Genomic DNA, 71191 nt, shown 5'->3' on the forward strand with positions numbered 1-71191 from the left:
CGGGATGTTAACAACCTCCTCCACGAGCAAGCATGATCATTAGAACATAAGTGTATTGTACTATGATTTGTAAAAAATGCAACCGGGTTATTTGTACTCTAGTGTAAGTGGGAGACTGTTGGAGATAGTGCTCTAGAGGCAAATAATAATGACTATTTATTATTATATCTGAAATGTTCATAATAGTTTCGTGCATGCTATAACTGTATTAAGCAGAAACATTGATATATGTGTGGTATTGTAAACAAACCAGGGTCCCTAGTAAGCACACATGTGGACAATTAACTAACTCATTGTGGTAATCATTGATCGAGGTTTCCCGGTCATGGACACACACGTCATTGACAATGGGATCACATCACTGGATGAATGATATGATGAACATACCTAGTATATATAAGTATTGTAACTAGATCAAGTCACATAAAGTTCAATGTAAGGATGTTTATGAAAGCGTAGTGACCCAATACTTAGACTGTGAGATCATATCTAATCACTATCACCAGAGGCTGCTTTGATTGCATCAACCGTCACTCCGTATCAGGGTGATCATAAATGTGTAGTTGGGTATTCCGATGGGATGGATTGAGGCATATGTATCAATAGCGGGATTTTTCATCCGCATGACGGAGAGATACATAGGCCCCACTCGGTGAAATTACATCCATAAGCTACGCATCGTATGACTAGGTCATGGGGATGGAATCACATGGAACGAGTTGAGTAGCCTTTTTGGTAACGAGAACGAACTAGGTATGACGATACTAGCGATCATCTCTCAGGCGAGTGTCGGTATCAAAGGAACAAAGGGAATAGGACTTAACGTAATGGTTCAAACAACCATCATATCTTCGTGGAATACATACGGATCACTATGGTTATCCATACCCCCTGGTGATCATTGATCGGAGAGCCGTATCGATCATGTCTGTGTTATTTCTAAACCATAGGGTAACACACTTAAGGGTTCAACACAACTTAAGATAGTTTTGGATTCATTGGAATTGAGAGAGACAGCCTAAAAAGGGTTACTTGGATATCCGAAGGTGTTCGGAATAGTTTGGGAGGTGTCTCGGATTATTGGCTATCAAAATTATATGTTAATTATATTAATTAATAAATTAAAATGTTTTTATTAATTAGAATTTGATTTATTTCATTAAAAAGGCTCCAACCTTAAGTGGGTCGGCCGACCGGGCGGGGGGGGGGGGGGGGCAGCATTAGGGCTAGCCGGCGGCTACCCCTTCTCCTCCCCCACTTTTGTCCCACCTTGCCTAGGCAAGCCCCCTAGTCCCCCTTGCCCCCTATATGTAGTGGCCAGGTGGAGGGATTTAACTACATAATCAAATAGAGAAATATCTCTCTGTACTTTTCTTCTCCATGTAGTTCGCCGAAGAACTGCACAGGGAGGGATACATCTTAACTTCTGCAACTTCTCCGAATCGGAGTCGGGAATACATCGTTGAGCACCGCACGTGTGAGAACTACGAGGTATTGCACCTGTGTCACTCAACATCGTGGGAGAGTACTGCTACTCGACCCCGAGGTCAGCAACGAGTACGACTACATCAACCATGTTTAAGCGGAACGTTAACCGCTTTCGTTCTACGAGTGTACGTCAACGAAACCATCTCCATTACAACATTACACCTAGATAGATCATGAGCAATCGGAGTATGATAGTTAGAATTTTTGTTTTCTGTTGTGAACCCTTCATGGGGATGCGTGACGGCGGCGCTAATCCTAGGAGGCGGTGGTAGATTGGAGGAGGTGGTTGACCCCGTTGACGAGGGAACACCTCGCTGATGACCCACAAGTATAGGGGATCGCAACAGTCTTCGAGGGAAGTAAACCCCAATTTATTGATTCGACACAAGGGGAGATAAAGAACACTTGGAAGCCTTAACAGCGGAGTTGTCAATTCAGCTGCACCTGGAAACAGACTTGCTCGCAAGAGTTTATCAGTAGTAACAGTTTTATAGCAGTAGCAGTAGTGAAATAACAGCAGCAGAGTAACAAAGATAGCAGTAGTGATTTTAGTAAACAGCAGGATTAAAATACTGTAGGCACGGGGACGGATGAACGGGCGTTGCATGGATGAGAGAAACTCATGTAACAATCATAGCAGGGCATTTGCAAGTAATAATAAAACGGTGTCCAAGTACTAATCAATCAATAGGCATGTGTTCCATATATAGTCGTACGTGCTCGCAATGAGAAACTTGCACAACATCTTTTGTCCTACCAGCCGGTGGCAGCCGGGCCTCAAGGGAAACTACTGGATATTAAGGTACACCTTTTAATAGAGTACCGGAGCAAAGCATTAACACTCCGTGAACACATGTGATCCTCACATCACTACCATTCCCTCCGGTTGTCCCGATTTCTGTCACTTCGGGGCCATCGGTTCCGGACAGCGACATGTGTATACAACTTGCAGGTAAGATCAATAAACAATGAATATCATGATGAAACAATAACATGTTCAGATCTGAGATCATGGCACTCGGGCCCTAGTGACAAGCATTAAGCATAACAAGTTGCAGCAATATCATCAAAGTACCAATTACGGACACTAGGCACTATGCCCTAACAATCTTATGCTATTACATGACCAATCTCATCCAATCCCTACCATCCCCTTCGGCCTACAGTGGGGGAATTACTCACACATGGATGGGGGAAACATGGCTGGTTGATGTAGAGGCGTTGGCGGTGATGGCGGCGATGATCTCCTCCAATTCCCCGTCCCGGCGGAGTGCCAGAACGGAGACTTCTGGCTCCCGCGACGGAGTTTCGCGATGTGGCGGCGTTCTGGAGGGTTTCTGGCGATTTCGACTTCTCCCCGTGCGTTTTTAGGTCGAGGCCGATAAGTAGTCCGAAGGAGGGCGTCGGAGGCCGGCCGAGGGGGCCACACCATAGGGCCGCACGGGCCCCCCTAGGCCGCGCCGCCTTATGGTGTGGGGCCCTCGGGCCTCCACCTTACTTGTCCTTCTGGCTCCGTCAGTATTCTGGGAAAATAGGGCCTTCTGTCAAAATCCCGAGGTTTTTCCTGAAAGTTGGATTTCTGCACAAAAACGAGACACCAGAACAGTTCTGCTGAAAACAGCGTTAGTCCGTGTTAGTTATATCCAAAATACACAAATTAGAGGCAAAACAATAGCAAAAGTGTTCGGGAAAGTAGATACGTTTTGGACGTATCAACTCCCCCCAAGCTTAGCTTATTGCTTGTCCTCAAGCAATTCAGTTAACAACTGAGCGATAAAAGAACTTTCACGAACACATTTGCTCATATAATGTATATATTCTCATGCTATGGCTAATACTTAAGCAGTTAATAATGAGATATATGCAAATAGGATCATCTAACAGCTATGTCAATCATGGAGAGGTACCAACAATTAATAATAAGCATCATGAATCATGTATATAAGTAGGATTGCAATGTTCATTAGAGAGTATGATAGAATGGTATCTCGCTTGCCCGTATTTGATTGGCAAAACATAAATGCCCAGGCACCTCTGGAGTTCATAGAAAGACTAGAAGTAGTGATTGTCAAAGATAAAAGCATCAAAGTTATACCACAATCAATCATATTTTGAGACAAGCATATTATACTAAGAATGACAGTTGTGCTCTCAAGAAAGTGCTCAAAGAAAGGATGGAGACACAACATAAAAGTAAAAGATTGACCCTTCGCAGAGGGAAGCAGGGATTAACATGCGCTAGAGCTTTTCATTTTTGAAATCAGGAGTAAAATTATTTTGAGAGGTGTTTGTTGTTGTCAACGAATGGTAATGGGTACACCAACTACCTCGCCAACCGGACTTTCAAGAGCGGCTCCCATGAATTATTGCATATTTATGTGGCACTCCTTCCAACCTTTCTTACACAAACCATGGCTAACCGAATCCTCGGGTGCCCGCCAACAATCTCATACCATGAAGGAGTGCCTTTTTATTTTAGTTTTATTATGATGATGACACTCCCCCCAACCTTTGCTTACACAAGCCATGGCTAACCGAATCCTTCGGGTGCCGTCCAACAATCACAAACCATGGAGGAGTGTCTATTTAAGTTAATTAATTTGGGACTGGGAATCCCGTTGCCAGCTCTTTTTGCAAAATTATTGGATAAGCGGATGTGCCACTAGTCCATATGAGAGTCCGTCAAAAGTAAATGACAAGGTTGAAATCTAAACACCACATAATTCCTCATGAGCTATGAAACATAAACACAAATTGAGAAATATTTTGAAGGTTTTAAAGGTAGCGCATGAGAATTTACTTGGAATGGTTTGAAATGCCATGCATAGGTATTTATGGTGGACACTCTGGAATAACTTGGTTTTCATGTGTTTGGAAGCACGAGCAGCGTTCCCGCTCAGCAGAAGTGAAGGCTAGCAAAAGACTAGGGAGCGACGAATCAAGAGAGCAGTAACTGTCATAATCATGCTTGCGGCAAAATAAATTAACGGAGGCATAAAAGTGATACAAGAACTCTGAAGCAATATGAATCATCAAGGCTTAATTGACTTTGGTTCAGTCATATGCATGCATGAGCATGTGCCAAGTCGATATAAATGAATTATTCAGAGGGGGATACCACAATGCCATACTTACTTATGAATAAAACAATGCAAACAAACATCCATGACATGCTACTCATATTAATAAATTGGAGCTAAACATGAGAGATCACGAACTACTAGACTTTATTAAATGACATATACCTCACATGAACCAACTAAGCATGCTCACATGGATGAGTATATGTACAAAAATGAAAACAAATAGAGTTCATACCGGCCTCTCACCACAATCAGATTGTCGAATATCGTCATTATTGCCTTTCACTTGTGTAGCTTGGATAATATGAAATGAAAACCACGCTCCAGCCACCGAAGACCATTGAACTCATAAAGAACTTTACAAAACCAAAGAAGAACAGCAAATATTTTTGGTGTTTTCGAATTTGAGAACAAGAATAAAAGGAAACAAACAAACAAAGCAAAATCTTTTTGGGTTTTCTTATAGCAAACTGGCAATAGCAAATAAAGCGAAACAAATGCAAGAAACCAAGATAAACAAATGGTGAAGAGAAACAGCAGAAATATTTTTGGTCTTTTTGTGTTTTAGGAAAGAAACAAAGCAAGAACAAGAAAATGAAAACTAAAAGAAACACATACCAGCAGGATGACAGAAATCTGCCAAAACCTGACAGCAGTACAGAAATCGATTTTTACAAAAATCTTACGTTGCTCAGCTCGAAAAGTGTTCAACTAATGAAAGTTAGATAACAACCTGGGGAACATGCACAAAAATTGGCAGCTCAAAATAACGTTCTGGCTGGGCGCATGAATTTTTCTAGTAACAGTCCAGAATCTGTTTTCAGGCAGCACTTCCCCAAATATCATCTCCCTCTCATTAGAAAACCACTCAAAGAGACTAAACAAGTATGTACAAGTATCCAGCAACCATAATATGCAAAGAATGAGTGATGCCGGTATACCTCCCCCCAAGCTTAGGCTTTTGGCCTAAGTGGAGTTCAATCCCATCGACGGTCTGGGTTCCATGCCGGTGGATCGTACATGGAGTAGTCATAATAAGGTACCGATGCAGAAGAAAAGCGTGGAGGCTCCTCATGCCCAACTTGTTGATGCGAAGAACTTGCTGCATCTGATGACGAGTCGAGGTGTTCCTCGACCTCATCCGTGTTGTCTCTCGCACGATGGCCATCTCTCTCTATGTATGCCTTCAGTTCTCCTTCCGTGATTGACCAATCCTCCCTGGAATCAAGGTTAAACAGAGCAGGTGCAGGCAATCCTACTAATTTTTCAGTTTTCTTAGTTATTGTCCAGACTTTCTTATAAAATGTCATCTTGTAAAACAGGTTACCCAAGTTGGAGGAGTCAGAAACAAATTCATGTCTAATCATAGAGACTATGTCAAGTTTTTCTATGGAAAGTGGAATGTCAAGATGATGAGGTTCTACATTATGCAAAGCTAGTAAACGAGAGGCGATGAGACCTCCACAAATTCCACCTTTCTCACGGTTAGTAGCAAGTCTATAAGCTATCAATGCCCCCAAATTATAAGTCCTACTACTTTGCAGTGCCGCAGCTAGAAAAGCTAAATCCGGAATAGATAATCTACCACCAATCTTTCTAGCAAGAACGCATTTAGTAATGAAATAAGCAAAGTAGCGGATAGCTGGGAGCTGAATACTAGTGATTTTACCACTATCCTCTGAGAAACTCCTCCCACAGCAAATCATCTTGAAGAGGCTTAAAAGTTCTTGCGGCGATCCCCTTATCTTCTCGCATGATCCCCATTGCGGTACTCTAATTGCTGCACAAAAATCACTGAATGGCAAGTTGACAGCTTTATTGTAAATTTTATACTGAACCGTGGGGTTAGATCGCGACCAATTGAACTTAAAGTCCTGCACAACAGACATAGTTAATTTTGCATATTGGCTTGGCTCTCCTTCAACAAAATCACCCAGCCCTTCACGAGAAATTAGACTCCGAACATCTTCCAATATTCCCGCGCTTCTCATGAAATCCGCGCACGGGTAGTAAGAGGGGTATACTCCCTCTTCACGGTTCACTCTCATAACTTGTTGGAACTCCAATTCTTGTTGGTTAAGTTGATATCTATTCCACTCCATTTTCTGAAATTTTCAACAAACAATATAAAATTTGATTTGGTGACATATAATCAAGGGGAACTACTATGGGAACTTGCTAGAGTACTAATCATGCATCAAAACTAGTTTATACAACTTAGAACAAGCATGCAAGCTCACTAAACATGTTACCTACAGCAGCAAAATATTCAAGACATACTCAACCAAACAAAATTCTACTTGGATAGGCGGAGGAGTCACATACGGAGAGCAAATGTGCCAAATTTCAGACAGAAATCTGGGCTGAGCAAAGAGATCGAAAAATCCTGAGCTCTTGAGCAAAAACGCGAGTGAGAGAAAGCTGGTTCGAGTTTTTTCGGGAGAGAGAAGATGCTGGGAGAAAGAGATGAGATAGTGGGGGAAGGAGGGGCCCACACCACAGGGTGGCGCGCCCCCCTCCTTGGCCATGCCGGCCTGTGGTGTGGCACCCTGTGGTGCCCCACAGGTCATCCTCTGGTGCTCCCAGGTGCCTCGTCAAAAAATAGGACCAACGGTATAATTTTTGTGAATTTTTGAAAACTTTGAAAAATGCACATTTCTGGGTATTAAGTTTATTATTACTGGCAAGGAAATTTTTTGAAATCTCTAATTAACTAAGGAACTTTGCAAATTAAAAGTTCTACAGCAACTAGAGCAAGTGGAGGAAGAAAGAGATGTTGTTTACCTCCTCTATGCATATAAAAAGTATTTGTTAACAAGGTTGATCAAGTCTTGCCACCAAATAAATTTTACATAGCATAAGAAGACATAAACCTCAAATCAATCATGTTACCTTGAATTGTATTGATATGGATCCAATCACGAGAGTTTGATATTCTTCTTTAGGCTCATATATAGGACAATCAATAGTTCCAACTTTGATAGTTCTCACATTAGAAATAGTATTGACTCCACATACTTTATCAATCTTCTTGGGGAAATAGACGGTATGCTCTTTATCATCAACATTGAAAGTAACCTTTCCTTTATTGCAATCAATAACAGCCCCTGCGGTGTTAAGAAAAGGTCTCCCAAGAATAATAGACATATTATCATCTTCAGGCATTTCCAACACAACAAAATCAGTTAATATCAAGCGGTTAGTAGTAACTTGAACAGGAACGTCCTCACATATACCAACAGGAATAGCGGTAGATTTATCAGCCATTTGCAAAGATATATCAGGTAGGTATCAACTTATCTAAGTAAAGTCTCTTGTAAAGAGAAAAAGGCATAACACTAACACCCGCTCCCAAATCACATAGAGCAGTTTTAACATAATTATTCTTAATAGAACAAGGAATAGTAGGTATACCGGGTCGCCCAACTTCTTTGGAACTTTGCCATTGAAAGAGTAATTAGCAAGCATAGTGGAAATTTCCTCATTGGGGATTTTCCTTTTGTTAGTAACAATATCTTTCATATACTTTGAATAAGGAGGCAATTTAATAGCATCGATCAAAGGGATTTGCAAGAATAAAGGTTTCATCCAATCACAAAATTTATTATAGTGTTCTTCTTCCTTTGATTTTAGTTTCTTAGCAGGAAAGGGCATTTGCTTTTGCACCCAAGGTTCTCTTTCATTACCATGTTTCTCAAGCAATAAAATCTTCTTTAGTATACTTTTTATTTTTAGCATGCTTTTCAGGTTCTTCTTCAACCTCTTCTTTATCAGGAGTATCATTCATATCATTATCTTTATCATGTTCATTACTACTTTCAGTTTCAGCATCAGAAATAGAAATGCTATTAGGATCATTAACAGGTTCAGAGGATTCTACAACATTCTTATGTTTCTTTTTCTTTTTCTTAGATGGAGCACTAGTTTTAGTTCGTTGAGAATCTTGTTCAACTCTTTTGGGATGTCCCTCAGGATATAAAGGATCCTGAGTAGAAACACCACCTCTAGTTGTTACTTCATAAGCATGTTTTTCTTTAGAATTATTTCCCAACAAGTAATTTTGCACTTTAGTGAGTTGATCAATTTGAGTTTGAACCATATGAAAATGTTTAACAAGCATCTTAACATCATTGGAGGTTCTCTACACAATATCATGCAATTCACTAATAGCTCGAGAATTTTCCATTAAATGATTCTCTACTCTCATATTAAAATTTTCTTGCTTAACAATATAATTATCAAACTCATCTAAGCATTGTGCAGGAGGCTTCGAATACGAAATATCTTCCCTAGTAAAACGCTGAAGGGAATTTACCTCAATCATGGATGAAGGGGGAATTATCTCACATATATCTTCTATGGGAGGAAGATTCTTCACATCTTCAGATTTAATACCTTTCTCCTTGAGAGACTTCTTGGCTTCCCTCATATCTTCATCATTTAATTTGATTAAACCCCTCTTCTTCAATATTGGCGTTGGAGTTGGTTCAGGCGTAGTCCAATCATCATGATTCCGGCCTATTTTAGCCAATAATTCTTCAACGTCGTACTGGAGTTCTTTTCACGAAAACACAACCAGACACAACTATCGAGGTATGCTCTAGACTCAATGGTTAGTCCACTATAAAATATATCAAGTAAATCATGCTTTTCCAAATCATGGTCAGGCCGAGCTCTAATAAGAGAGCAAAATCTCGCCCAAGCCTCAGGCAATTTCTCTCCATCTCCCTGGTCAAAATTATAGATTCTCTGCAAAGCAATATGTTGAGCACTAGCGAGGAAAGTATTTACGGAAGAAAACATCAAGCAATTATTTTGGACTTTTAATAGAATTAGGTGGCAAACTATTATACCAAGTTTTAGCGTCATCCTTTAATGAGAATGGAAAGATTTTAGCAACAAAGTAAGTACGCTTCTTAACATCATCAGAAAACAAGCTACTCAGAGTAGATAGCTCAATCATGTGTTCAACAGCACTTTCTTTTTCAGTACCACAAAAGGGTGTTTTCTCAACAATAGCTATATGAAATAAATCAAGAGAAAAATCATAATCTTTATCCTTAATGTTTATAGGAGATGTGGCAAATTTAGGATCAGGAGACAGTTTATATCTAACAGCATGTTCTACGAGCAACTTTTTAATTTTTCTTGCATCAGTAGTAGCATTGCATTTTTCAATAAAATCATCATTAAGCTCCACATAATCTTCATCAAGATCATCACTAGAATAATCAAGTTCATGTGAATTAACAGGTGTAGTAGCATTAGGAGTTTCAGTATTTTCAATTTGTCTAGACCTAGCAATCGTAGCATCTAGAAAGGATCCCAATGAACCACTATCATCAAGCATAGCAGAAATATTATCAATATTATGAGAGTTTTCAGATTCAGCAGAAGTACCCGCATGTGAAGCATGTGGCGGTGAAACAAGTTTATCAATCACAGATGGTGAATCAAGAGCAGCAGAGGTACTCAGAGTTGTACCTTTTCTTGTAGTGGATGGTAATATGGCGACCTTAGTATCGCGAGGTTTACCCATGATGGAGAATTTGCGGCGAACAATATCAATCCAAGTGAACTTCCAAATAAAGCTATGCTCCCCGGCAACGGCGCCAGAAAATAGTCTTGATGACCCACAAGTATAGGGGATCGCAACAGTCTTCGAGGGAAGTAAAACCCAATTTATTGATTCGACACAAGGGGAGACAAAGAACACTTGAAAGCCTTAACAGCGGAGTTGTCAATTCAGCTGCACCTAGAAACAGACTTGCTCGCAAGAGTTTATCAGTAGTAACAGTTTTATAGCAGTAGCAGTAGTGAAATAACAGCAACAGAGTAACAAAGACAGCAGTAGTGATTTTAGTAAACAGCAGGATTAAAATACTGTAGGCACGGGGACGGATGAACGGGCGTTGCATGGATGAGAGAAACTCATGTAACAATCATAGCAGGGCATTTGCAAGTAATAATAAAACGGTGTCCAAGTACTAATCAATCAATAGGCATGTGTTCCATATATAGTCGTACGTGCTCGCAATGAGAAACTTGCACAACATCTTTTGTCCTAGCAGCCGGTGGCAGCCGGGCCTCAAGGGAAACTACTGGATATTAAGGTACTCCTTTTAATAGAGTACCGGAGCAAAGCATTAACACTCCGTGAACACATGTGATCCTCACATCACTACCATTCCCTCCGGTTGTCCCGATTCTGTCACTTCGGGGCCATCGGTTCCGGACAGCGACATGTGTATACAACTTGCGGGTAAGATCCATAAACAATGAATATCATGATGAAACAATAACATGTTCAGATCTGAGATCATGGCACTCGGGCCCTAGTGACAAGCATTAAGCATAACAAGTTGCAGCAATATCATCAAAGTACCAATTACGGACACTAGGCACTATGCCCTAACAATCTTATGCTATTACATGACCAATCTCATCCAATCCCTACCATCCCCTTCGGCCTACAGCGGGGGAATTACTCACACATGGATGGGGGAAACATGGCTGGTTGATGTAGAGGCGTTGGCGATGATGGCGGCGATGATCTCCTCCAATTCCCCGTCCCGGCGGAGTGCCAGAACGGAGACTTCTGGCTCCCGCGACGGAGTTTCGCGATGTGGCGGCGTTCTGGAGGGTTTCCGGCGACTTCGACTTCTCCCCGTGCGTTTTTAGGTCGAGGCCGATAAGTAGTCCGAAGGAGGGCGTCGGAGGCCGGCCGAGGGGGCCACACCATAGGGCCGCGCGGGCCCCCCCTAGGCCGCGCCGCCTTATGGTGTGGGGCCCTCGGGCCTCCACCTTACTTGTCCTTCTGGCTCCGTCAGTATTCTGGGAAAATAGGGCCTTCTGTCAAAATCCCGAGGTTTTTCCTGAAAGTTGGATTTCTGCACAAAAACGAGACACCTGAACAGTTCTGCTGAAAACAGCGTTAGTCCGTGTTAGTTATATCCAAAATACACAAATTAGAGGCAAAACAATAGCAAAAGTGTTCGGGAAAGTAGATACGTTTTGGACGTATCACTCGCCAATGCCTACGTATTGTAGACTTGGGTTTCAGGAGAGAGCGACGATGGAGATTCCGGGAGCGAGATTAGGCACACGACATACCCAGCTTCGGGTCCCCTCGGTGGAGGATCCCTACGTGCTGCTAGCAATCCAGTATATGATCATAGATGTGTTTACAGGGTGCCGCCGTAAGCGGAGCTATGTTGTCTATATTCTGTCCCCCTTATTTCGGGTGCCCTGGCTAGCTTTATATATGCAACCAGCCTAGGGTTTTACAAGAGTCCTAGTCGACTACTTCTTTGGGTTGCTGCCTTGTTGGGCCTTCTCCATATTGGGGCGAGCCGATCCAGGTATACCAATAATGGGTACCCGAAGGGTATGCCCATGTCACCCGTCGATCTGGCGTACGGGAGGAGAGGCCGCGGATTGGAGGAGGGTAAGTTAGACGGTGACGATGGTGCCTGAGCAGGAAGGGGAGATTGGGTGGGATGGGAGTGAGAAGTGAGGTAGGGAGAAATGGGGATCGAGGAGACGGGGTGGGTGGGCATGTGTCTCCTTCTCTTTCTCGTTTTATTTTTTCCTTCACTGGACCGGGTTGGTTCGAGAACGTGCAGAAGCATTCAGTGGCTCGATATCCTGGCGTACCCTTTTTGGACGCCAGTGATACGAGTGGAAGATGCAACCTGGGCCAGAAGATGGTGTACCTCTCAATACCACCAACTACCAAAGTGCAGGTAAGCCGACAATGCCAAAATACCGTCCGCGTACCAAATAAGTGGTACGCTGGTGGTAAATAGCGTCGGCATACCTAAAATTTAGCATGTCGGCAGTAACCCTAGGGCTATAGGACCTTTCATAGTAGTGACAAGGAGGCGGCCAAGTGTGACGCTAACATTGTCGTGAGACCGCCTGGCGAGGTGGACTACACCATCGACCAATGTTGCCGGTGGTGGACCATGATGCCATGTTGTCGGACCTCTAGGTGGCCGTGTGGAGCCGTAGACACCGGCATGAGGTAGACCATGATGACCGAGGTCATGGAGATTGACTTGGAGTAGAAACCTCGGCTATGGTCTAGGATTTAATTTTAATTATTTCACTTTAATACTTGATTTTTTAGCTTAGGTTAAAATTCCAAACTAGTTTAAATTCCGAACTAATGTTAAATTAATTTCAAATCTATTTACATGTTTAAAAGTATCGCTCAAAGTGGACATGTCCTCCGAAATAGGGGTTTCATTGGGCCCAGGCAAACATGGGTCATACATCTCCCCTTATGTCTCAACGGACAAAAATAATTCTTCGGATCCATATTAAGTGTCGTTGATTTAATACAAAGTTATACTAAATCAGCCATACGTAATATGAATCAGAGGGGGTACCATTTTGTCGTGGCCTATTGGAGTTGCCCTTAGAGCCCCGAATGATTTTTTTCCCGCTCACGAGAAAGAGACCTAGGCGATTAGGGCTTTCTACCTCTCGGTGGCTGCGTCGCCGATCTATCTCGCCTCTTGTGGCCTTAGGGACACATAGGCACGGTGAATCCTGGTCCTTGTCGGTGGGAGGACTCCATTTTTTGATGTTTTCATCTATCATTTTAGGGTTTGTGACCTATTCAGGAAGATGTGGCGGCGGCAACTTCCTAGAGATGTGAAAGTTCAGAGATGGTAAACCTAGAGGGGGGGTGAATAGGTTTCTACATATTTTAATTCTTTCTTTGCAATATTAGGCTTTGCGGAATATAAAGATGAGCCTAATGCAAACTAGGTGGAACAACCTATATGAGGATACAAGTAACTCAAGCACGAAGGCTCTCACAGGCAGTTATATCACAAGTAAGGAGTTCGGTTAGAGATAACCGATAGCACGTGGAGACGAGGGTTTATTCCCATGTTCCATTCCTTTGCAAGAAGGTACATCACGTTTGGAGGGGTGGAGGTCCCACGAAGGATTCCCCACGCCACGAAGGCTCACCCTATTCTCCGGAGCCTATCCCACGAAGGAATAGCTCACTTACTTGTGGTAGACTTTGTGGTAGCCTCCAAACCTTCACAATCTTGTCAGGAGCAAATCAACAGCCCGGATGCTTCCGGACCTCTCTTGCCCACCTAGGATTTCCAAGGAAGCCTAGAGAGCAAATTTCTTGATGAATACAAGGGGGAATAAGATTTGGCTTGGTAGAACAGTAGATCGGGTCCTCCTCTATCGTTTCCCCGGAGGGATTTGAGTTTGGGTGGAGGAGGAGGGAGATCTGAGGCTTTTGGTGTTTCTAACAATGGAGTATGAGAGAGAGAGCTCAAGAATAGCTTGTAGTGTAGTGCCTACCCCTTAAGAGGTAGAAGAAGGGGTATATATAGTGTCACTTGAAATGTGGCCGTTGACAACTTGCCACCTCAGCTTTCTCCCGAGAATCCCGGTCAACCGGACCAGGGACCGGGCCGTCCGGCGCAGGGTCCGGTCTGACCGGACCAGCCGGTCCAAACTGGGTGGCAGACCGGACCGAGACCAGAACATGGAAATGTTGCGCAGTAGTCCTCCCGGATGGCATCAGCGCAGGAGCCGGTTGGCGCCGGGGCGCCCGGCCCTGCACCCGGTCCGACCGGGCGGCTGACCGGAAGTGCCCGGTCCAAACCAGACCTCTGACCGGGCCGTGACCGGGGCAGATCAGTGTCCTGCAGTAGCCCTCCCGAAAGGCATCAACGCAGGGGCCGGTTGGAGCCGGGGCGCCCGGTCCTGCGCCCGGTCGACCGGGCGGCTGACCGGAACTGGCCGGCGCAGGGTCCGGTCCGACCGGGTCTCTGACCGGCAGGATGCAGTAGACCCCTTTTTGATTGTTGTCGAAGTGGGGGGTCTCCTTTAGCCTTCTTGTTCCTTTGATACACCATTTATGCCTCTTTGGCTAATACCTGGAATTAACCTTACAAACATGTATTAGGCCAAACACTCTAGCACGGTGTCATTGTTACCAAAATAATGGATAAGGGTAAAATACCCTTACAATCTCCCCCTTTTTGGTATATGATGACAAACCGAGCTAGGGTCACATATAAATATTATGATAAGCTCTAAACCTTGATTCCATATAAGATATTACGACAGCTCCCCCATAATGTGTGCACTTGGAGAATTTGCGTTTGAATACAAAGTGCACCATTTGTGGAATATGAGAAGCTCCCCCAAAATCTTTAGGAAACAAGCATGGTATGGACATGTATATCAAGATATATAAGCATAAAGCATGATCATCCTAATAGAGTGATTAAGCATACAAATACTTTTCCATACACGAATTATTCAAAGTAGCAAATGGTTCTTGAGAAAGCAAAGTAAATAAGCACAAGCCAAATTAGAAGCAAATAATGTCACGGCGACCATGGCTTGTGCCAACCAAAGAACCCGTGATCCTAGACTCTACTCTCTTCTCCCCCTTTGGCATCGGAACACCAAAAAGGCGAAGAAAAGAGTAGTGATGCTAGCGCTCCCATCAGTAGAACTCGGACCCAGTGGGTGGAGAGCTATCGCCATCACGCTCGTCATCATCATCCTCGCCATCATCATCCTCATCACCTTCATTCTCTTCATCATCATCATCAGCATCAGCAGGGGCACGAGCAGGTCTAGGAGGAAGACCACCATGAGCATACATAGAGAGGTCAAAGTTCTGGAACATCTCATCACTAATGGGAGGCATCTCCCAAGCTGGTGCAACCACAGGCTCCATCTCAGGTCCAGAAGGAGGAACATGGGCATTCCTTGCAGCCATGAACTCATTTTGGCGCCTCCTGGTCTCCTGGTTCAAGGCAAGACCTTGATGTGCAACATCATTGGTATTCTTGCACATCTGCCACAGGCTGGAGAAGAAGCGAGAGGCACCGCACTTGGGGCGCCTAGAGTAGCTGGAGCTAGCTGCAGGATCATGTCTTTCCTTGGAACGGTGCTCAGAGGGCATCATGGCTGGGATTTCTGGTCGAGTGTCCTGAATGGGGAACTTGAATGGTTCCATCTTGATCATTTGATCTTGCTTGTTGTGAGGAGAAGGTACCACCTTGTTGATGAGCCGCTGAATGTACTGAGCATAGTTGGGAGTCATGCGGCCCCGAACAGAACGCCTCAGTTTACAGTAAATGAGATCACAGCCATCAATCGCCCTTATGTTCTCAGGACGGCAATACATGAGATTCAGGTGGTAGTTACGACATTCACTGGAGTCACCTGACTTGCTGATGAGATTCTCACGGAACATCTTGGCAAGCACAAGATAGGAGTAATACATCCCAAAGATAGTGGGAGGACCAGCTGTAGGTTGCGAGGGATAGCAGAAGGAAATGACACCTTTATTGAACTTATCCTGAGAATGAATCTTGAACACACGAGCACGGCCACCACCAAAACCCATGGCATCACAGAACTGAGAATAGGTGCATGAGTACTTCTCTTTGCCAGTCATCCAAGTCATAGTGCGATCATAATCATCATGAAAGAATACGGTGCAATGGAATTGACGGACAAGAATTGGACAATAGTGGCCTTCTCTCTGTTCATCATCGGGCTTCAAGCACACAAGATCATACAGCCCCATATTCTTCAAGGTATCAACCACAAAGCGGTACTTGGTGGCTTCATGCAAGGCAAGCTCTTCCTTGTTGATGGCCTTGGGCATCACAATGGTGCCATTCTTCATACACTCTCTAGAGTTGTAGAAATCTTCCCATATGCTTGCTTGAGTGTTGGTCCAGAAAAACTTGTCCCCACCAGTGTAAGTCCGTTCCACAAAGCGATACGGATTTTCCTCCTTAACAGTTCTCCAATCACCAAGATGTGATGTGCCCACATTGAATTGCGGCACCCTCTCAATAAGATCATCCCTATTAGTTGCATGCTTGTCTTTCTTTTTGTGGCCAACTTTCTTGCCTCTTCCTCCAGCGGAACTCCCTGGTCTAGTATCTTGAGGTGATCTAGGAGGTACGCGAAGGCTAGTACGACACCCTGCATGCCTCTCATGCCTTGCTCGCTTGGGAGAGGTGCCATGGCCAAGATCACTTGAATAACCTGTGAATAAGCAAATGGAGCGAGGATAGCAGTGGGGTAAGTGTACATGTCATCAGAAAATAGGGAGGCCAAAAAGCATAGCATATATTCAAGTGTTTTGACGGAGTTGTGCGAAAAACTGGGCGACCCGGCGTACGGTCCGGTCCAACCGGACGAGAGACCGGGCGGGCCGGTTTCCCATCCGGTTGACCGGGTCACGCGCCGGACCAGCCGGTTGACCGGGCCTGGGGCCGGGTTCTGTCGAATTGTGAGATTTTCCCAGAAATTCAACCACAAAATCATGCAAAAACTCATAAACTTGAACATATACTATAGCAATAGAGTGGAATATGTGCATAGTGGTGTGAGACACTCTAATGGCATGAGGACTTACAAACCCTAACCCTAACCCTAAATTTCTCAACTTTTCCTCAAGAATATGCAATGTGTGAGGAGGACTTAGAGATAGAGGGAAAGGGAGAACAATTTACCCGAAGACATGGTCCTCCTTTCTCAAGGGAACAAAGAGAACACCTAGGGAGGGCTTGAGAGCCAAATCCTCAAGATCTCCAAAAGTAGCTTGAGAGAGACCAAATCCCTTGGTGGAGATGATGCAAGAGTCCCGATCTATGATTTGGTGAAGTTTGAGAGGTTTCTAGTGGTGGGAAGGCCCTAGGAAGAGGTGGGGATGATGGAGGCGGCAGCCATGGTGTGTATGGTGGAGGGGGAAGTGAGGAAGAAGACCCCCAAGGGGTAACCTCCTCCCCACTTAACCAGCCGCACGGCCGGTTTGCCGCCCGGTTGACCGGGCCTGGCGCCGGGTGGCCCGGCGCAGAGGCCGGTCCAACCGGGCCAGAGACCGGCCGACACGTTTTGACGTGTTTTGCCTCATTTTGCCCCTATTCTTTGTGCAATTGTGTGTGAATGCTCAGATGATGACATGTACATATAGATAGATAGATGGTGATGAGATGAGCATAGACATGGGGTTGGAAACACAAGGTTCTCTAGCCATACCCATTGGAGTGAAAATCCAAACAAGATGCAAATAGCAACAATGGACATGATTCGAAATATATATCAAGAATCATGAATCATTTTGAAGTGATTTTTGCAATAAGATCATTTAGCCTTATATAGTCAATTCAATTTGCAATTGAGGCTTAATGAGGGGCGGGGGATTACTCCCCCTATGTTAAAGCGCAAATGTCATGAGACCTCGAAGATACATGCTTGGGTCCATATAATGACATTGGGTCTATTTATGTTGCACACATAGGTATGCATCATACCAAGGTATGGTAAGATGACTATCCCCATATGTGTTGTGCCTCTAAGCTAGATAGCAAGATAAATGCAAGAATATAGTGCAAGAAGTTATTCAATCTAAGTTTTTAGGATCAAGAATACCAAGTTCTCCTCTCAAGTTTACAAACCGGGCTTCATCCAAAGGCTTAGTGAAAATATCCGCCAATTGGTATGTTGTCCCCACATGAGTGAGATCAATATCCCCATTGGCAACATGGTCATGTAGGAAGTGATGGCGAATGTCAATGTGTTTGGTGCGACAATGTTGAACCAGGTTATTGGCGATCTTTATTGCACTTTTGTTGTCACAAAGAAGAGGCACCGTACCAACAGACGTACCATAGTCTTTCAAGGTTTGCTTCATCCATAACAACTGAGTGCAACAAGATGCCGCGGATATATATTCGGCTTCGGTGGTGGATAAAGCGGTGGAGTTTTGTTTCTTGGATGACCAACTCACCAATGACCGGCAAATAAATTGGCAAGCCCCGGAGGTAGACTTCCGGTCAACCTTATCACCGGCCCAATCGGAATCCGAATAGCCAATGAGTTCAAAGGTTGACCCCATTGGATACCACAGCCCGAGTGACATAGGCATCCTCAATGGGCCTGCCGAAGATGGTACCCGAGGTTTACTGAAGGCCCATGACTCGAAGGATAAGAAGAGTCAGAAGCCCAAGTTAATATTAAGGAAAGCTAGAGTTGTATTAGGAAATAATACTTGTAATCTTGCGGGATGGGTTGGAAACCCTCCCGGACTCTGTAACTTGTGTATTACGAATCCCTCGGCTCCGCCTCCTATATAAGGGGGAGTCGAGGGACAAAGAAAGCATCGATTCATTGTTTCACGCAACCCTAGTTTCCACATCGTCGAGCACTTTTCGGCTGAAACCTTCGAGATCTACTTGCCCTCTACTTCCGACTAAAACCCTAGTCTACAATCTGTAGGCATTGATAAGTTAATCCCTTGTCACCGAGAGTAGGAGTAAGAACAAGGTATCTTAGAATCCATTTGACCGCCATCAAATGGCTCTCCTTAGGAGCAGATTAAAAACGAGCACACATCCCTACACTTAGCATGATATCCGGCCTAGAGGCACAAAGGTAGAGCAAGGATCCTATCATGGAACGGTATACCTTTATATCCACATCCTTCTCACCATCACATGAGCCAAGTTGCCCCTTTACGGGCATGGGTGTCTTTATTGGATTTGCATTGGTCATGTTGAACTTCTTGAGCATGTCCTTCACATACTTTTCTTGAGAGATGAATGTGCCTTTTGCAAGTTGCCTCACTTGGAAGCCTAGGAAGAACATTTCAAATTTCCTAGTCATCAATAGCTCAAAAACTTTGTTATGATTGGGGTTAGTTCCACCAAATATAATAGGGATTTCTATTTCCGTGCCCTCGGGTCCTTAGTTGTGCTCAGTTTTCCCCAGCTCCTTAGTTTTTCCTCAGTTTTCCCCAAGTCCTTGTTTGAAACCCGCAGAAGCAGCTCAGACTGCAGGATTCCCGTTAAGTTGACCGTTCCGTGCTGACGTGTGGGGCCGCGTCGTGTGGGGCCGCGTCGCGTGGGGCTGGTAGAAAGGGACTGCGCGGGACAGGACGAGATAGCGTTTGGTTGCACGTGAGCAGGAGCTGGGTTTTGTCTCTCTCGGCCCAAATTGGCATTTTTAAGAGCACCTTTTCCCCTCTTTCTCTCTCTGTCTTTTTCACCAAATTAGTATCAAATCTAGAGAAGCTTCTATTTCTATCTTTCTTCAATTATTTATGCCTTTTTGCCCTCATTTTTTGCCCAATATGGCAGCAAATCTAGTAGCAAATCTAGAAGCTAGTATATGATAAATTCACAGAAAGCATAATCAGAAAACTAAGTATAATACATAAACTGCATACAGCAGTCAAAAGCAGCCAATAATGTTGTTAATGTTCACGACAAACTAAGCTGAAAAAAATACAAGACACACGCAATGTATGGACAACAAGAAGATTAGGATACCCCAGGATGAATGAATTTGTTCTTCATTCCTCATATATTTCTTCGTCGCTCCATTCGTGCATTACCCCAAGGAAATATTCATTGAACTCCTTCCGTCTGCAGTGTGCGACCAATACATCCTCCAAACGGTATGGCATGTGTTCATTTGTCATATTGTAGTTTCCTATTCTATCCACACATAGTGGCCACTCATCCCAGGCCTTTGTATCATGAGAGTACTCTCTGATATAACCCAAATTCGTGTAGTAGATGCAGCCAGGTCGAAGTGTTGGGTGCACTCTGGTATCGACGGAGATACACCGGATATAATTCACGAAGAAGGCATTACTGTCAATGTTACTGACCGGATGGAGAGAGCGGCTCTGAGTGTCCACACGGTACACCAATGGTTTGCCCGCCAAAGCCCGGTTGACCAACAACACAAGCAGCAGATCACCATCCGACTTCACAAGGTAGAACTTCTCATTTCCAAGTTCTGGAAATGAAATTAGTGTCTCCATCTTGACAGTGCTCGCGCGCTGCTGCAACTGTACATTGGTGCACACTATTCTTCCGGACTCAAAATTGTCCGCAGCTACTGCATACAGTTCACCATTGAACGGGGTAATGCAATGCAGACAATGGTTCTCGATCGAAAATCTATCTTCTGCCCAATCTTCATATATATCCTTAGTTGGAGTGCTCTCATGGACCCAACAAATTTCCGGCGGGTAATGTGCGGCAACGAAGAACATAGTCGGGGATTTGATTACAGCGACTGAATCCAGAAAAATAGATGGCATCTGCGCCTCAAACATAGTGTTCGATTTCTTTGTGAGTGGGTTCAGAAGTCGTATCTTGTGCGGCGGGTTCTTCTGGGCAAGCACGATGACGTCACGGCAAAAGCCAACGAAGTAGTATCTAAAATATATCGATGAAGATAACATTCAGCACTAAGATGTTTAAGATTGAAAATAAAAAGGTAGATTAACCCTATAGATATGGAGGAATTTGAACCTTGCATGAACTTCCGATAGATCTATGGTGACGTAGCGTGATGTGCCGAGTTGGAGGAAGGTGAACTCAGCGACGCGTGGAAGGGCGTGGTCTAGCATGATCCATTCGTGCGGGTGCACGTCGGGCTCGAGTAAACCTGAGCGCCAATTTCTACGGACTTGCCTCATAGAGAGTAGGTGTCCGCGTACTCCTCGTTCGCCAGTAAGCATTCGCCGATCTTGTGAAGTGGTCCATCAGCCGAGAGAGAGGCCCAGTTCACGGAGGCGTCGCGCTTGGATGCGCCGCCCTCGGAGGCGACGGGCACGGCGGCGACTGGCTCGGCGGTGACGGGCTCGAAGGCGATGGGCTCGGAGGCGACGGGCTCGGAGGCGATGGGCTCGGAGGCGACGGGCTCGGGGGCGATGGCCGCCGGCGCATTCTTCTTCTCCATCGCCGGCAGGGCTCATACGGCGGTTGGGGTTTTTCCTTCGATTTGGAGAAGTTGATGGGACGTGAGAGACGTGGTTTCGTGCGTGAGCGAGAATGAGACGTACTGTGTGCAGAGGGAGGGAGAGAGGGGCTTACGCGTCCTAAATGCGACCCGCGTCCTACGCGTCCACTATTGCACGTCTGCACCGCGACACGCGTCAACAATGGCACGTCTTCCACTTCTGCACCGCAACACGCGTCCTCGAGTCTAACCCTGGAAATTTAGATATACTCAGGTATACCCTCGAGTCATATACTAGCATTTTTTGTGTGCTCAGTTTTCGCCTTGAGTGCTAATACTGGCTAGTGCAACATACTCAGTTTTACCCTCAAGTGGCTGGTCAACAGAGAGTCAACAAATGAGATTAACTAGTTAAATGAGTTATTTAATGTGCAAAAAATTCCGAAAAAGAGTGGCACTTACTCATGGAGTCTTTACCATAAATTGCCACTTCTCAAATCATAGATAAATCATAGATAAATCAAGTTTTACCACAAATTGCCACCTCTCAAATCACCTAGTAGCTATGAAGGTGCATGGTTTTCCATAATAAGCCCTACCCAAAACAACTTTCCCCAAAACATACTTTGTCTGAATGAGGCCATAATTTTCACACTCATGTATATTTGTATTGCAAATAGTTTGAGGTAGGCCAAGATGGGTTTCATTGTACAAAACACGCATTTTCCATTTTTTAAATCTCATATTTGAATCCCTTAGTCTGTTTACTACTCACTTGCCCTTGGTTTCTTGATACTACTCAGTTTTGCCCTCTCCCTTAACAAACTCTCACAGACGCCCAACATTGCCCTGATTGGTCTAGCCCATGTCACGCGGATCGTGCCCGCCGACCGTTGATCGTATGATCTAACGGGCAGGATAACCCCTATCTCTCTCTTGTCGGGGCCACCACCCTCTCTCTCTCTGTCAGCGGTTAGCTTCAACCCTCTGCATTATTTTTCACGAGCTAAATTATAAACTCTTTTTAGGCATTACTTTTCACGCAAAAAATGATAAACCATCACCGATTTGTTGTAGCCATTAGTTTTCACGCAAAAAATGATAAACCATCACCGATTTGTTGTATCCATTACTTTTCACGCAAAAAATGATAAACCATCACCGATTTGTTGTAGCCATTAATTTTCACGCAAAAAATGATAAACCATCACCGATTTGTTGTATCCATTACTTTTCACGCAAAAAATGATAAACCATCACCGATTTGTTGTAGCCATTAATTTTCACGCAAAAATTGATAAACCATCACCGATTTGTTGTAGCCATTAATTTTCACGCAAAAAATGATAAACCATCACCGATTTCTTGTAGCCATTACTATTCAAGGTAAAAATGATAAACGAACCAATCTATCTATCTCTGTATTTGAAGTTTGGAAGGGTTCACCATCTACTTATGTTAACTTTTGACCTGAAAACAAATGGGTATTATAAAGGGAAATAAAAGTTCAAAAAAATGTAAAAACGAAACAATCTACCTATCTTTGTATAGAAGATCGTCTGTATGATTTTTGAGGTCATTTAGAGAAGGTAGAAAAAATCCCTTTTGAGAAGGTCGAAAAACCTAATTTGTTACAAAAGCTGGTTTCAGTGAGACCTAACCAAATTTGGCATACATTATGCCATATCTATAACAACAAGGAATATATAAAAGGGAAAGTTTCACAAAATTTGAAATTTAGGGCGAAAATGATGCCATACATGATGCTGTTTTTCGAGGTTTTGATCTGAAAATCAATTGGGTATTATAAAGGGAAATAAAAAGTTCGAAAAATGTAAAAACTAAACAATCTATCTATATATGTATAGAAGATCAGCTGTATGAAATTTGAGGTCATTTAGAGAAGGTAGAATAAATCACCTTGTTAGAAAAGCTGGTTTCAGTGAGACGAAACGGCATGCGTTTAAGCAAAGTGATTTTTTCGAACATCTCCAAATGACCCCAAATTTACCATACATGATGCCATACGTGTAACAACAAGGAACCCTATCTAAAAAAGTGTCAAAAAAGTTTGTCCAACCGTATAGCTCTATCAAAAAGAACCTCACCATGGCGCTAGTATAATTTTGGGCTTAGTTACAAACTTTCGTTACCTAACCTTCAACACGAAACTTGTTTCAAATCACTTTTGGCGTACAAGAAACAAATCCCACCTTGATTCGAGCACCACAGCCTCCAAACGATGCCGATGCCGATATCGGCATGGTCAGAACGGCTATGCTCACCGCCACTGCTAGGACACCGTCGGGATGCACCCTCAATCCCATCCCCTCATTCGATCACTGACACACGAGAGATACCGCCGAGGCCAATGCCGAACGTACATGCTGATGCCAATGCCGAACATGCATGCACGCCGATGTGGGCACGGCCACGCTGCCCCGCTATGCTGGACGCCACAGACCACCGTGAGGTCTTTCCCTTCGCCACCACACTCTTCTAGCACCCATCTATACACGCCAGAAAGGAGAGACACTAGTTTTCTCTACATTGCTCGCGTTCGTGTCGGACACGGTCAGTCAAAGTTTTGAGGTAGTCATCGATGTCGTCGACCATTTCTTCTCTTCTTTGCATGGTTAAACGCGTCTAGTTCATATCTATCTAATGCGTCTGGTTTCGCCTCATGCAGTTCTTTGTGGACGTCGATCTCATCTCGGCACCCCGCAGGCCACCTCCTCCATGCCATCGATGTAGAGCTCCGTTTAAAAATCTATTCCTACCCGTGTATTGCCCCTTGTATTAGCGCCATGGCCCACTTGTCATTCGATATACCGAAACCCCACTCGTGCGCGTTTTGGTCAGGGATACAGCGATGCTTACGTTCAAACAAAGATGGATGGTCTGACATGTCTTTGCGGGCTCTACGTGGCCCCATAGTCAGAAGATAACGGTCAACCGTCGGGCAACCGGCCGTTACAGCATCTGTGATGGTTTCAGACAAGGTCTTGGGGAAAACTGAGGAAAAACTAAGGAGCTGGGGAAAACTGAGCACAACTAAGGAACCGAGGGCACGAAAATAGAAATCCCAATATAATATCATCAACATATATTTGACATATAAATAGGCCACCCCCTTTAACCCGTTTGGTCAAAAGGGTGGAATCGACCGTACCCATGCAAAACCCATCATGTAGTAAGAAATCCCTAAGGAACTCATACCAAGCACGTGGAGCTTGCTTGAGACCGTAGAGTGCCTTATGGAGTAAATACACGTGGTTGGGTTGGCGTGGGTCTTCGAAACCCGGGGGTTGAGCCACATAAGCGTTTTCTTTTAAGGGACCATTCAAAAATTCACTTTTCACATCCATTTGGTACAGTTTGAAATTGTGGAAAGATGCAAATGCAAGCAAAATGCGAATAGCTTCAAGACGGGCTAACGGCGCAAAGGTATCCTCAAAATCCATACCTTCTATTTGGGCAAACGCTTGCGCTACTAACCTTACTTTATTTCGTATGACTATGCCATTCTCATCTTGCTTGCTCTTGAATACCCATTTGGTCCCAATAACATTGATGCGATGATCCTTGGGTCTCTCAACTAGAGACCATACTTCATTACGAGTGAAACACTCCAATTCTACTTGCATGGCAATTACCCAATCCGGATCAACCAAGGCTTCATGTACCTTGAGTGGTTCAAAACTAGACACAAAAGCATGGTGTTGACAATAAGCGATAAGCAATGCATGGTGTCTACGAGTTACCACTCCTTTTGAGATGCTACCAAGGACTTGATCTTCCGAATGGTTCCTTCATGATCAATGAACTCATCTCTTGCTAGTACTTGATCATGAGGGACCACTTGAGCTTGATCATGAGTTGAGGATGTTTCTTGATCATCATAATGGTCTTGCTCAGTGGAATGAGGACTTTCTTCTTGTTCTTCGGAATGTGACTCAACTTGAGTGGAGGATGGTTCTTGAGTTGCACTTTATGGTTCAGCTTGAGTTGAGCTTGGCTCCACTTGGGCTGTGCTTGATACTTCTACTTCATCACTTCGATCATCAGTATGAACTTCTGTGGGCCGGATGTGTCCAATGCCCATAAGCTTGATGGCATTAGAAGGATCATCATTACCTGCAACACATGGAACAACTTGCTCAACTTGGGAGCCATTATCCTCCAAGAACACCACGTCACAAGATACTTCAATAGCCCCGATGGACTTGTTGTAGTATCTATAGGCGTGGGAGTTCTCCGCATATCCAACAAATGTGCCCTCAATGGTTCTAGTTTCAAATTTACCGAGCTTCCCTTTATTGTTCTTAACAAGACATTTGCATCCAAAGATATGAATGTACATGACATTAGGCTTGTTACCTGTGAGAAGCTCGTATGGAGTTTTGTTATGGAGGGGGTGGAGGAAGAGCCGGTTGGAGTAGTGGACAGCAGTAGAGATGGCTTCTCCCCAAAAGTTGTGGGGTGAGTTGAATTCACTCAACATGGTTCTTGCCATCTCAATGATAGTCCGGTTCTTCCTTTCAACAACACCATTTTGTTGAGGGGTGTATGGCGCTGAAAACTCATGCTTGATGCCTTCATCATCAACAAACTCTTGCATGGTGTAGTTCTTGAACTCAGTGCCATTGTCGGTCCTAATCGCCTTGATCTCGGATTCATACATACGTTGAGCCTTCTTGGCGAAGGTGATGAACTCTCTATGGGTCTCATCCTTAGACTTAAGGAGAAAGACCCAAGAGTATCTTGAGTAATCATCAACAATGACAAGTCCATACTTGCTCCCACCAAGAGTATCATAATGTGATGGCCCAAAGAGATCCAAATGAAGGAGCTCCAAAGGCCTAGATGTGGTGACGATACTCTTGATAGGATGTTTCTTCTTGAGTTGCTTTCCGGCTACACATACACTGCATACACGATCTTTCTCAAAAGAAATGCCAGTTAGTCCAACAATGTGCTCACCCTTTGGGAGTTGTTTAAGATTTCTCATGTTGACATGACCAAGGCGGCGATGCCACAACCAACCTTCGTCATGTTTAGCCGACATTAGACATGTGGAGGGAGAGGGGCTCTCTTTCGAGAGGTCAACCACATAAAGATTGTTCTCCACATATCCAACAAGGACCAATTTGAGATTGTCACTCCTAAAGACTTTCACACAATATTTAGTAAAATATGAATTGTAACCGGCATCCGCAAGGTGATATATAGAAAGAAAATTATAGCCAAGGGATTCAACAAGCATGACCGTCTCAAGGCACAAGTCCTTAGAGATTGCCACCTTGCCATACCCAAGTACCTTTCCCTTTGAATTGTCACCAAAGGTGATGCTTGACTTCTTGTTTACATCTTCAATGAATTGGTCAAGCACACCTCTTCCTCCGGTCATATGATTGGTGCATCCACTATCAAACACCCATTTTGGACCACCGGAGGAATACCCCTACAAAATCAAGTAGAGCATTTAGGAACCCATTGATTAATGGGTTCCTTTGCAATGGAAACAATATCTTTTGGTACCCAAATTGAGTATCCTCTATAAGCATAAACATCGCCGTAATAATCAACAAATAAAGCATAGTGATTGTTTGGCCCCGTGCGGTCACCACTAGTGGCTTTGCCCTTTGAGGCTTTGCCATCATTAGTGACCTTCTTTTTTTTTCTTGAGCGGGCTTCTCTTTCTTGCAGTTCTTCTTCTTGCGGGACTTGGGAACATATCCAAGTCCAAACTTTTGATTGTTTGACCTTTGCTTACTCAATAGGTCATCCAATCCCATCTTATTCTTGGCGGTGGTGAACTTTGCAAGTTCCTTTGTTAACCTAACATTTTCCTCAAGAATAGTTGCTTGCTCACAAGAAGATTCATTCGGATGATAGTTGAGACCATATTTGGTCACCAAAGATTCAAGATATGCATTGGTCTCAACATGCAAAGATAGTTCCTCTTGTAAACGAACATGTTCCGCAACAAGCTTAGCATGCTCACTAGTAAAAGAGGTGGAGGAACTAGCAACCTTTTCAACAACAATGGGATCATTCATTGATCCAAGAGCCTTCTTGTAGGTTTCTTGAAGTATGTCATGGTTCTCTCCAAGTTTCTTGAGCTCATCCTTGACGAGCTTGTTAGCCCTTTCAAGGTGGTCAAGATCCCTAGTGAGAGAAGCATGAGCAACTTCAAGCTCCTTCTTTGAAGCATCGAGCTCTTGGGCCAATAATTAAGCCCTTTCAATAGTTTCAAGATCCTTAACTTTATCTAGTTCATAGGTTTCAATTTGTTGCTTAAGGCCTGGAGATATGCACCTTTCGGTTTTTAACTCTTGTCTTAGGAGGTCGAATCTCCGTTCTTTATCATTCAAATGATATTCTAATTCCTCAATGGACTCATCCTTTTCTTTGAGAGAGTCAATCAAAAAATAAAACTTGACAAGAGCTTCACCACGAAGGGTGCATCTAACATTGTAAAGTTCCCTAAGCACAATTAATTCTTCTTGATTTTCAGTTTCATCATCAAGAACACTAGATAGAGAAGGTGGAGGTTCCATTACCTTGGTTTCTCTTTCCATTAGACAAGAGCCAACGATTGTAGAGGAGGGAGAGTCATCGGAGTCATCATCTTGAGTTATTCTTGACATGAAGGAAGAACCGACATCATTCTCCGTGGAGTAATCCTTGGAGTAGTCATATGTGAAGAGTGACCCGGGCTTGGAGAAAGCCAAACCGGCCACTCTGGCCTCCTCATCTTCCTCTTCTTCATCGGACATGTACTCGGCCCCAACAAAGGCTCTTCCCTTGTTCTTCTTGTAGAGATCGTTGATAGGGTTTGGCTTCAATCTTGGCTTGACCCCTTTGACAAACTTTGGCTTGTCTACCCTTTTCTCATAAGGTCACTCATTTGCAAAGTTGCTATCTTCATCACAGTTGTAGCAGGTTCTCTTCTTCTTCTTCTCATTGAGGAGCATTGGAAACTTTGCCTTGTACTTCTTATCAAAGAAAGCAAAGTCGGTAGCAATGTCACTAGTTGAAGTCATCTCTTCATCTTCTTCAATTTCATAGACTTCTTCTCTTCCATGGTCAACTCTAGCTTTGAGGGCAAGGTTGTGTGAGGCTTCATGGTTGTGTGAGGCTTCATCAACGCGGTTCATTGCCATGAGCCTTTTTCCTGACTTGGCCATGTTCTCATTGGCTGCCACATAGGAGACAATATCATCGGCGTTCAGATCAGCACTCTTGGTAATGATTTGCAAGTTGAGTGCAAGGTTGGTGTCTTCTTGCTTGACTGCAATCATGGCAATGACCTTGGATTTTATGAATGCTTCATTCATCTCAAAGCCGTCATTGTATTTCTCAACTCCAAGACCCTTGACCTTCACTCTAAGAGCACCAAGCCTTGCATAGGCATCGGCCACGGATTCTCCTTCTCTAATCATGAACATAGTGGCCTCTTGCTTTGTGGACTCGTAAAGAGCTGATTGGATCAAATTGGTTCCCTCTTGGAGTACTATGATCCAATCACACAACTCTTTAGCGGAGTCAATGTCATTGACTTGATCAAGGAGCTTGCGGTTGATGCCACTCCTAATCTTGTCACGTGTGGAGGCATTGAGTTGACGGTTGTAGAATTCGGTGAAGGTCAACAGAGCGGGATCTTGTGGCTTCCGGTATCCATCAACAATGATCTCCCATAGCTCCACATTGCAGCTGCGAATATGAGATTCCATAGAGGATTTCCAAAAAGGAAAGTGAGTTCCATCAAAATGGGGAACATTCCCACTATGGTTTATATGAGGCATGGGTGAAGTGTTTTTGGGATATTCATGATTGACTTGATGGAAACCTTCCGGAGGAACCGAAATCCCACTAGAGGTTCCACTAGTCAAGTTCTTAAGCATGGCAGTCATTTGTGACATTTGGCTTTGTACTTCATCCTCCTTTTTTTCTTTTTCTCGGCATCATATGCCAAGAATATGGATTTCATTTCTTTAACCGAAAGGTTAGAGTCTTCATCCAGACCCTCGAATAGTTTATCCATCTCACTCTTAAGGCTGTGAAGCCCTTAATAAGAGTCCAAGCTCTGATACCAATTGAAAGTTCAGAGATGGTAAACCTAGAGGGGGGTGAATAGATTTCTACAGATTTTAATTCTTTCTTTGCAATATTAGGCTTTGCGGAATATAAAGATGAGCCTAATGCAAACTAGGTGAAACAACCTATATGAGGATACAAGTAACTGAAGCACGAAGTCTCTCACAGGTAGTTATATCACAAGTAAGGAGTTCGGTTAGAGATAACCGATAGCACGCGGAGACGAGGGTTTATTCCCGTGTTCCCTTCCTTTGCAAGAAGGTACCTCACGTTTGGAGGGGTGGAGGTCCCATGAAGGATTCCCCACGCCACAAAGGCTCACCCTATTCTCCGGAGCCTATCCCACGAAGGAATAGCTCACTCACTTGTGGTAGACTTTGAGATAGCCTCCAAACCTTCAAAATCTTGTCAGGAGCAAATCCACAGCCCGGATGCTTCCGGACCTCTCTTACCCACCTAGGGTTTCCAAGGAACCCTAGAGAGCAAGTTTCTTGATGAATACAAGGGGGAATAAGATTTGGCTTGGTAGAACAGTAGATCGGGTCATCCTCTATTGTTTCCCCGGAGGGATTTGAGTTTGGGTGGAGGAGGGGGGAGATCAAAGGCTTTTGGTGTTTCTAACAATGGAGTTTGAGAGAGAGAGAGCTCAAGAACAGCTTGTAGTGTAGTGCCTACCCCTTCAGAGGTAGAAGAAGGGGTATATATAGTGTCACTTTAAATGTGACCGTTGACAACTTGCCACCTCAGCTTTCTCCCGAGAATCTCGATCAACTGGACTAGGGCCCGGTCCGACCGGGCCAGGGACCGGACCAGCCGGTCCGACCGGGCCAGGGACCGGACCAGCCGGTCCAAACCGGGCGGCAGACCGGACCGAGACCGGAACATGGAAATGTCGCGCAGTAGTCCTCCCGGATAGCATCAGCGCAGGAGCCGGTTGGCGTCGGGGCACCCGGCCCTGCACCCGGTCCGACCGGGCGGCTGACCGGAAGTGCCCGGTCCAAACCGGACCTCTGACCGGGCCGTGACCGGGGCAGATCAGTGTCCTGCAGTAGCCCTCCCGGAAGGCATCAGCGCAGGGGCCGGTTGGAGCCGGAGCGCCAGGTCCTGCGCCTGGTCGATCGGGCGGCTGACCGGAACTGGCCGGCGCAGGGGCCGGTCCGACCGGGTCTCTGACCGGCAGGATGCAGTAGACCCCTTTTTTATTGTTGTCGAAGTGGGGGGTCTCCTTTAGCCTTCTTGTTCCTTTGATACACCATTTATGTCTCTTTGACTAATACCTGGAATTAACCTTACAAACATGTATTAGGCCAAACACTCTAGCACTGTGTCATTGTTACCAAAATAATGGATAAGGGTAAAATACCCTTACAAGATGGAATAAAGTTCTCCTGCCTAGCCTCCGTCCGGGTGGTGCATCTAGCATCTAGCGTCGCTAGTGGGCGTGTGGAAATTTATCTTCGACGGATCTCCCCGTATTTGGTCGGTATTTCTTCTGATCTATGTTCTCTTCATCGGTGATGGTTGCTGCTCTCGTGCGCTAGTCCTTTGGGTATTAGCATGATGACTTTCCGTTTATCTACTACAATCATATTTATTACGATAAACTTTGCCTTGCTCCAACAAGGAAGGGGCGAGGAAGGCGGCGCGCCTTCGCCTCATTTGAGTGATTGTAGTCATCGCAAGGTGGTCCAAGGACCTGTTTATAAAAAAAATATTACTTTTAAATTTTCTTAGAATGATGCTGAAGATTATCGGTGGACTTTTCGAAAAAAAAAATTCCGAACGAAATAAGAACTACTACCGTTTTGCGTTGAAGTTGCCCTTATCGGAAGACGTCATGGACTCCACATCATACAATAGCCGGAGACAGGACCCGATCCCGGTAGGAGACCATACCGTTTTACGCTGTAGAAAGAGGATGCCGTCCGCCGGGAGGCTCGTCCGTTTCATCATCACGATCAGTTTGTTGATTTCTTGACAGCACTCGACGCAGGCGCAGACCGAGATGGCCGACATCGAGGATCCCGACGGCATGGGCGTGGCGGAGCCCCAGGAGTGCAGCCGGCGCGTGTTCGTCTTGTTCGTCGGCTTTATCGGTTTTTCGCTCCTCCTATTCTCCCAGTATCTGATAGCAGGCGTGTTCGGCTCCCGTCCGACGACGAGGTTGACTGTCCTCGCGTGCGTCTCGGGGATTCTCGGCGTCCTCGTCGCGTGCTGCATTATCGTCCTGTTCATGAATCTCGCACGCGAGTGGAGCGAGGGGCATACAGAGGGAAACAGGCTTGTCGATGCGCTGATCTAATCTTAATCTATCGATGTACTCTCCTACATGTACCGAGATCCCTGCCTTCTCCCTAAATTCAGATTCAGTATTCATCAGGTTAAGATCTCTATTGTCTCTAACGAGGTTGAAATTCCTCCACCCCCTGTCTTGTGGGTTCCATTCTCCGTTTATAGGGTCAAAGTTTATAGGGGCGGTGCTCAGGTGGTGGTGGCGCCGCCTCGTGCAATAAGGTCTTCCCGGCTTCAATCCCATCTCGGCGGCAACGTCGAGAGACTTATGGGAGTGGTGTTGTTTTCGAGGTTTTCGTGTGGCTGTGGGGATCTTCGGATCATCAATGAGCTTCAGTGGCAGTTCATCCTTCTTCATCGTCTTTGGAACGGATGTGGTCTTCTTGACTCGTTCGGCGACTTCCCGCCCGCAACCAACAACGTCATGCCGACTAAGGGAGGAGCGACAGCGGCGGTGCACCGTCGACACGGTCTGGAGGTTAAAGTTGAAGGGCTTCTCAAGGATCACGTTATAATTTTCGTTTTTCTTGGGATGCTTTGTACTATTCGTTGTTTCTTTTAATGTCAGTGTCCTAATCGCAAAAAAAAAATCCAGGTTATACTAAACACCTTTTCCCGGATGAGCAGCATCCAGTTGGCGACTTTCTAGAAGACTCAGTGATGCATATAAGCGTTTGTTGCCCTTCTTTTTTCGAGGGTTGACTTATGTATATACATGTGTAATTCATGAGATATAACTTTGAACTTTAAACTTAGCAACAAATAGGTTGTTCATCGATTGATGAAAAAGCCTGGCTATGTTTCCGACCTTAGTCCCCTGGCTCTCCCACACTCCCAAAAAGATATCTCAACTTTATCTAAATACGATTATATCTAAACATATTTTAGTGTGTAGATAGATGCAAATCTGAACAAAGTTAGATGACCATCGAACAATTGATGGAATGAAACAATTTAGTGCAAAACAAATCCACCATTGATGTGCAACTCTTGTCAAAAGAACAGAACATTTCCCGAGTTCCGACCTAGTCAAGCTTGTGGCCTTGATATCCGGCCATCTTGCGCCAACCGCTTATGACACCAAGATGTGTGTTTTGTAGCCTAGGTCTATTTTGGGCCTCCCTAGAAAGCAGGCGCTGGAGTCATAGCCCGTCCAATACGAGCGCTAGGCCAAAATCTGCAATTCATACCAAGGGTGTGTTTTTTTAGCCTAGGTCTATTTTGGGGCTCCCTAGAAGCAGGCGTTGGAGTCATAGCCCGTTCAATACGAGCGCTAGGCCAAAATCTGCAATTCGTTTGGTAGTGTGTAAAGATTTTTCTGCACTGGAGAGGCAACTCTTATCTTCTTTTGTTGGTAGTTGCACACAACCTTTTTTTGCTCTGCTAGTGCAAATCAGGCATTGTTTCGTTGGACATATGAGGTTGCTATGATAACCTCTTACATTGGAGAGGTGGTTACCCAGCAACCTTGACTAAATAGTAACATATTGCAAAATCTAGTTCATCAAAAGGAGGCGGTAATAGGTAGCAGCACCCTACATAACAGTTACCCTAATGGGTGATGCACCAGGAGTAAAACAACTATAGCTCGTGATGCATCAGCAGTTCATCACAGAAGGGATTAGTATATACCACCTTCGACAAGTTCATCATATTACAGACCATGGATCAAGTTTAATTAAGTCCTAGCTAATTAAAGGATATGATGCCACCTCCCAAAATATACATGATCTCATCACCAGATCATGACCAGCATCGACAGATGATGAACAACAAAGAAGCAACACTAAACAATCTGCTTGTGTAGCCAGGTCCTAAGTCAGCCATCCTCTCACCAAGTAGCAACCTTGCATATTCAGTACATTCGACTTTGTTTTCGGCGATGTAGTTAAGTGCCTTGATCAACAAGTGTGGTTCCAAGAGTTGCTTTTGATTAACAAGCCTCGGCGTGAAGACAATCTCCATCTAAGCATAGTTCACTCTGAGCATGTTGACCAACTCAATATGCTTCAGGTAGCACTGCAACTAATAATGTGTTAGTGCATATCAAGATCAAGATCATGACCAGCATCGATGAACTAGTCAATGAAAAACAGTGCTAGTTCATCTTACTAGGAGGTGATGTCTTAGTTGATCCTCGTCATCAACGAGAAAGCATGTGGTTTTATCGCTCTATTTGAGCTTGACTTCCTCTTTCAACTTGCATATCTGGCTTCACCTCGTTCTCCACTTTCTAGTATGGTTGTTCAGCTGAAGAGTGATCATTTCTATCCCCAATATAGTCATTCACAACCTTTCATTTGGATCTCTCTTAATCAATAGCTAGATCTATCCATGTTCTTCACGAACTCAATGAGACGGTTCAGGATGAATTTTGACAAAAAAGATTCCCGAACCATTGACAGTTTGGGTTCATACCTAGCTGGATCATGCACAATAGGGGAGGCTCCATACAAGACATGTCAATGTTCTTGACAGAGGGAACAAACAGATCAGGGCAGCTAACAGGCTTGATCGCCACGATTTTTTAAAAAAATAATATATGTGTGAAAAAATAGGATCCAGTTAGCAAGCTAGCTGCCGATAAGGGCATCTCCAACCGCGCGACCCAAACGGACGCGCTGGGCCGTCCGTTTTGGGCCGTTTGGGTCGCCGCCCGGACACGCGGACAGCGCCCCGCGTCCGCGTGTCCGTTTGGGTCGCGCGCTGCGCCCAACGCGCGGACGCATCGCATAAACCGGAGAAAAACGAAAACAAAAAAAGAGGCAAATTTAAACGAAATTTCATTGAACATATGCCCTATTTTGGGCAAATTTAGTACATAGCCCTATTTTGGGCAAATAAAACTAACAAAAGAAGCCCCTATATGGGCTTTTAAATTTAAACTAATTTAAAAACCCTCTATTAGGGTTTGGTCGGCGGCGCGGTGGCCGCCGGTGCGCCGCCTAGCCCCTGTGGGCGTCGTCGGCGACGTCGTCGTCGTGGACGACGTCCCCGGGCGGCGAGGCGCTGTTGTGGCTCGACCGTGCCGGGGACTCCGGCCACGGAGACCACAGGGCCTCCTCCCACGGCGAGTGGGGGTCCGGAGCCACCCGAGGCTGCGGCGGCGCACGGAGCAGCGCCTCCTCCCTGAGGCGCTGCTGCCTCTCCTGCCAGGCGCGGCGCCTGGCCACCTGGCGCCGCCGCTCCTGCCGCCGCTGCTCCTCGCGGCGCTCCTCGTCGGCGCGGCGCCTGGCCTCCTCCCGCCGCGCCGCCTCCTCCTCCTCCCCGTCGCGCCCGGCGGGCCCTGGGCGTAGAGCTCCCAGCCCTCCGCCTCCTCGACCTCCCGCCGGGCCGCCTCCTCCATCTCGGAGGTGCGAATGGCCTCATGGAGGTCCGGCCATTTCGCCTCCTCCTCCGCCGCCGAGATCATCGTGGCGGCGGCGGAGGTCCGGGTCCTCCTCCGAGGACTCCGGCTTCGGCTCGAGAGGAGAGGCGGCGGTTGCGGCAATGCCGCACCGCCGCGGGCGGCCTCTCCGATGTGGAGGCCGCGCCGGTTTCCTCCCGACGGCCGCAACGCCGGCGGACGACGGCGGCTACCGCCGCCTCGTCGTCGTTCGCTCCGGGAGCGAACCGTCGCTTCGGGGCCATGGCGGCGGTTTTGCTCGGGAGTGGAGTGGGGACCGGAGTGGATGGCCGGATCCCCTCCGGTCCCCATTTAATAGTCTCCCCGGTCACCGACAGGTGGGCCCAAGGGAGACGAGGCGACCGGCCGCGCGGACGCGAGCGGACGGCGCGTGCCATCCGCGGCCACGCAAACCTAGCCCGATTTGGGCCGGGTTTGCGTCGTTCCGGACGCCGCGGCCGTCCGCTTTTGCGGTGCGTCCCCGCGTTGGGCCGGGTTTTTGTCCGTTTCGACCCATCTGGACGCGCGGGCGCGGGATGGGTCGCCCGGTTGGAGATGCCCTAAGAGCATCCCCACTCGTTGGCGCTCCCCACGCCCAAATCCGGACGAAACTACCGCCGGATTGGACGAAATTAAGTCGTGGGGAGTACCATATTTCCAGTCGTCCACCCGGAGTTCGGCGGATAGAGTTTAAATTCAAACAAATCGCCGTGTCCCGCGCTACAAGTACGGGCAGTTGATCGGCAAAAGGAGCAAAAGGATCAGCCACAGATCGGCGATCGGGGGAAATTACACGGAGACAGGCTCGTCGGCAGTCCCGGCCGGCACGGCGGTGTCCGACGGACCAGTTTCCTCACACGCCGAAGCGGCTGCGGCGGGCGACGATGAAGCAGCGGCGCAGTGGACGTCGAAGCAGCCGCAGTCGACGAGGTAGATGGTGAGGTAGACGAGGTAGGAGCCGGCGGAGACGACGTAGTGGCTCGGAGGATGTCGTTGCGGTGGCCCCGGTACCAATTCCTCGTCTCCTCGTCCATCATTTCCATGTCGCCGCCGCCCATGAGGAACGCCAAGTCCGTGTTCCTCTTCTTCGCCGCCACCGTCGTCTTCGCGCAGGCGATCCGGGCGCCTTGGTTGGCGAGCATCTCCCGCCACCTGCCGTCGAACTTGTCGTTCCTCCCGTCGGCGTGCGATCTCAAGTCGGCCCAGCACTTGTCGATCGACGCCCGCATCCCGTCGGCGGGATTGTCCGTCCGTTTGAGCTCTTTCTCGCTTCTTCCGGCCGAGCTCGGGCGCCCTTCCGCCGCGCAAGCCGGCGGAGCGTCGGGGTTGTACTGCTCGGTCTTGCTTTTCGAGAGGGACGTGCGAACTTCCTTCCACTTCTCGCACTTCTCGAGGCGGGCGTAGACGTTGAGGAACTTGAACCGCAGGCCGGTGTCGTCCGTGTACATGTCCAAAGCTCGGCGCAGCTGGGGAAAAAAGAGCACGGCGATACGGGTCAGCTAACGACGATGTACCTCGGTGGTGTAGGGCCGGCGGATCATACCCTTTGCTCCATGTCGTGGCCGCTGATCGGCCGTTTGTCGATCTCCTCCTCGTACGCCGTGCCATTTGCCGCACGCCGTCCGCATGATCCCCCAATGGGTGGCCATTGCCTTGTCTCCCCGGTACACGTTCATGTTCGTCTTGTTGAAGTAGGGATCGACGAGCTTGCGTTCCTCGTACGCCCGCCTCACTCGAAACCGAGATGTGTCGAACGACTGATTGGCCCCGATTATGCCGTTCGTGGACACGGTCATCCAAGCTTCGGCGAGGCACTCCTCTTCCTTCGGCGTCCATTTGATACGCGGTTCGGCAGGTGGCGAGTCCTTCTTCCTCTTCTTCTTCCCCTTCGACAGGTTGGCGCCGGCTTCAGTTGGCTCTTCTTCTTCCTCGCCTTCTTCTTCGACGGCTTGGCTTCCGTCGGCAACATCCTCCCGATGCTCCTTGCGCGCCGCCACAGCTGCCGTCGCCCTCGTCTCCTCTTGCGTGAAGAACCCCGGGCACGCAGCGGCGGCGGTCATGAAGAACCCCGGGCTCGCAGCGGCGGCGGCGGAGCCGGAGGTGATCATCTCGTGGATCTCCTCGTCATTCGGCACCGCCATCGCACCGAACGCGAGCGGCCCTCGTCGCAGGGCCGGCGAGGTGCCCTCGAACAGGCCGCCGCCGACGCCGACGTCAAGCTCGGGCGGCGACGGTGTGGGCTTGGACGGTTGGACGTAGGCGCCCTCTTGGAACACGGCAGCCGGCGACGGCGAGTACGAGCGAAGGCGAGAAGGAAGACGGGGAACTTGTTGTACCTTGCGTCGGCCATTGGCCGGGGAACACGCCGCCGCCGCCGTAGGCCATGCTGATTAACCCCAAGTGTTCGTCTTGGGCCGCCTCCGCCGACCTCTTGGCGGCGGCTCTTTCACCCTCTCCGCCCGGCGCTTGTTTCCACGTCGCGCCGTTTCTCGTCCGCCGCCCACTCGGCGTTCGACATGCCCGGCGGCTTCGTCTTCTTCTTCCGCATCTTCCTCGCCGGGCGCCTTCGGCGGCATTGTGGTGGACGAGAAGACGAGGAGGAGAGTGGTGGTGGACGAGAAGACGCCGCCGGAACCTGGAGCCGGGAAGACGAGGAGATTGGGGGATTTCGGCGGGAGAGAATGGGGATATGCAAGCAAATTGGAGGGAATGGGGAAATGCAAGCAGATTGGAGGGAAAATCACAGGATTTGGTTTTCCGGCCGCCGACTACGCGGGTCCACACGCCGTTTCGCGCTTTCGTTTCGTCCGGAGTCCCCGAGCGCGCCCGGGGGCCGGGGTTGGCGTGGGCTCGCCGGATGGATTAAGGGCCAAATCCGGACGAAAACGAGGAACCGGGGGCGCGACTGGGCCGAATTTCGCCGTCCGGATGGAAAAAACGTCGCTCGGGGGCCTCGTCGGGGGGACGAGTGGAGATGCTCTAAGGCCCAATCGGCTTGCCAGCTGCCGACCAGACCAATTTTGGTTCCATCGATCAGATCCACATGTACGCTCGCTAGCTCCCTGTCAGTAAAAAGGCAAACCTATACACCGACCAGGTCGGCGCGTACCGCACACCCCGCGCGCGGTACGGGCCAGCCCAGTTAGGTGCGAGCTTCCTCTTTTTTACGTTTTTTCTTTTCTTTTTTGTTTCTCCTTTTTCTGTTTTATATTCCTGTTTTTGTTTTCTGTTTTATTTTTCTTTTGTTCTTTTTTCTGTTTCGAAAATTATTAAATTTGAACGAATTTTATAATTTGAACAAATTTATAATCTTGAACGAAATTTGAAATTTTACAAATTTATATTTGAACTTGCAATTTGAATAAATTTTTAATCTTGAACGAATTTTGAAATTAGAACAAAATTTTAAATTTTGAACAATTTGTAAAATTTGAACAAATTTTTAATCTTGAACGAATTTTGAATTTTGAACAAATTTTAAATTTTGAACAATTTTTGAAATTAATTAAAAATCATTTTACAAAATTGTTCAAATTTAAAAAAAGTTCAGTTTCAAAAATTGTTCCAAGTTAAAAATGTTCAGAATTTGGATTTTTTATTTTCCAAAAGTATTCACATTCTACAAAAAAAAACAGAAAAGGAAAAAAAGAAACAAAAAGGAAAAAAGAGCACCGCAGTGGTCGGTGTACAGCATCACCCGAGTAAGAATCCAGCAGCCATACGGCATGGTGGGCAGCTAGCCTACCGATTTGGCCCGGTCGGCAGCTGACCAGCCGATTGGTCCTTGTCGGCATTCGGCCTGCCAACAGGGTCTGTCGGCCCACGGCCTGCCGAGTGGATTCTATTTATTGAATTTCTATAAAACGCATGCTATTTTTCAAAATTAGTAAAAAGTTCGTATCATTTTTTTTAAAAAGTCGCCTTGATCGCCTACATTAGGTAATCAAGAATATTGGTAAGCATGGTACACTAACTAATAATCTCTACGAACGAACAAAACACATATACAGATCTTAGCTACAAGATGAAAGAACATATGTTTCTTACATTCGCAGGAACGGGATTTAGCACACATGTCGGGTACAGGGAGAATATGGCAGGACCGCCATCACCGTGCTCAAGGGAGAACCAGCCAGGACCACTGTTGTTGTGCTCAAGAAAGAAGACATGATCTACAATCGAAGCCATTAGATCTACCCCAATTTCCACATGCTTAGGTCCAAGCTAGAACTAGGGTTTAAGAATCTTACCACCACCGTAAGATCATCCAAGAGGTAATGGCAAAGGAAGAAACCGGCACGCCATGGACAGTCGCCACTACCATCGCCACCGCCAAGCTGGAGGACCAGGAAGCTCCCACCATCCCCATGGATTTCGAAAGGTTGAGGAGCTCGAAGAGGGGGAATGGTTGATTTGGATTTGGCGGAGAGAGTGGCGCACCTAAATATGGTGGCAAAATATACCTATATTAACCACTTCTGCTCACTCCTCCAAATATAAGTGACTCAACTTTATCTTATGGTTATATCTGGACATATTTTTAGCTTGTAGATGCATCCATAACTAGAATATTGAGTCGCTTAGTTTTTGACGGAGGGAGTATATTTTTTTTACAAAAGCAGCCGAAGTTATAAGTATTGAAGTGTGCTAAATGTAGCATTATATTCTACATTATACTGTTAAGAGTGAGATTGCGAATTTGTTTTTGCATCACTCTACATTATATTCTTCTACACGTAGCTTTTTCTCGGAGATATTTGGGACCTTGCTTACAAAACAGCAGAGTACTCGTATTAACTTTAGTCTAGTAACCCCAATGTTTGGACCCTGTAGCCCAGGAAAGTGAACCAATATTGAGGTCTCGGATTGTGCCGTTGCACGAAGATAAACATGTATTACATTGCAAAATGTTTGCATTAGTAATCCTTACACTTGGAACAAAGTTTACCCCTACTATGAACATAGCTGGGCGCTACTACCAATCAGACAAAATTTGGGGCGGATGACCAGGTGACGGTTAGCTCCTGCCTCCCATAAGCCAAAAGAGACCGGTTAAACTGGATGTTCACTCAACCGGTTCAGTGGGCAGCAATGGCTTCTCCAGAGATGACAGACATACCAAAATTTCGATGCTTGCCATCTGCCTTGTTGGTGAGCTTAAAACCTTTCGAGGGCAGCTGATTTATGAGAAGAGTCTCCAGTTGGCATGCAACGCTCTTACCAGGAACCACAATATATAATATCGTGGCATCCTGCATTCCTTCCTTCAACCTATGAGAACGAAGACGGCCCAAGAGATCATCCGTCTGCAGGCAGAGTGGAGTCAATATTTCATGCCCCTTAGACCATGGAACAGAAGAATACATGAATGTATGATCAAGGAAATACCTGTCCAACATAGAGCTTGTTGTCACGTCTGATAATGATGTAGATGCTGGACCTGCCAACGGTTGAAGGTGGTGGTTGCTGTCTAGCACCTACAGTAACACAAACCACCTCAACCGGCTCTGAGATGCTTCTTTTGTTGTAGAGATCTAACAGTTTATCCTTGCATATTGCGGTAACAATGCTTTCGACATCCTTTTGCAGCAGTGCAAAAGCACCTGACATAAGTTCAAGTCCATTTCCCAGACCATCAGGCATATGAACCAAGCCATTTACATTAGAGTTGACAATGGAAGGCCCATGGTGGATTGTTGATGATGTCTGTCTGTTGCTTCTGCTCATAGTCAAATATAGTTCCTCTGCTCTTTTAACTATCAAGTCAGGCATACCTTCCTTCCTGGCTGTTTGAAAAGCGAGGCTTTCTCTACAGATACCATCAGTAAGTCTCCATGTTGGCTGAATGCACCCATTGACCACTTCTGATCCCATAGCTTTGAAATCAGTATTGTTGAGTGAAAGAGGCAGGTCAAAAATGCCATGCAAATGGGTTGATATGATGCCTAGGCAGCCAACATCATCCAGTCTTTCAATGATGCTACCAGCTATACAGGTCCCTTTTGCAGTTTCTGTGCCCCTACATATTTCATCAATGAGAACAAGACTCCTACCAGTAGCTCGTGTAACTAAAGATCGTATCTCTGACATTTCAATCTGAAAAGAACATATTATCAAAACAAAGCATTTGCATGGACGATAGAAAGTTTATTTTACATATCAATAATGCCAAAAAAATATAATTAACAAATAAAGAATATTATGATATGCACAGAGAGCCAAATACAAATATTTAGGGCAAATATTTATGGTACACTGGTACAACTAAATTCATACTCGAGTAAGAAAATGTGAATGCAAGTAAAACCTGCAGCGCAGTTTGTTTTGTTCTTTAAGATTTTTCTCCCTTCATACATACAGTTTCTACCATGCGGGTTTTCTCACGTGATAATGAGAAAGTTACAGCAAAAATTAAATAACATCAATAAATTAACTATTACCAGGTTTAACTCCATGATCCAAAGAAATATTAACAATATAAATAGTGATGGCACCAATGTTCTTGAGAGTACAGCTCATGGGTTTACCGAAAAGAAATATGAAAGCTACAAAATTGGCACCTGAAACGAACTTTTCCCATCGGCTGGGCTATCATAGGCCTTCATATGCAGCATGATGGAATCAAAGTGTGGGATGACAGCTGAAGCAGCTGGCACCATCAAGCCACATATTCCAAGCAATGCAGCCGCACAGACTGATCGCAACATACTGGATTTACCTCCACCATTTGGACCAGTCAGAATAAACAAAGATCTCATGTTGACATCGTTCAGTATTGCATTCCCTTGATTAGTATCGTCAAGCCAATAAGGAAAGAGTTTTAATAAATCCATTTCACTTGAGCTTTCTTCCACACTATAGTCCTGCATAAACATTGCACGCATAAGTTTTAAAACATTGGAAGAACTAGCAAATACATTAGTGGTACATAGTAGAGATTGGAACGTTTAAGTTCATCAGAAAGGATGGTTGTCTGCAAATCATGCAGATGGGTTTCTATACCTGAAATCATGCCTGAAATAACACCTAGTGCTAGTAAAGGCTTCTAAACTCAAACTAGTGCAAATGTTTGATGCTCTGATCATGCCTACACCTTGTATTCAAACTCATATTTACTGCAAGATACTTGTTTGAACTGATGAATGCGGACTCCTAGATGCATATATCCCACAGATAGATGGTACAGATTGTTACGTCGCATGGTGGGATAAGGGATAACAGCCCTGGGCTTCAATGGGGCTTGTGAGCCATCACTGATCTGTTCTCCAGTTTTATATGCTATATTTATACCATGAATGGATATACTGTCAAAGGTAGCCATGACTTGCCACAGCATAACAACACCGATGTACGTAGATGATAAAAGTGTTCCAACTGGGCTTAGCATATACATGTGTGGAAATGAGTAACTCTTAATTGAAATGTGGAAAAAATTGTGTAACACAACTAGGCCAACAAACTGAAGCAACTTCATAGAGGTTAATTCAATCTAAGCAAGAAAAATGCAGAGTTCTAATCCACCTAGTCCCCTTTGAGATAATTATCTGAACTCAAAATAGTGACAAGATGATAAAAGAAATAATACCTTTGACAAGGGATATATAGCAGGAAGCACCCAGCCCCTTCTTAGACCCTCACTGCTCAAGGTCCCAGAAAAATGCATGACATCAGATCATTGTGCATTGCCAAGACAGAAATATAAGAGCATACATGGAAATATTATGCCTCATAAATGTCTACTATAGTCCATCTCTGTCAATAAGTTCCAGCAGATATCTAAACTGCATAACAAAAAAAATGCATACCTAATATCCAAGTTGCATGTCAGTGGCATGATAACAAGTTAACTAGGAAACTGAATTTTAACCATTGACAGTAACAGCAAACACAGTGCCAAGAATTCATGCAAAAGAACTGACCCGTTCAGTTACAGGTAAAGCAGAGCTTCCAAACTTATATCTAGAATAAAATATTCAATATGAAGGCCAAAAGTAATCACCTAACATGACCAAAAAGTGCTTTGGTTATGATGAGCAGCGTCGAGCAGAAGACAAGGATATTGATCTTCTCCTGTAATTCACTTGAAAGACCCCTCAATAGCTCAAGAACTTTACCCTTTGCACTATCACAAGCTTCATGATACCTGAAAAACAATACTGGCACAGTTTCAGTAAATGTTGGTGACTGTAGTGTTGTACTACAATTGCGCATTCCAGAAAATACACATGTTGCGCATTCCAGAAATTACTCGAGTAAAAAGTATAGTTCATGAATCTAGTAATATCAATATAGATGTTGTGAGCTCCTACCCATACTAAATGTTGGGTGCAGCCTTCTCTCAATTTCTCAGCTCATTCTTGGTGGACACACACATGAGCAAGGAGAATAGGGAAGAAACTTGCTTGAGCAACAAATGCTCTTTCACTATTATATAGCAACATATGCTACATCTTGGCTTCCGACTTCTTTCTCCATATGGGGTGCCTCTCCTTATATAGAGGCTTTAGGTCGGTGCTACAGTAACCGACCTAGACAACTAATGTCTAGTTGGCTTCTACTAAGCAAAACCAACTTGGAAACTGCTAGTCAAAGCCAACTTGAAGGCAGCTGCACACAACTCATGTGCCATGTTCTCACACACAGCAAGCACACAATCTATGTGTGCTATTCACACTATAGCATGCACTCAACCTACGTATGCAGGTCACACCATGACAAGATTATATTTAGGCTAACAATCACCCCCCTAATCTTGTCATCTTCTTCCTCGTCTCCAGGATCTCCTTGTTCAACGGCGACCGATGCCGCAACTTCTTCCTGCCACTTCATCTTGAGACGCGCACTTGGCTGCTTGATCCGCCCGCACGCACAACGCGCTCCAACGCGCACAACGTTGCAGGCCTTCAACAGATCACCAACGCGCTCAGATGCACGACGTGGACCGGACACATACAAGTTGGGCACACCCGCCACGGTCACGTACAACCCAGACGCGCACGAACACGCTGGTCGTCGACACCGCACGAAGTGGCTTATTTCCCCCCAAGCCGTGACCTGCCGTCGCCGGAGATGTTGCAGCTCCCGTCATCGCCGTGGCCGCCGCTATGGCCTCACAGACGTGAACATCGCTGCATGCCTCATCTCCGCACGAACAAGGCCACCTTCTTCCTCGGCGACACACGCCGAGCTCCGTCTCCGCCGGCGACACACGCCTGATGTTTCGGCGACACACGCCGTTGATGCCGTCGCGCTCAAACGCGAACCTTCTTCACGATCGTCCCGCGCACGTACGCATGGCGATCTGATCTTCTCATACGGGAGCCACCGGCTCATCCGTGAGACCTGTGCGCCGATAAGCACATCACACCCGGTCATGGAGCCGAGCCTCTCCGGCTGTTGCGCCCGCGCAAATGTTCAGGCTGGTCTCCGGCGACACACGCCGAACCAACACTCCAACGACGAACGCCGGAAGGATGTAGCCGAACTCGAGCACGAACTCGAGCACAACGGCGACATACGCCTCGGCGACAAATGCCTCCGCCGGACGTCAACTGCCCGCGTCTTCGCGCAGCTCCGCCTCCACGTCCGCGGGCTCGCCACGGACTCACCGCTCGCCATGGCCCCGAACCATGAGGCTCTGATACCAATTGTGAGCTCCTACCCATACTAAATGTTGGGTGCAGCCTTCTCTCAATTTCTCAGCTCATTCTTGGTGGACACACACATGAGCAAGGAGAATAGGGAAGAAACTTGCTTGAGCAACAAATGCTCTTTCACTATTATATAGCAACATATGCTACATCTTGGCTTCCGACTTCTTTCTCCATATGGGGTGCCTCTCCTTATATAGAGGCTTTAGGTCGGTGCTACAGTAACCGACCTAGACAACTAATGTCTAGTTGGCTTCTACTAAGCAAAACCAACTTGGAAACTGCTAGTCAAAGCCAACTTGAAGGCAGCTGCACACAACTCATGTGCCATGTTCTCACACACAGCAAGCACACAATCTATGTGTGCTATTCACACTATAGCATGCACTCAACCTACGTATGCAGGTCACACCATGACAAGATTATATTTAGGCTAACAGATGTTGCCAATGTTGGTGTTCTTTTCGACGTTGATGGTAAAACCTAAATATATTTTACTAGCACAGATTCTAAAACGACCTACATTTTCAGAGGGAGTATTATCTTATATCAGAAGATGCTTCTACTATTGTTCAAATAAAATAGTACAGTTGAGCATAACAGCAGTTACATAAAATTAATTAGCATACGCAATATTTTCAGCATAGTCATATAAATATCTCATTAACATCTAGTAGTAGCATTCTCTATGACCACAGTAAGGTTTATTTTGCACCAGTACAGAAACTTCAAATAGTGAACTAATTGTACAACATTTAAGAAAACGATGGCAAGGTGGCTGCCAGAGCAGCGAAACATTTATTAAGAGACATTGCAAGGTCAGCAAGTGGCTATTATCCGTTGGGTCAGTACCTGGCTAAAGCAGTCTCAACTTTGGCTGTTGTAAACCATTCTTCCCCAACTTTTCTACCTTTTGAATCAATCGCAGGCTTTAGCTGTTTTATCTGTTGTTCACCAGGTGTGTTCGCCCAAACATTTGGTGTGAATCGCCTCCCTTTAAACCAAACAGCTTCATGTTCTTTTGCATAAGAGATTTCCCCTTTGGAACCTCCATGCGAGGACATCACAGATTTTACTCTTACAATAACTGGCAGAAAATCTTCAGTGACCTGAGAAGATTGATATGCGTTAATATAACTCAAGCCAAAGATGAGACGGAAGGAAATGCAAGAGTGGAAGTCATAAATCAATCACAGCATAATAAATATCCCATCCTGAAGACCACAGCTATAGTACATCTATATGTATCATTATGCTGATGTTTCAGGTAAATGAAGTACTGTACCACATTATTTCCATGTAGACAAGTTCAATAGTAGTAAGAAACAATATTTTCCTGCAGATAATTTCAATAAAAGTAGACGCCCACAAACGTATTTTTACTCTTTATTTATTTTTGTGCCCATTCTATTTATAGAAATACATAGCTTCAAACATACTGCAGTTGATAATGCCTTAGCAGCCGCATCAACATTCGCGAACTCTTCTTCAGCATGGACCCTTTTCACACGGCCCTTCCAAGATGACTCCATATCATTAAAGAACTCCTTGGGAATATACTCCGATGAAGTTATTGCCTGATCAATTTCACCACCTAAAGATATCACTTCACCTATACGTTGTGAAATAAGTCTACATTCTTTAATCTGCAACCAGAAAAAAAGAGATATTTCAGATCAATATAGAAAGAGATCCTCGTGCAGATAATAACTGTTAGAAATATTAATATACATGAGCATTGCACTTTCATGAATATCAAGCAAGACTTACTAGTATATCAGCATCAACTTTCAAACCAGTAACCACTGAAGCAGGTTCAAGCAATTTTTCCTGGATGGCTGAAAGCTCAGCGTTTCCATTCATTAACATAATCTCGTCAAGGACATTTTTTATTCTACAAAATTCGATGTGATTAACCTCTTTTGACTCGAGTAATTTCACAAGCTGCAAAATCAAATTTACTAGATAAATATAAGGCACACAAATCAGCTGAAGTACAGATAAAGTGAAAAGCTGCCACAAAGCAAGCATGGGTGTTTAAAGGATCAAATGGCATGGCTTAGAATACAAATAAACTGATGAGCGCCAACTAAAAAGATTGTCAAAAGAGAAACAAGCAGATGCGAATAAGCAAAAAAGTTAAAAATCTATGGTACTTCCTGCCACGTATCCTTTCTTTATACTTGATAAAAAAATGATCTCTCAACATACAATATAGTTCTATAGCAGTTAGAACTTAGAATACTTAACTGATCACAAGGCCATTTTGCAGAGCTCCTAGAAATCAATATATCTCTTCAAGAACTTAAAGTGATAGTGATAAGGTCTGGATAGTTTTGTTTTAATATTCTTAAAAGGTACTTTTAAGCACAGATCTGGGCATCTGGGTATAAAGAATAGACATCGAATAAATTCCATTATTTATTATGAATTTTGTTTCATCTCTCCTACAAATTGTCAAATGATGCATTTAACTTAATTATCATTCAAAGGAGCTATGAATCCTCGTAATTATTTGAACTAACAATGGCAATGTAAATCATGTACTTAACACACAAATCTGGTCAATCGACTATTGTACATAAGTATCAAGTCACATGACTACATGAGATGAGACCAAGACATTAACAGGTACACTGTGGTCTAGTTTTATGAAATGAAAATTTTACTGTCTCGTGTCTGGCATGAACATGCATACATGTAAATAACCTAATATAACCAACATTACAATCGTTGCCCTATTTACAAATGTTAAGAAGGAACCTTCGCTGATGGTATGCAAGTAAATTCAGGAATCGAACAGTTTATGCTGCCTATAAGCCTGCAAGCATCTGCAAGAGTAAGATTTACACAGTTGAGTTAAAATTCTAGCACATTAGTGACATCACTAACAACAAACTTTTCTGTGATGAACAGGGACAAGTGGAAAATAGAAAATTGCCACACAAGAAACCATGTATTGCATACTGATGCCAAACAGAAAGTGCAACCAAACCATGTATTCAGGAGCATTAATTCCGTGTCATGGTGAGATCACCAAGAAGCATGTAGGTTGATATGGCTAATGGTGATTGACCATGAGTTTTTTAGAACTGATAGAAACGATTTTTTTGATCTCAAAAAAAACAGAGATGTGTTTTAAACATTATAAAGGTACTGCGAAATAAAAATAATTTATAACAACTTCAGCTTCAAAGTTCACCAACTTTTGTTTAAGAGAAGTGCTGAATCAAGCTCCATCAAATAAACATCAAAATCTTCCACGGCAAACTCAATGTTTCAACTGTAGGGGAGTGCAAGAACTGAATAAATCATGAAATGATCATGGCTGTAACTATGGACAGAATTTTACCTTGAATTGCAGACGCAACATCAAAAGATGGAGGATTAAGAAGAAGATCTCTAATATACCTACATATCATAATAAAAAGTAACTCTCAAGAACTAAAGCATACACATGAATGAAATGGATTACAGAAGTCCTGCTCTGAAGAGAAACTATGGTATCCCATATAAATGTAGTCCCATGTGCTACAATATAATGCATAGCATAGTGATACTGATACAGTTTTGGTGGTCTCTACAAAAGGTGGTACAATTTAAGTAAAGAGTAGTTTCAAAGGACAATACACAGTGATTCCTAAATGATGTCTCTTACCGTCCTTGATGGCTCATTGCTTTAAAAGTTCACAAGCAATAGGAGTTAGGATTACAAAACAGAACTCCATTGAAAAATAGTACTCCCACTGTTTCTTCTGTAAGGCCCATGCATCCAAGATTTAAGGTGGACTGAGCCAATAAAGTTGTGGATTATATGACACAAAAGTGATATTACTGGAGAAGGCTTTTCAATATGAATCGATTGAATTATTTTGTCACATAACTCACATGTTAGGTCAATTGTACACCAATGAAGTTTCAGAACCAGCATTGGTATACAGGTCAATCAACTGATCACTTAGTTACCTCGATGACTAGTGCAAAGAAATCATTACATAAGTAGAATTGTTATTAACTAATGATGACCAAAAAAATAAACAAAACAAGATGGTGGCCTCAAAGATATCACTGTAGTTGATGCCACAAGCATTGTTGTACTATTATTCTAGCAAATAAGAACACGTACATCGATGGAAGCCCACCACAGTTTGGAGGGAGTAGCATTTTTGGTAAACTGGGAATTCCCTCGGTTGGTATCACTCCTGTGATAGCATATGAAATTCAGAAATAAGATTCCTACACTATAGAAGGCTCTTTAGAAAGATCAACAGTAGCCAATAAGCCTCTGCATACCAATTTGAGTAGCAGTTCCGAGATATAAAGGTTGAGGCCTCCCTTCCAACGAGATAGTGACGTTGCGAAAAATAGTCTTCTCTTCCAGGCCATATATTTCTCTTACCTTGACAAATGAAAGCTTTTCGTTCTAAGAATTATGAACCAACACCCAAAGCTAATTGAGAAGAATATAGAATTGCTGGCACAATAACAATAATTGATCAAAAATATGGATTATACAGATAATGATGAACATGCACTTGCAACAATGACATATCAATAAATAAGATACAGACCTTGCTTAAAAGATCCTCAATAGGAGAGCCATCAAACCAGTCAAAAGACTTTCCACTACACTCTCCCCACAATAGCCCTCCCTCGCCGAATTCCCCCCAGCGTGATGTCCCTACACCATGAGCAAATTACAGGGAAATGCCTCACATGGTAGATAAAAAGATCATACATAGATTATGGATATATACACCAAATCATGATTCTAATCCAAATAAGAAGACTATGCCTCCACAAACAATGATGTTGTTATCAGAGGTTCTTGAATTGACATCCCAGTGACACAGTAGGGAAATCTTGGGATGCAACATTTCTCACAAATACTGATGTTAGCATAAGTGTTGAGAAGGGAGCAAACACCCAGATGGTTAAGTAAGAAAGGGTCAAGCCACGAGCAAGCTAAGACTATCCACAATGGGAGTATCATAGGTAGTATCATGCATTCCATGCATGCAAAATGCTGATGTGGCAGTGCAATTAAGGATGAGAGAGAGGGTACTAGTATCATAGGTAGATACTGTATCATAGCACATACTACTAGAAAAATTAATGTCAAGTAAATCTTGTACATATATTTGCATTGAGATTCTACAAAACAATTAATATATGGAAACTATGATACTAGTATATGATACCATGCATTGTGAAGATAGTAACATGTACTAGTATCATACGCATGATACTTCTATATGATACTATGCATTGTGACTAGTCTAACTGTCAAAAATGGAGGCAGATGGAGATGCTATAAAACATTCTATATAAATAGTTAATTGCCAACACAGTGATCAACATAGATAATACCAATGTATCTGGAACGGTGAAAATTACAAGATCTAAATGCAGCTAGATTTGCTTATCATATCCTAGGTTTATTTGCTTATCAATTGATGCAGAGGCTGGGGCTTATCCCCTTTTCGAAGAAAAAAATTGGCTTTCTTTTGTAGCCTTGCTCAGATTTTTTCAGTTTGGTTTGGAAGGCTAGCTTTCCAGTTTTGTTTGGCTTTGGTTTCAAATGTGTAAGGTATGGCGCCTTCTCAGTGTTCTTCTAGTACACAATGATTTTGGTGCATGTTCCAGAAACAAAGTAAGTGTGAATGTCTAAATCTCAGCTGTGATAAATTCTAAAATAAACAGATAATAATGCTAACAGTATAAGTTATAACTTTCTGGTTTCCAGGTTCCTGAGAGGTTGTGTGGGTCAAACGTGCTAAATTTATGGCGGAAGCAATTTGCTCCGGAATTAAATCCAAACCTGAAGAATTATTCCTCAAAGAACTGTGAAGGTACAGATGATGATAACGGCATATGCGCAGCTTAGTGACTACGGCTTCCTCTGTTAGGCCCTCCTCGGCTGAATAAGTTTTCATCGTCTCTAGCACAGAAATCAAGCAATAGCCTTTGGCGGAGCGTGAAATCCCTGATACATGAGAACATTAGGATGCAAAATACTTCCACTCTGAAACTAGAGCAGAGTGTCTTATGGAATTCATTATTTAGTAACTGGGGAAATGCAAAAGTCAAGAACAAACATAAATGATATAATACTGTAAGACTTGAAAGCATGAATAGTCACATCCTCCCTCCATCCGGAAATCTAAGATGCCATTGACTATTCAGTCTCCAATGCACCATTTTGACTATAATGGTTGCTTGTAATATGGATAAATAGTAAAAAGAAATATAACATCATAGGATTTTGCAAGAAAAGTACAATGGTATTCTTGCATAGTACTTATACACGTACTAGTTGTCAAAGTTTTAAAATGTTTGACTGAATACATAATTTTGCGCATCATATTTCTGGACCACTCACACAAACAAAAAGCTTTCAGCACCTTAATGCTGCAGGTTTCTACATTGTAAGATGCCACCTGAGCTCTCATCTAAGACGAACATAAAACCTTATACATAAAGAATTGACAACTCGAAGAGTATCACTCCAGATTTAAGGGTAATTTTTTTTCGAGAAAACGCAATGACATTGTGTTTCTTTTCATTGCAAAGAAGAAGATCAGTTCGTTACAAGATCACGCCTCCATGGAGGGTGAAAAACAGCCAGCTACTAACAGAAAAACTAGTGCACATCCCAGTCTACAGGTAAAACAGCCGGAAGGCCAAGGGCTCCAGCTCTAGCCCAAAGCGCCGCCTCTGCCTTGATCTTGTCATTCACTCTCTGGATGGATGGCTGCTCTCCATCGAAGACACACGAGTTTCGGTGCTTCCAAATCAACCAGGGCACAAGCAGCGTGGCAGTTGCAAGGCCTTTTCGCATTGGCTTGGGTGTGTGCTGTCTTGCAGTGATCCACCAATCGTGGAGGGTAGGCTCGTTGTCAGGAGGTCAACAAGCGAGCCGCAGCCAGGACAGTGTGTCATACCAAACCTGCCTATAGAAGGGGCAAGCCAAGGTGAGGTGATGCAGCCAAGGTGTCTCGTACCAAACCTGCCTAGATTTAAGGGTAATAACTAAGACAATGCTCGGCATTCATATCAGCTAATTTAATTGACCATTCACCAACCAAATTCCATGCAGATACCATTTACTATCAAACTCTCAACACAAAGCACAACCAAGTTGCACATGAAATTTTAAGAACCAAACATATCGCCAGCTGATTAGCAGTCTAGTTACAATGGAGAAGAAAGCACAACAATATACTTAACTAAGAGCTAAGGAATTGAAATCTGGAAGTACAACATACCGACTACGGGCATCGGGTCAGGAAACTCAAGATCATGATCTACTTCAGCAAGACCAAATACATAAGGACTGCCAGGGTGCGCATGGCTGTAACAGAAGGTAAAAGTTAAGATAATGAACTGAAGTAATTGCAAACAATCAAATGTAATATGGTAGTTCCTAGTATTAGATCCCATCTCAATCGCAGTAAAAAAAGTGATGGGTGGTACCAGCAGGTACCGACTATTGGATCCCAAAAGTCACCATTGCAACAAGAAACAGACTCAAGAGGGATAAATAGTACATCACTAGATTAGAAACACTACATCAGCCTATCAGATATCAAAGTTCTGACGAGACATCTCAGTGATCATTGTATGTGCGATGGGTGAAATAAAATATATTTCACTGTCAACTATGAAAGACTTTTGAGGTTGTGCCATGAATAAATGCAAGGAAAAATAGATCAACATTGTAAAATTGTGAACTTCTTCAACAGCACCCACAGCTCACTATTAAATAAGTTCTTAGCAGAAGTTTTAGAATCGATATCATTATGCAATTACCCAGAAATAAATCGACCTTTCCGAGCACGGGCTTGAGTTGGGCCTTGAAGTTCTTCAACTATGCACTGCAGGGCAAAAGTAAAAGACAACAATAATGTGTAATGCCACTAAAAAGATCAGCACCAAGAAAGCGAGTGGTTAAATGCACCACGCATGCCTAAAGTGATAGCATTATTGATTGTGAAAGCCTGTAACATATTGTTTAAGTTTACAAAGCATGGTATGTCACTGCTCATAAAATAGAAAAATGGAAGCATTACATTAGACAAGCTTGACCAACACTATCAATCAAGGTGAAAAACTAGACCAGAAAAAACATTCGTACTTGACGCATAATTATGTGATCAATTCATGTACTCCCTCGTCCCAAAAAGAATTGCAGATTTGTCTGAATTTGGATGTATCTACACATGATTTAGTGTATAGATACATCCAAATTTAGACAAATCCACAACATCCTTTTTGGGATGCAGGGAGTAAGAAAAGCTCATGTTGCTCATGTAACCAGAATTTTCAGTCCTGTCTGATCAGTTCAGGGATGTGCAAGCAGATGTAATGTAACTAATAAAAAGCACAGCATAAGAATTTGCCATCAGGACATGAGTAAATCATCTAAGCAGAGACTAATACATCATTTATCTGTCTCACAGGTATTCAATTTTTACCCCGTTTACGCTTAAAGCCAGCGTTCAAGACCCCGCTACTCAATACAACTCCCAAATGTCATTTCCTGTTGGTTCATTGAACTTATGGACTATCCATAGGTTGAACATTGGTTTTAGACCTTAGAGTTACATCCATATTCCTATATAACAGCACAAAGTTTGTTTCCATGAATCCAATGTATCAAGCAAATAAGTGATGAGTTGAACCATACCACAGAATAACCACACCGAGTCAAATCATCCAATGTTTGCCGCAAATTCTGCAAAGGAAATTGCTCATGCTATACTATTTGCAACAGAACATTAAGATATAAATCAAATAAAAACAATGCTAACTGAAAGTATACCACAAATTCTGAAAGCAACTTGGTCGTATTATATATATATACATATCTCTTAGCTTGAGTAGGGGTCTATACAGATACAGCATGTTTGTTCAAACGAGATATGAGCAATATTTGTGAGTACAGAGAAATTTAGATAGATGAGATGCAGGTGAAGAACTTATTAACAAATAAGTTATCAAAGTTCATTATATTTAGCAGGCGAAGGGGGAAATAAGATATCCAGCTGTATATTAGGCTAAAAATTAAATCATGCATGCACAAATAGCACCAGTAAATGGATAATAGGTTAATACCTATGTACCTTCATAAATATAAGTAGAATGTAACAAGATCTGCTCATTATAGAAAATATAATGTTTCATTCTCGGATTCCTTCATGACACTTGTTTACAAACTGATGCAATATTCTGATGACTCTCTAAGCATCTAAGTAAGATGATCCTCTAAGCATATACCAAGTATATAGCAAATAGCATAAACAATTTTACGTAACAGCATACCATGATTGGACATCCAGCTTTTGGAATACTGTCAGAACGCAAGCCTCCAAAAGGATTTAAGCCGGCGTGCTCTACAAGAATGCAGGCATCAAACCCAATGGCTTCGTAGAAATCTCCTACCTGAACAAATAAAGCATCAAATGCATAAACAGGCAACAAGCTCAGATGAGTTTCCCAGCTTTGAGGGAGAATCAGAATAAATGGAGAAAAATACAAATGTCTGAATGTTACTTTTCATAAGATGGTGAGAGTGAATCCAGTTGGGTAAGTGGGAATCAAGATAAGGGCATGTAGTGAAACCCTTATCGGTTTATGTAGTGATCGACCGAGTGTGTGTGTCAATTCAGTGGTTTTCACTTTTCAGCACTCAAACCACCAGTTTAAGGATCCAATTGGTGGTTCAACATAATATAATAACACACTCAAGCATTGTAGTAGAATAGAGATAAGTCAAGGTTAAGTAGGCTTATTTCTTCCCTCCAAAGGAGGAAAGCTACAAATGCACAAGCAGACAGCACGCTAACTTGAAGTTCCAAGTTCAGAATCCTAGAGCATGCAGAACATTTTTCACGCAGGGAAGTGTGTGTTCGTTACAACTAGCACGCAACTTTCTGCGAACCAGACTTTGACTGTGTTGTGACCGGCTAAGATCTGTACTCACACGTGTTAAGTCTTGAACAAAACCAGACCGGCACAGGCACCTGCTCCGTGTTTTCCCGGTTGAGCCAGCAGTTCAATGCAGATTATGAAACTACGAAAGCAACTAGGCCGTTTATCTTTATACCTAACTCCTTACAAACTGAACATCCATAACAGCCATGTCACATGTGAGATTCAAAGGTTCATATCAAGATTTATAAGAAACGCATAAAGCACATCATCACTTGTCAGTGTCATAGAGATCTCAAGATATAAGCATAGAGCTTTGATAACTTTTAACATTGTTTTCCCTTGAAATTGTATGGATTACAAGTATTGGCTACTGAGTTTCATGCACTGAACGGACCACCCAAAATTTTAAGATATTGACAGAATGTACGCAATGTACTTCAACAATATCCCTCACATCTAGGGACCAGTCCTATGGCATGGACTCGAAATGCCACATTTTTTCTTGATACATCATCAGCCAGGTATAGAATGCAGGACCTTTTGAACATGGCATCATATTGATTTTAACGAACAAACCAATTCACCCAAAAGCTAGCCTATGAGCAAAGTTGCACAGCATAGTTCCATATTTCCCACAAGGCCGCAATTGATGATCAAGTTCACAAAATTAATCACACCGTAGGGGTTTCCCCAACGGTTTCACGGTCAAAAAAAACTTCACAAAATTAATAGGAAGATCAAGTAATTGCGTACTCTGCAAAGTAGGACCTCGCGAGGAAACTTCGATTTGAATTGTAACATCTCCATGTTCAGGGTTCCATCCTTTAAGCTGCAAAGGATCATGCCAAGTTGGCAACATGACAAAGCAAATACCAAGAAAATGAACCTGATTTCACCAAACTAAATTGATACAAAATCACATTAAACTTCTCAGAGCTGACTAGATAGGTTTGTCTCAAAATTAAAACTGTAAAATATATTTTTGCCACAGGTTTTACCATGATTGTTGTTACATGTTTAGGTAACTAGGCAAAGATATAGACATGCAAACTGTAATACAAATAAGAGAATCAAAAGGCCTGAAGGATCCACAGAGAAGGTTGGGCAGCAGTATAAATATCATGCTAACCTCTGTAAAGCAAGATGTATTTATGAAGAAAAAAAACACAAATTGTTGGATATGACAATTATGTTAAGCATGTGTCAAGCATCTGCTTCACCTTCCATTCCTTAAAGATGGATCCAACCCTAATATATTAGAATACACAAGTCTCTGAGTCAACTGCACAGACGATGGTTTCCTGCAGCTCTCCATTCTCTGGGAACATTAAATAGCAAAACAGAAGCATCAGTATCAGAGATTCGGAAGTAAGAGACGCCTCAGAAGCAGAGAAGCCAAACGTTTCCAAGTACCTCTTTCCACCACATAATATGTGACAGCATGCCTTCATTGCAGAGATTCCCCTGTTTGTTCGCCTTGATGGACGCCATTGAAACATGTCCTGAAACCTTCCTTGGCTTGGACCAAGACCTGTTGAACAGCCTGGAGCAAAGACGGTCCTCAAGATTAACAAAGCAGTCTAAAACTCTAAATAGGCCAGCCAGACTATATCCAGCTTTGACCAAAAAGCAAATTGAAGTACTTCCCTCCTCGGTGACAATAAGTTCATGTACATAGTGCAACAGTTGATATGTTGTATGTGTATATGTCAAGGTTTACTCAACTGGAAATGGGCTGCCTCTTATAGGTGGCATTAGTTGCATTGCTGACTCATATCAATGTATATGAATAACAAATCCCCTAACATACAGTATGACCGAATTTTGAGCCAATGTTTATATGCAATTTTAAGCCAATCGTGCCAAACCTGGACAGGTTGTTGTTCACGGGTTTCAAATCCACACAAACACACGGTGCGTTTAACATATCCCCAAAATTACAAAAAATTCAAAAACATATCCCCCCGCGGTGTCACTGTAGAATCCGCACCCAATGCCTACCAGCAGGCCAAAAAAACAGCCCCACGCGTCAGACAATGTATGCGGCGAGAGTGAGGGAGCTCACAGGACGGGGAGCGGGGAGCGGCGCGGGTGGCGGCGCCGGAGGATCGAGTCGGCGAGGGGGAGCCACCGCGGCGTGGCGGCGACGATGGAGCTCGCCAGCAGCCGCTGCATGGCGGCGGCGCGGACGCGGACGCGGGCCCGGGGCGGCGCTAGGGTTTTGCCGCCTCCTCTCCGGCTCGCGACTCGGAGAGAGAGAGAGAAGTGTGGGGTTTTGGGGGAAATGTCGGGGCGCGAGCAGAGGTCGTAATGGCTGGCCGAGGAGGTTTCTTGGTCGCGCGCTTCCCCATGCGTTGGGCCAGAGCCTGGCTGCTCGGCCCGGGGGTCACGGGCTCACTGTAGTACGCAGCTTTTCCTGTGGCAGTGGTAGGGTCACATAGCAATATTATTATTTTGAGATTATAGGTGTTAACATCTTTTTCTATATAGTTTGTCAAATTTTAGGAAGTTTGACTTTGACAAAAAACTATAAGCAGGTAGTATGAATTTCCCGGTGTATTAGTTCTTCTTTGTGAAACACACTGCATGACACACTTAAATAAGTAGAGGCACTCATCCCTATGAACGCATATATGCACATCCTACCATTATGAGGACTTTCGAGAGACGGAGTCCAAGAAACTAATTAGACGAATCTTGAGATTGATTAAGTCGCCTCGCTATCGATGAAAATGATACCTTCCACTGAATAATATTTCATCTTTATAAGACATCTAGGTGTCAAACGTAGAGTTTGATTCCTTGTGACTGAAATGGCATAGGCTCACTGCCCTCGTAACCATTCAACCATAGGTTGTTTCTTAGCATGTTATTACATGTACTTCTTCCGTCTTTAAATAAATGGATACTTGGACTTTTTAAAAAGATAGATTAACAAGTGGAGTGAAAAAATTGGTGCAACCCAACATCTCTTGATGGTTGTTTCTATATTTCATAAATTTTTAGACATACATGCATGTCATTGGGCTAGCAATATATTTCTCCTACGGCTGATTACAAGGACAGAGGGGCCAACCGCTAGCACTAAGAAATTCCATAATTCGCCATCATTAATTAGTGCATTCACCAATAGTTTCACATGCATGAGAAAAGAAATAAAAAAATAAAACATGCATTAGGGGAAATAACAATAAATGAGAGAGGACTTATAATCCCTAACAATTTTAAAAAGCTTTACGGCCTTATAATCCATGACGGAGGGAATAAGCTACAACATCACCATCTCTCTTTGTCAACTATAGTACTCGCTCCATTCCTAGATATAAGGTATATAATTTTTATTTTAGAAAAGTCTCTAAAATATAAGGTATATTGCGTTGGACAACCTTGTGTGGACTTTTTTAGGGATTTGCTTGTGTTTTCTTATCTTTTGAAAACTCCTCTATTTGATCATGTCAATCATCCAAGATCAATCCCGCCTAAACCTTGTGTAGTTTTCTCTCCATGTGTGTTTCTCAATTTTCGTGCCAAAAACTATACACCTTATATGTACGAATAGAGGGAGTACCATATAAGCATTTTTCGCCTATGATACCATGCTGAAAAGCCATTGTGAAAGGCATCAATTGCTCCGGTCTCTATAACCAAGAAACTAGTGGAGACATTAGAAAATCCACACGGCCAAAAGGACCAAAAAGGAACATGGCCCCGCCAAAGTGATCATCGACTTGCATCAGCATGAAACAAATGTAACATCCGGCTGCGAAAGAGTCTCCAATAGCAACCGCCTTGAAAAACCCTATTGTCGGCACCATGGTAATCATGGTCGACATGCACGATGATACCGACAAGCGGCGACGCACCTGCAGCCTTTGGATGCCAAGATGGAGTCACATTGTCCGTGCATGGAGAGCGGCGGTGTCGAACTCAATCCACCTATGATGATTTTGTATTTTGGACGCCAATTCCTCATAGAGACTTTGATTGGGATATTTTTCAGCTTGTTGGATTCGTATGGACAAGGGATTCAACACCATGGAATATGTAATTTCCACCTATGGAAAAGATATCATTTTTCTGCACTCCATATAACTTACCTCTGGTGCCCGCGGCTCCTATAGATTGAATCCTCTTGGTTAATTTCACTATGCTTTATTTATATAAATTCTACTTCACATACGCACCAAAGACAAATGAAAAGTAATAAAATCCCAATAAAAACCAATAATTGTGGAATGCTCGCGTGAAAATGAGTGGATACAAGTAATTATGCATAATTCACATAAATACTGCTAGATGAAGCATAATGAGGAATTTTATATTGATAAATTAAGTTCAAAATACTATATAAATGCATTTGTGTGTCTCTGTTAGTCTTCTATACCATAAAAGACCATTGTCCTCGACATGGATCTACATGACCTCTCGTCGTGTCGGGTGGCGCGCCTCGTAGCCGCGCCACCAAGAGCAAGAGGAGGCCACAACACACCTCCAATAAAACTCCATGGATGTCGGGTGTGAGTGTATCACTGTTGGAGATATGCCCAAGAGGCAATAATAAAAGTGATTATTGTTATATATTAGTGTTCATGATAAATGTTTACATCCCATGCTATAATTGTATTAACCGGAAACATTAATACTTGTGTGTTTTGTAAACATAAAAGAGTCCCTAGTAAGCCTCTTGTTAAACTAGCTTGTTGATTAATAGATGGTCATAGTTTCATTATCATGAACATTGGAGTTATTAATAACAAGATCATATCATTAGGTGAATGATATGATGCACATACACCCATAGTAAGCGTAGCATATGATCAAGTCATTAAGTTCGTTTTGCTTCAAGCATTAAGATACATAGTAACCTAATCCTTCAACCATGAGATCATGTTTATCACCTACACCGGATGGATGCTTTGATGATATCAAACACTACTTCGTAAATGGATAGTTATAAAGGTGGCATTAAGTATTCGGAAAGTATAGGTTGAAGCACGTGGATCAATAGTGGGATTTGTCCATCCAAATGACGGATAAATATACTCTAGGCCCTCTCGGTGGAATGTCATCCAATTAACTTGCAAGCATGTGACTGCTCACAAGGTGTCAACACCTGGATTTTTAATTCCAGATGCCTATTATGCCATACATCGCAATCCCAGGAATATTGTTTTTGCGAGACATAATAGTTGATATCACAGAATATTATTCATTACAAACCATAATCGTCTTACAACAAGGGATCTCGTGATCCAATCTTAAAACAGCAGTTGATCTAAAGATCAGATACAAAACACATAGCGGAAGAAACGTAGTCGCGGTCCATCTGTTCCACAGGCAACGCTTGACGTTGGGAGGGGATCCTAGTTATCATAGACGTCTTGCTGTCCATCTTCCTGGTACTGTTGCTCTTCTTCATAGTCTGGCCATTTGAATAGCCAGGGACAAAGCCATGAGTACTTTTAAAGTACTCGCAAACTACCACTAATAGAAGTACTTGTAGCTCTAATCATGGTTCTAAGCTTCTAGGTTTATTTGCACAAAGCTAGTTTTATTTCATCAATTCTTAATAGTCAAAGACTCTTTAGTTGTCTAAATTTACTCAAGTGGAAACATTAGTGTCATTCCCACAACTCTGTTGTGATCAAGTCAAATTCACCTTTCAAGTCACAAGTCATTTTTAGAAAACATCTAACAACGGAGCAGTATGGCCATCCAACCGTCCATGACCGCGGACGCGGCTATTCAAATAGTTTAACACTCTGCAGAGGTTGTACACTTGTGCCACAACTTTTGATTACATGCGTCAGGGATAGCCCTGAATAATCATACTCAGTATGTGGATCATCAACCATTAACCTTTCACTTACATACCCTAGTATAGGCACCTCCCCTATGAGCTTGGCCTCCCAGCTATGGCACTCTGCCATCCTGGGAACTGCACAGGGCTTGGGTAGAACATTCACCTCTATTTCACGTCATTTCACTTTTCACGGAGGCAACCTCGGCATAACCCCTATGACGCTTGTTCAGAGGGAACCCATACTTAAATACATAAATTTCCAATTAAGCCCTACCCATTATCAGGTATTGTGGGGGTACTCTAAAGTTGGAATGGTATCGCATCCGAACCCAACCATCAGTTTTTGTCAAATTCACCTTGTCATTCACAAGTCATATTCACCTTCAAAACTTTCAGTAGAATGACTCATCATTCTAAGATTTTCAAAGTCATTTGATTCACAAGTTCCCATCTAGAGTAGTCAATTTTAGTTTTAGCACTAGCAACTAGACATGAGGGGTGATAACTAAGTTTTAGCTCTCTAGGCTAAGTTTGATGCTCTTGTAATACTCTATTTCTAGACCAAAGTTAACTATAAAAATAAGCCTTGATAACCAAAGTAAAAGATTGCAAGATAAAAAACTTGGGCTTGGACAAATCTTTAAACAAAAGAGTATTGCAAGGGTATCTTGCACTTTGCATTAGTAGAGCTTGCATTGGTAATAGCTTGCCTTGATTGGTACAGTGATCGAAGTTTTCCTCCTCTTCTTCGTAGAAGACCTCCTCCTCCTCGTAGCCTTCGGTACTAGCGTCTATAAACGGATACGAGATATACAATCACCAAACAATACTTAAGTATTCTATTTACCACACAAGATGATCTAGCATCATCACAATCATCACCCAACATAATACTAGGGTTTCCATGTATTTCCTTTGAAAAATAATTTCCTCTCATTGAAAATTACTGAGATTTAATATCCTCAAATAATAAAATATGAGGCCATGTAACAAAAGTCATAACCTCACATCAAATTACTTGGGAAAGTGATTTAAATGAGATGCTACATCTCATAGATTTTAAATACTATTTTTGAAATAACTTAAATGGACTAGAAATATCCACATAGCCATTATTTGAATCTAGCCCATGATCATATGCAACAACCATGTCATATTTTTACATATTCATATAGAGCATTTGAAATGTGAATTTTGAGAGGTGGAATCATCTCAAAATAGTTTATGGTTGATTTTTAATAAATGTTTGAAATCTAAAAACCTACTGCCTTGTTATTTTTGCTGTAGGTGATCTACATTAATTCTGATGTTGCAACCAATTTATTTGGCTAGATAAAATCCTAAGCTATTCATAGAAATTTGAATCACTGGATTTTGTTGAGCAGATATTTTTATATTGAATTTTGAACAAAGCACCAGTATTTGAATTTAGGTTAAATGAATTAACTCGAATTTGAATTCCTGGGCTTCGGCGGGAAAAAGAAACGGGCGAGAGAAAAAGAATAACGGGCTGGCCCAGCAGTGTGTCTCGCACATGCGGGCGACCTGACAGGGGGTCCCGCATGTCAGCGAGTCTTAAAACCCGAAACGGTATGAGCGAGAGGGGGCCGTGGGATTAGATCAAGATATAACGGCTGATGGTCGTCGTCATCGACGGCGAGCTCAAACCCTACTGGCGGCGAACCTAGGGGGTCGGAGGCTCACCGGAGGTCCGGCGAGGGTCGGATATGAGGTAGATCGGCGTTGTCGACGACGGCGAGGCTCCTGGTACCGGCAGCAGCTCCTGGGGTGGCTCCAGTCGTCTGCGAGCTTGCAGGGGTACTAGCGGAGCTCCGGCGAGAAATTGGGACGGCGGTGGTGAAATTGGAAGGAGGCAGTGCTCGAGGAGGGTCAGTGAGATGAGGGGAGGCGAGTGGTGTGAAGAAATCGAGCGGGAGAGGTCTCCTTTTATAGCGAGCGAGAGGTGCCTAGGCTCACGGACATGGCGACGGTGTCGACGGTGCTACAGCGGCGCAGAGGCGTGGGCGAGGACAGTGGGTTGTGCACGGCGTCATGGCGATCATCACGCGCGTCTCTGCACAGAAAATGGAGGTCCAACGCGATGGGGAGCGTGACGTGTCTGGCGGTACCGTGGCGGTCATCGGTGATGATCACGACGGCGACAGTGCACGGGGGAGAGAGAGGTTGTCTGGCGCGTTCCTGGTGTCGTGGCGATGCTCAGGGCGGAAGCAGGGGTCAAGGCGAGGACGGGGTCAACGGAGTGAGCACGTGCTCTGGCGTGCCCGTGCGTCGCGACCATGCCGGTCTTGGCGTCACTGGATGACATGAGCACGTCCTGACCTGGGCTGATCACGTCTCTCCTTGGTCAACGGCTGGTACCAGCGTGTTCAGGAGGGGAAGGTCAACCTCCAGGACATGATGAGGTGAGCCAAGGTAGAGAGAAAGGGAGGGTTGGCATGGATGAGGTCATGGTGATTGGCATGGGCTTGGCATGATGATGATCTCCTGTGATCATTGATGCAATGGCATGGCTTGGTCCAGGGGATGCAAGAGGGCACTGTGGTTGACCAAAGGAGTGATGGTTTAGGCTAAAACCCACTGGTTATTGGGGTGTATGCACATTGTTGATTTCTGCACATAAGGTGTTCGACACAATGGGCGCAAGAGAAGATATTTTGAATTTTGCCAAAATATTTTATGGGTGTTACTCTAATATTTTTTGGCACACCTTGGTGGCATTGGTTTGCAAAATGAAGTGGATTTGGTGAAATTCATATTTGATGTGATCTTAAATCTGTTTCATAGTTGCAACTTTGGATGCTTATTATAAGAATTTGAAAATACTTCTGTAAGGTTGGTCAACACCAATGTGATCACCTTGATGTGTTCTTGGATGATGGGCAAAGATATGAGAAAGTTTAGTTTAGAAAAGATTAACTACAGGGGCTAAAAGTAGGCATCCTGATAAAATTATCACAAGTGACCATTATCATATGTGACTTGATTTTTCCTTTTTATTTTTATTTGTTTGGATTTTCTTTGATACAAATGTTATTATTTTGAGTTTATTAATGTTTTCAAACCATTTACACAAAATAAACATGGCATAGGTTAATATTTGCAAATGTGGCCATAGGCTCATATATAATTATATTTAGATTTTATTTTCTTTTTCTTTGTTTCTCTTGGATCCAAATAGGCATGGTTAGGGTTTAGAAACATTGTCAAATACTTCAAACAAACATTCATGGCAACATCAAAACATTCCTTCATTCACATAATAGGAAAAGAATTTGAAATAGGCAAGTTTTTGTTGACTCTAAATTTTTGATAAATGGAAATTGATTTTTCTTTGTTTTGAAATTTTGGGGTGTTACAAACCTTCCCCCCTTAAACAAAATCTCGTCCCGAGATTTAAGAAAAATTAGGAACCTAAGAGAGATTGGGCAATTCAGTCTTAATAAACGGGTGCGATGCTCTAAGTTAACAGGAAAACATACCCTGCATGGCATTGGGTGCTTCCTGGGCTTCTGTTGCATTCATACGGTAGAAACAACCGTTGCAGTTGTTCGGGTTCCTTCCAGTTGAGACACGGCGCTGCTGCTGGGCAGGTGTAGCGGTATTGGGGGCTGTCTTCGCCAGTTTATTGGGGCACTCATTGGAGTAATGACCAGTAACTCCACATTCATAACAGGTTACAGTTGACTTGTCCTTTGGGGCGATGGGTACAACATTGCTTCCAGTCCTTGGGGCAGTGTTGGTGTTGTTGTTGTTACCATTATGGTTGTTGTTGTTGTTATGGTTGTTGTTGTTGCCTCAGGGCTTCGGGTGTCCTCCATTGTGGTTGAGGAAGTTTGGACGGAACGTCGGAACAAGTGGCTTGTTGGGTCTTGGTGCAAATCCTGCAGGTGAACTGGTGCGATACTTCTGTGCATTGTTGGGTCCATTCTGGTGCATCATACGGCGCTTGCAATTCTCATTGGCTTGGTGGAGCTTTCCTTCCATCTGGATGGCAGAATCAACTAGGGCTTCCAGGTCAGCAAACGGAATATTCACTAGCACTGTCTGCATTTCATCATGCAGTCCATTCAGAAATCTTTCTTTCTTCTTTTCATTGGTGTTGGTCTCGTCCGGGGAGTACCTAGACAGAGTAAGAAACCTCTCACGGTATTCCACCACAGACATTCTTCCTTTCTTGAGCTCTCTGAACTCATCTCTCATCTTCTTGATCAAACCCGGTGGCACATGGTATCTGCTGAACTTGAGCTTGAGGTCCTCCCAAGTCATCATTTGTCTGTCATTCATTGCACGGGCACTGTTCCACCAGGCTCTGGCAGGTCCTGACAGATAGTGGGTGGCAAACAACACCTTCTCATCGGCTTCAACTCCTGCAACTTCCAGGTTGTTCTCCATTGATTGGAGCCAGTCGTCTGCATCTAAGGGTTCTTCAGTCTTGCTGAACATTGGGGGATTAGTATTCTGGAAATTCTTCAACTTAGATCCAGGATGATCATGATGTCCATGTCCTTGGTTGTTCTGGGCTATCTGCTGCAGTACGACAAGGTTGGCTTGCCGCTCAGCTCTTTCGACTTCTCTATCCGCCACCAACATTTGTAGAATCTGCAGCATTGCATCTTGGTTGCTGTTGCGGGTTGGAGGGGCATCTGAACATTGAGATACATCATAAGATAAGAGGGAATTTTCTATGGTTTGTTTGGGTTAAGTTTGAAAAGTTTAAAACTTGAGTAGTGTTGAGGTGGTAAAAACCAACAACACTTTTTTCATTCATGCCAAACAACACACATTACAAATTAACACACCAATGGTTTTAAGAACCATTTCCTCGTTCTACGATACATAGGGGGGCGGATACAAACTCACACTAGTGCTCTCTTGCTTAGGTGTAAGTTCTACTAAAGTGATCTAGGGATACTACTCTTCATCCGGAATAGTAGGTTCTTCGTCTTTATGGGTAATGTGCTTGGTGAAAGGCGCGGGCGTTGTCGAACTCCTTGCGGGTCTTGTACAACATGAAGTCCAGGTATGCAACATAATGGTTCATCTCCGGGTGCGGTGGCATGGTTATTGGCCTTCCCATGGGGTCATGTCTTGGGTAGTAAAAGAAGCGAGTGTTCTTGATCTTGTTCATATTTTGTCCACATAGACGGGCAAGTGCTTCTTGCATGACTTTGGCTATTCCATCCATCCAATTGTTCCCTTTCACAGAAAACCATATGGTTTCCCAAATTGGGGCTCTCAGCTTTCCTCTCAGATCTGCAGTAACTTCCCACTGAGGTTGTCTTCCCGACTGACTATTGAGTGGCACTCCAAAGAACTCGGGATACGGGCGTCCTAAATATTCAACTAGTTGCTCCAAATCCTTCTCGAACATTAGGTCTCCTCCGTGGCCAAGCTGATAGAACTCATAGTTGTACTCCATCTATGAACAATTAGGATGAGTAAGTTAGTGAAGTGATCAAGTTTGCAAAATTTTATGTAGAATTACAAGGAAAATAGAGCATGGATTTCTTATTTTGAAAAGACCTCAAGGATAAGAGGGAGAATAATTCACTTCCTTTGTTTTGAAACTAAGTTTTTCAGACGTCCATTCTAACTAGGGCCTCCTAAGGTCAAACAATGGCTCTGATACCAACTTGTCAACACCAGAATTTTTAATTCCAGATGCCTATTATGCCATACATCGCAATCCCAGGAATATTGTTTTTGCGAGACATAATAGTTGATATCACAGAACATTATTCATTACAAACCATAATCGTCTTACAACAAGGGATCTCATGATCCAATCTTAAAACAACAGTTGATCAAAAGATCAGATACAAAACACATAGCGGAAGAAACGTAGTCGCGGACCATCTGTTCCACAGGCAACGCTTGACGTTGGGAGGGGATCCTAGTTATCATAGACGTCATGTTGTCCATCTTCCTGGTACTGGTGCTCTTCTTCATAGTTTGGCCATTTGAATAGCCAGGGACAAAGCCATGAGTACTTTTAAAGTACTCGCAAACTACCACTAATAGAAGTACTTGTAGCTCTAATCATGGTTCTAAGCTTCTAGGTTTATTTGCACAAAGCTAGTTTTATTTCATAAATACTTAATAGTCAAAGACTCTTTAGTTGTCTAAATTTACTCAAGTGGGAACATTAGTGTCATTCCCACAACTCTGTTGTGATCAAGTCAAATTCACCTTTCAAGTCACAAGTCATATTTAGAAAACATCTGACAACGGAACAGTATGGTCATCCAACCGTCCATGACAGCGGACGCGGCTATTCGAATAGTTTAACACTCTGCAGAGGTTGTACACTTGTGTCACAACTTTTGATTACATCCGTTAGGGATAGCCCTGAATAATCATACTCAGTATGTGGATCATCAACCATTAACCTTTCACTTACATACCCTAGTATAGGCACCTCCCCTATGAGCTTGGCCTCCCAGCTATGGCAGTCTACCATCCTGGGAACTGCACAGGGCTTGGGTAGGACATTCACCTCTATTTCACGTCATTTCACTTTTCACGGAGGCAGCCTCAGCATAACCCCTATGACGCTTATTCAGAGGGAACCCATACTTAAATACATAAATTTCCAATTAAGCCCTACCCATTATCAGGTATTGTGGGGGTACTCTAAAGTTGGAATGGTATCGCATCCGAATCCAACCATCAGTTTTTGTCAAATTCGCCTTGTCATTCACAAGTCATATTCACCTTCAAAACTTTCAGTAGAATGACTCATCATTCTATGGTTTTCAAAGTCATTTGATTCACAAGTTCCCATCTAGAGTAGTCAATTTTAGTTTTAGCACTAGCAACTAGACATGAGGGGTGCTAACTAAGTTTTAGCTCTCTGGGCTAAGTTTGATGCTCTTGTAATACTCTATTTCTAGACCAAAGTTAACTATAAAAATAAGCCTTGATAACCAAAGTAAAAGATTGCAAGATAAAAAACTTGGGCTTGGACAAATCTTTAAACAAAAGAGTATTGCAAGGGTATCTTGCACTTTGCATTAGTAGAGCTTGCATTGGTAATAGCTTGCATTGATTGGTACAGTGATCAAAGTTTTCCTCCTCTTCTTCGTAGAAGACCTCCTGATAGCACGTGATGCACACGTCCGTTGGGAACCCCAAGAGGAAGGTGTGATGCGCACATCAGTAAGTTTTCCCTCAGAAAGAAACCAAGGTTATCGAACCAGTAGGAGATGAAGGCCACGTGAAGGTTGTTGGTGGAGGAGTGTAGTGCGGCGCAACACCGGGGATTCCGGCGCCAACGTGGAACCTGCACAACACAATCACAATACTTTGCCCCAACTTAACGGTGAGGTTGTCAATCTCACCGGCTTGTCTGTAAACAAAGGATTAAACGTATGGTGTGGAGAATGATGTTTGTTTGCGAAGAACAACAGAGAACAGAGATTGCGTAGATTGTATTTCAGATGTAAAAGAATGGACCGGGGTCCACAGTTCACTAGTGGTGTCTCTCCAATAAGATAAATAGCATGTTGGGTGAACAAATTACAGTTGGGAAATTGACAAATAGAGATGCATATACATATCATGATGACTACTATGAGATTTACTTAGGGCATTACGACAAAGAACATAGACCGCTATCCAGCATGCATCTATGCCTAAAAAGTCCACCTTCGGGTTAGCATCCGCACCCCTTCCAGTATTAAGTTGCAAACGACAGACAATTGCATTAAGTACTGTGCGTAATGTAATCAACACAAATATCCTTAGACAAAGCATCGATGTTTTATCCCTAGTGGCAACAGCACATCCACAACCTTAGAACTTTCTGTCACGGTCCCAGATTCAATGGAGGCATGAACCCACTATCGAGCATAAATACTCCCTCTTGGAGTTACAAGTATCAACTTGGCCAAAGCCTCTACTAGCAACGGAGAGCATGTAAGAACATAAACAACACATATATGATAGATCAATTAATCAACTTGACATAGTATTCCATATTCATCGGATCCCAACAAACACAACATGTAGCATTACAAATAGATGATCTTGATCATGATAGGCAGCTCACAAGATCTAAACATGATAGCACAAGAGGAGAAGACAACCATCCAGCTACTTCTATGGACCCATAGTCCAAGGATGAACTACTCACGCATCAATCCGGAGGCGGTCATGATGATGTAGAGTCCTCCGGTGATGATTCCCCTTTCCGGCAGGGTGCCGGAGGCGATCTCCTGAATCCCCCGAGATGGGATTGGCGGCGGCGTCATAGTAACTTTTCTCGTATCGTGGCTCTCGGTGATAGGGTTTTCGCGACGGAGAGAATTTATAGGCGAAGGGGCAGAGTCGGGGGACGCTCGAGGGGCCCACCCCATAGGGCGGCGCGCCCAGGGGTGGGGCCGCGCCCCCCTAGGGTGTGACCGCCTCGTCGCCCCTCTTCGTCTCCTCTTCGGACTTCTGGAAGGCTCCGTGCAAAATAAGACTGTGGCCTTTTGTTTCGTCCAATTCCGAGAATATTTCCTGTGTAGGATTTCTGAAACCAAAAACAGCAGAAAACAGGAACTGGCGCTTCGGCATCTTGTTAATAGGTTAGTGCCGGAAAATGCATAAAATGATGTAAAGTGTATATAAAACACGTGAGTATTGTCATATAACTAGCATGGAACATAAGAAATTATAGATACGTTTGAGACGTATCAAGCATCCCCAAGCTTAGTTCCTACTCGCCCTCGAGTAGGTAAACGATAACAAGGATAATTTCTGAAGTAACATGCTACTATCATAATCTTGATCAATACTATTGTAAAGCATATGAAGTGAATGAAATGATTCGAAGCAATGGTAAAGATAATGACTAAACAACTGAATCATATAGCAAAGACTTTTGATGAATAGTACTTTCAAGACAAGCATCAATAAGTCTTGCATAAGAGTTAACTCATAAAGCAATAGATTCTTAATAGAAGGTTTTGAAGAAACACAAAGGATGATTAAGTTTCAGCAATTGCTTTCAACTTGTAACATGTATATCTCATGGATAGTTGTCAACATAAAGCAATATAACAAGTGCAATAAGTAAACATGTAAGAATCAATGCACACAGTTGACACAAGTGTTTGCTTCTAAGATAGAAAGAAGTAGGTAAACTGACTCAACATAAAGTAAAAGAAAGGCCCTTCGCAGAGGGAAGCATGGATTACTCATGTGCTAGAGCTTTTTCTTTTGAAAACATGGAAACAATTTTGTCAACGGTAGTAATAATTCATATGTGTTATGCATAAAACCTCCTATAAGTTGCAAGCCTCATGCATCGAATACCAATACTGCCCGCACCTTGTCCTAATTAGCTCGGATTTCCATGGATTATCATTGCATTACATATGTTTCAACCAAGTGTCACAAAGGGGTACCTCTATGCCACCTGTACAAAGGTCCAAGGAGATAGATCGCATTTGATTTCTCGGTTTTGATAGATCTCAACTTGAGGACATCCATATCGGGACAACATAGAAAACGGATAATAGACTCCTCTTTAATGCTTAAGCATTCAACAACGAATAATATTCTCATAAGAGATTGAGGATTAATGTCCAAGCTGAAACTTCCACCATGATACATGGCTTTGGTTGGTGGCCCAATGTTCTTCTCTAACAATATGCATACTCAAACCATTTAATCATGAGAAATCACCCTTACAGACAAGACGAACATGCATAGCAACTCACATGATATTCAACAAAGGTGTAAAAAGTTGATGGCGTCCCCAGAAACATGGTTACCGCTCAACAAGCAACTTATAAGAAATAAGATACATAAGCAACATATTCAATACCACAATAGTTTTTAAGCTATTTTCCCATGAGCTATGTATTGCAATGACAAGGAATGAAATTTTAAAGGTAGCACACAAGCAATTTACTTTGGAATGGCAGAGAAATACCACATAGTAGGTAGTTATGGTGGACACAAATGGCATGAGTTTTGGCTCAAGGTTTTTGGATGCACGAGAAGCATTTCCTCTCGAGTACAAGGCTTTGGCTAGCAAGGTTGTTTGAAGCAACACAAGTATGAACCGGTACAGCAAAACTTACATAGGAACATATTGCAAGCATTATAAGACTCTACACTCTGTCTCCTTGTTGCTCAAACACTTTTACCGAGAAAATATCTAGACCGTAGAGAGATCAATCATGCAATCCAAATTTCAACAAGCTCTATGGTAGTTCTCCACTAATAGGTTTAAACTACATGATGCAAAAGCTTAAACATGATCTATGAGAGCTCAAAACAATTGCCAAGTATCAAATTATTCAAGACCATATACCATTTACCACATGAAGCATTTTCTGTTTCCAACCAAATAGCAATCAACGAAGCGGTTTTCAACTTCGCCATGAACATTAAAGTAAAGCTAAGAACATCAGTGTTCATATGAAAAAGCGAAGCGTGTCTTTCTCCAACACAAGGAATGCTAGGATCCGATTTTATTCAAACAAAAACAAAAACAAAAACAAACAGACGCTCCAAGTAAAGCAAATAAGATGTGACGGAATAAAAATATAGTTTCACTAGAGGTGACCTGATAAGTTGTCGATGAAGAAGGGGATGCTGATGACCCACAAGTATAGGGGGTGTATCGTAGTATCTTCGATAAGTAAGAATGTCGATCCCAATG

At 43.7% G+C, this 71191-nt stretch overlaps 1 protein-coding gene across 1 annotated transcript; it reads right to left on the reverse strand.

The window, feature by feature from the left end:
- Positions 1-39982: 39982 nt before the first annotated feature.
- LOC124675372 (DNA mismatch repair protein MSH1, mitochondrial) lies at positions 39983-56885 on the reverse strand. Its single transcript, XM_047211443.1, has 22 exons — positions 56776-56885; positions 56124-56253; positions 55931-56028; positions 55464-55539; positions 54099-54218; positions 53464-53511; positions 52587-52651; positions 52043-52128; positions 50596-50760; positions 49346-49455; positions 49068-49173; positions 48901-48976; positions 48127-48185; positions 47538-47605; positions 46545-46718; positions 46214-46420; positions 45627-45883; positions 43124-43267; positions 42710-42761; positions 41685-41987; positions 40513-41220; positions 39983-40430 (listed from the first exon to the last, which is right to left on the reverse strand). The coding sequence occupies exons 1-22, from the start codon at positions 56883-56885 to the stop codon at positions 40203-40205; spliced, it is 3390 nt and encodes a 1129-aa protein (XP_047067399.1). The 3' UTR covers positions 39983-40202.
- Between the last annotated feature and the right edge of the window lie 14306 nt (positions 56886-71191).

The sequence above is a fragment of the Lolium rigidum genome, chromosome 7 (genome assembly GCF_022539505.1).
Source record: "Lolium rigidum isolate FL_2022 chromosome 7, APGP_CSIRO_Lrig_0.1, whole genome shotgun sequence".
NCBI classification, from domain to species: Eukaryota; Viridiplantae; Streptophyta; class Magnoliopsida; order Poales; family Poaceae; genus Lolium; species Lolium rigidum.

What these genes read in the sequence shown, in the direction of transcription:
- LOC124675372 (XM_047211443.1), bottom strand. Translation starts at nt 56,885, where the DNA reads ATGCAGCGGCTGCTGGCGAGCTCCATCGTCGCCGCCACGCCGCGGTGG. An exon ending in CCATCTTTAAGGAATGGAAG is followed by an intron (nt 55,540 to 55,930) that starts GTGAAGCAGATG and finishes GATCCTTTGCAG; the next exon opens with CTTAAAGGATGGAACCCTGA. An exon ending in CTATATATCCCTTGTCAAAG is followed by an intron (nt 41,988 to 42,709) that starts GTATTATTTCTT and finishes ATGTTTATGCAG; the next exon opens with GACTATAGTGTGGAAGAAAG.